The sequence below is a fragment of the Bombina bombina genome, chromosome 3, assembly GCF_027579735.1.
Source record: "Bombina bombina isolate aBomBom1 chromosome 3, aBomBom1.pri, whole genome shotgun sequence".
In the NCBI taxonomy this organism is placed as follows: Eukaryota; Metazoa; Chordata; class Amphibia; order Anura; family Bombinatoridae; genus Bombina; species Bombina bombina.
Genome location: NC_069501.1, coordinates 1,086,048,372 through 1,086,109,319, shown reverse-complemented (window position 1 = coordinate 1,086,109,319; position 60,948 = coordinate 1,086,048,372). Strand labels below are relative to the sequence as shown.

The window sequence follows — 60,948 nt, the reverse complement described above, 5'->3', positions numbered from 1 at the left end:
CTGCATCAAAGTTTATTTCAATTTTATTTTTTGGAAACAAATATTTCCCTTTATTGTATCATTTATATCAATCCCTCCTTCCAGAACACAAGGAAAATATTAATTTAATGTATTTCTTAACATTATAATGCAGTCAAAAACTACTGACTGTGTATAATCTTCCTAAAATCAAACATATTTCGACAGACAGCTGTAATTAATTATAACTTATTTTGAAATAAAATAGCATATTTTAATCCCAAAAGAAAATACCATAAGGAACCTTTTCTGGTTTTAACCTGCAATGAAAATGTTTCCTTCAAATAGACCCGAGAGCACATTCCACACTCCAACACTCCTCAAGGCCTATGTTCCAGCCACCTGTGTGAGATGTATGAAGTGTTGAAGAAGGTGACGTTCTTTCAATAAAACTTTTTTCCAAGAACGTTTCTTTATTTAACATGTATAAAAGGGTCATACATTTATTTAATAAATCTTTTTTTTTTTCAAGAGCACATTGTATGCAAATGTTCCAACTTTAGAGGTATTAAACGTTTAACAGTTTTATGAGGAATTAACAATTTATGACTTTTGACAAAAATGCTTAAAACACCTTACAACCCATTCGCTTGAATGAAGAATAAGGTACCATAGTTAACAGAGACAAGTTATTTCAGTGGCTGTGATCTCCATACTCAAATGACCAATCTCTCAACACTTAAAGTACTTGTTTCATCCTCTTCATTAGATGCAAAATATCCAGGAAGGTCTATCATTCTCTGCTCAGCCTCTGTGAGCCCAAATGTTGTATTGTCATAAAAGTTAAATTCAGTACCCCAAGGAAAACTTTGGCATTTTTCCCTTCTGTATTGTGTAGGACTGAGCGCACCCTTCCTTTGGTAACTCTCTAAAGTTGGTGGTGAAATGTCCTGGGCTCTGTTCCATGGCTTATCAACTGGTGAATGTCCTTTCTTCATTTTGTTTTGCTCTGGCCTTTCTGCATTAGATGATCTTGCCGCAAGAAAGCGACTGGAAGATACATCAGGTTTGCTGTCCATTGGGCGTATATACGGATGTTTTGTGTTATACCCAGGTGTATCTACTGTTAGATTAGCTCCTCTGGAAACACGTTCAGGACTTTTCAATTTATGTTTGGACTTTTCTCCTGCTGAGTTATCCCATGACTTTGTCCTAGTGTTGTAGGACAATGTTTGTCGTGGAGAAAGGGTTGATAAGCTCCTTTCCCTGTAGGGTTTGTGATGTTTAGTCTCATGAAAACTGGATGTTCTTCTGAAGTTATTTTTTTGATTACTTTTCTCAGTATGCCTTTCTTTGGCATCTTGATTTCTTATGTGGGATAACCTGGGCATAGTTTGGCTAGGGCTGGTTCCCTGCATTGCGGAGTAAGCTGCCTTTGAGATGTTTTTATCACCAGGGTTTCGTGAATGAAAATGTTTAGACTCTAAAAATGGAGACTGGATGCGAAATTTATTTGTGGCAGTCTCCTCCGATTTTTCTGTGCCTAGTGGTGGTACCAGTGAGACGTCTACTGTAGTGTCTGCCATGGGATTTGGAGATACATGATAGACCTTTGTGGCTTCAGTTAATCCTTTTTGCTTCATCTCTTTTAGCTGCTGCTGTGCAAGACGATAACTAAAAATTGGTGGAATTAATTTCTGAACATTATCATTTTCTAATACTTCTTGTTCCTCTCCAACATGCACACTTTGTCTGCATGTTAAAGGAATTTGGACAATATCATCTGTTCTTTCTAGTCCACAATCTCCTGCATCAGAAAAGCTCTCTCTCAACTGACAGATATTTTCCTCATCTGAGTTCTTACGGCAATTGACAGAATGGGCAGAGCTGTGTCTAATAGAGGAACTGCACTTTTGAGTTTTGTTAACTTTTCTCCATACAGTGATAAGGATAGTGACAATTATGATGAAGAGACATAATAATATACCGGTTATTGTTACTGTGTTACTTGTTATATAGTCATTTTCACTTTGTGCAGTTGACTTGCTTGAAGGTTTTACAGCTGTACAAAAGAATAAGTTAGGCATTTTGAAATGTTCATCATTATAAAAAGGTATTCATTAAATAAATCAGAATACATTTTGTTTTACTTGCACGTACCAATTCAATCTTGTGTTATTTTAGTGAACACGGTTTTACACTACAATAATTGTAATACATTGCAAATTATATTGAACATTATTTCTGGACAGATGTAAACTATATATATATTGTTTATAGATAGCAATTTAAATGTGCCACATTTTCCCCAGACTACATTCTCCCAAGATTTTTAAGTATGTATATAATGCTGAGCGAGACACATAGGGCTAGTGGAGCTTAGTGCATGTCGCGATAAACAATATTGTGACCACGCTAACTTGTGCACGTATTCCAAGTTGAAAGTAAATGTTTGCGCTCAAGTGCAAAGAACATTTATGCTTGTCAGGTTAGCATGAGTAAAGAGCTAGTGTATATATGTATATATATATATCTGTATTTATGTATTTTTATATATATATATATATATATATATATATATATATACATACATATATACAGATGTATATACATATGAAAGAAGAAGAAATGTGCATATGGCGCAATTACGAACCCTCAGGATTAATAATAGAATCAATATTAAATGCTGCCCTAATCTATCTACCAGGGTCGGAGAGTCCCCACACCCTCCAGCCTAGGTAAGGAAGAATATGTAAAAAAGAAAATTGATAGAGAAAAGGGGGCGCAAATAAAATTTATAACGCAAAATATCAATGCTGATAAACTCAGTAATAATAATAGATTTTAATATTAAGATGTTGGACTTCTCTGCATGAGTATCATAATTCAATAGAGAAATAGCTAATGTCTAGTTTCAAATGAAATTAATAGTGGTATACCTTGTTGGACTAAAAATACAGTGATACTATTAGTATATGTGGTATCCTGTATTGAAATAATGACAAAAAGATATGAAAAACACAATCTCTAATATTCAATGAGAAATAGTAGTAGTTACCTTATTGTACTAAAAAGTACAGAGATATTGTTAGTATTTATGATACTTTGTATAGAATTATTTTAAAATATAATGAAACACAAAATCCACAGTACAGTGCAGTGATAATAAACAGATTCACTAATATCCCTGTTATAAACTAAGCATAGTTTATATGGAAAACATAAAATACATAAGTACATGTCCAATATAATCTAGTCACTTGGCATAAATCTTAAAAAACATTCATAATACAAGAGTCTCTTGATAACTTTTTCTCTTCAAAGTTTGTTAGAGTTGTTAAACAGATAATAAAGTTTGCAATCTGCAACACACAGGGGCTTGCCAGGAAAGCGTTTAAATAGATCCTATTGTAGGCAGAGTGCATGACATTCAGTGTAATGAAGCATGGGATCTAGCAGGTACATGGTCATCTGAAAAGAACACAAGCACAGACAAACACTTCGACCAAGTCCTCTAAGCTGTTACCTGGATCCCTGGAGAACGAAGGAAGTTTCTACCGACACTACGCGGCACTTACCTCATACAGATTGAGGTCAAGGAGTGTAAGTAGACACCCTTAGGGGGACTTGTACTCCGGGCTCTGGGTCGTTATATTATTGCTTTAGCGATATCATATTAGGTGCATATACTCCATATTGAGGTTTGGTGCTTTTACTCAGTTAAAATACACTGAGGACTGAAAAATAAACTTTACTATCTGTTTAACAACTCTAACAAACTGAGAAGAGAAAAATGTATCAAGAGACTCTTGTATGATGAATGTTTTTTAAGATTTATGCCAAGTGACTAGATTATATTGGACATGTACTTTATGTATTTGATGTTTTCCGTATAAACTATGCTTAGTTTATAACAGGGATATTAGTGAATCCGTTTATTATCACTGCACTGTACTGTGGATTTTGTGTTTCATTATATTTTAAAAAATTCTATACAAAGTATCATAAATACTAACAATATCTCTGTACTTTTTAGTACAATAAGGTAACTACTACTATTTCTCATTGAATATTAGAGATTGTGTTTTTCATATCTTTTATCATTATTTCAATACAGGATACCACATATAATAATAGTATCACTGTTTTTTTAGTCCAACAAGGTATACCACTATTAATTTCATTTGAAACTAGACATTAGCTATTTCTCTGTTGAATTATGATACTCATGCAGAGAAGTCCAACATCTTAATATTAAAATCTATTATTATTACTGATTTTATCAGCATTGATATTTTGCGTTATAAATTTTATTTGCGCCCCCTTTTCTCTATCAATTCTCTTTTTTACATGTATATACATATATAGACTTATTTATATACTTTGGAGTTCCCTCCAGTGAAATACCTTAAAAGTTTTTAAAAAACTTAAATTATGCTTACCAGATCATTTTCTTTTCTTCTGACGGGGAGAGTCCACAGCTGCATCCCCCACTTCCCTCATCCCCCAGTCATTCTGCCAAGGGAACAAGGAACAGTAGGAGAAATATCAGGGTGAAAAAAAAAAAAGGTGCCAGAAGAACAAAAATTTTAAGACCGCCCCATGAAAACAACACGGGCAGGGAGCTGTGGATTCTCCCCGTCAGAAGAAAAGAAAATTATCTGGTAAGCATAATTTAAGTTTTTCTTTTTAAACGGGGAGAGTCCAAACCTGCATTCATTACTTTTGGGAAAACAATACCCAAGCTATAGAGGACACTGAATGCAAAACGGGTGGGAACAAAAAGGCGGCCCATTCTGAGGGCACCACAGCCTGATATAACCCAAATTCCACAGACACAGAACGTACAAAAAGGAAAAGTACCCAGTAACTGTCCATCAGGTAGAACCATAAAGAGTCTTGCTGGAGACCACTCAGATCCCTAGACTCCACTGAGCACAAAACCTCTGAGGAGACGACAAAAATCCCGCTGACTCAAGGCCCGCCAAGGAAAAACCTCTCCCTGACCAATGGGAAGGGGGACACCAAAATTCCCCTCACAATCTTCCAGAAGAAGAAGAAAGATCAGATAAGGAAGTCTAAAAAGACTACCAAAACAAACCCCCCAAAATCAGGGGCAAACCAATGAAGAAGCCCCTAGCATAAAGGAGCAAACTACAAAAGGAGCAAACTACAAGGCTATATTAGGAGAAAGTTTGCATAGAAAAAGCTCTACCGACAGAGGAGAGCAACAGAAGTAAAGTTCCAGACCACCTCCTACATGGATCCCAAGGAACCAATGTAAAGTCCTAACCAGAACTGAAGTCCTAAAAGGACAAAAAGTAGAACCCTCTACCTTCCCACAGAGTGCTATCCAGCACTAAGAAACTGAACTTCTGTGGGTCAAAAAAACCCCGGGAGTAGAACAGACAAAACAGATAGGAATATCTGTTTACGCCCCACAGGCCACAGGCTTCCATCTGATAGGCGGTCCAACTAAATGTCAAGCCTACAAAAACTGGACAACAAGGTAGATAGGAAAATCGTACCTGAACCATCCAGGGAGAGAAAAAACTCTGAAAAACATTGCAGATCAACTCCCCCCCTATCAGAACACAGGGAAGGGAGAACAGCACCCTGACCAAGAATGAAAAACCAGCAACTCGCAGAGGGAAGGTACCACCGTGAGGCCTCCCACGTAAAGGAAGGAGCACTCAGTAGCCCTTCATAATACGCGGTCGATGCTCAACAGAACAGTCAGAATTCCTGACCCCTAATACCAGGCAAACAGGCACAGAACCCAAGGCGACTGGTAAAGTCCAAAGGACCAGGGAGAACATACCTATCCAGATTTCCATTCAGAATCGGAGGGGAAGGTACCCTCAACCAAGAGAGACCATCGACTAACAACTATCAGAAAGGTATGCAACATGAAAATCCAACCTTCCAGGTGGACAAAAACTCATGACGTCCTACACGCAAAGCAGGGAGGCAAACCCTACTGAATTCCGGGATCAGAGGAGGAAAGCAACCTCTGGAGTAGCCAACAGGATCAATGCTGTAGATCAGATTCTCCCAATAGAAGGAAAACGGAGACCCAACAACTTGCTAGCCCACATGCAAGGCGCAAAAAGCTGCAACTGGTCTTAACTCTGCTAATCCGCTTGCTAGGCAGCAAAGGAAACCCTCCGTCCACTACAGCCAGCTCAGTAGAGAAATTCCCATTTCTCCGGAAGGAAGAAAAAGAAGCCGTCAGTAGGAACAAGGAGATTTTCCCAGGATCGGAAAACCCAACCTGCTACTCAACAGGCCAGATCCAACGGCTATGAGATCTGGAAAACATAGTAACCAAAATGCCCAGTTGAAGACCAGGACTAGGTTAAAAGACCGGACACCCGGAACCCGGAATCAAACAAATAACCCTTGAGGAACAACCACAAGGGTACTCCATCTGAAGATGACCTTGCACCAAGGATGATGCAATCACAGCCATGCTCCCACAGGGTCTTAAAAACTGATCTCCCATGTAAGTATCCCAGAGACTGAACTCATCCCCAATGGGCCTCTCGGATCCCCACCCACCAAATAAGACTAAGGCAGGATCCAAAAGAGATCAGAACTCAAACTAGAAAGTAAACTCTGTTTGAGAGAATATGACAGTCTCTAAAGATCCACCCTGGATCAATCTCTGGGGGCCCCTACTGCTCAAGGAATTGACAAATGAATGAGCATCCTAAAACTCCTAGCAGGCGATGGAACTCAACCGAGTCGCCCAAGCAGGGATAACCGTACATATGTAAAAGAGACAGCATACAATCCCCCAGATCCCAAAAATTATAGGATCAGAAAAGGATATCTTAAGAAATCGGATCCTAAGGACCGGATTTCCTCCATCACGACAGGAAGACTGACCCCAAGGAAAGTACACAACCAACCTCGACCATAAGGAAGAGGCCCTGTCGAAAGAGATCGGGACTAATCAGGACAATGCAATCCGGAATGAAGAACCATAGAGGAGAAGTTAACCCCCCCAAACCAGGTACGGAAGATCTCTATGGAGTCATCTGAACCCCCTCCTCTATCGAAGAGGAGAACCAAAGGACCTCAGGAAACCTCAAGTAAACTGTCATAGCAGGATCCGTAACCCCAGCTAACCCTGCTAGCTATGCAGGGACAGGACACCAGAACTGAGTACAGCAAACATCAGATGCCCCACCCGGATGAATAAATTAGGACCAGCCTAACATCTAGGATAGAAGGGCCTTCATAACTTGTAGAACAAGAAAACAACTTCTTAACAAGAAGTAAGCAAACTCAGTATCCAAACAGGACCAGCCCATTGTCAAAGGCACAACGTGTCTCATATGGGCCCCAAGGAACAGAAATAACTAGCACCCAATCAGGACCAGCCTGATATACAGGGCATGACAGAACTATTCAAGGCCACTGAAAGGTCTAAGCAGGGCTAGACTAAATAAACAGACAAACAGTAGACATGTAGGCTCTGAGACCTAAACCATGTCTCAACTCTTCTTTTTTATATATATATATATATATATATATATATATATATATATATATATATATATATATATATATATATAACTTCCACGGCAGTACAGCTATTGCGACCACAAAATCGCCAGTATCACATCCCAGAGAAGAAAAAGTTGTCCAAAGGAAAAACTACAACAGTCTTGAGCCTAGAAAAAGAAATAAAATACATCCTAACTGGGTAAAAATAAAGGAAGGCAGCACCCGCAGGTGAATGCCCAGGAAGAATGGACACACTAACAGGACCAGCCAGTCAGAGACCCGATTCCCCCAAAAGCTCAGAACTGGGAATGAGATACACAAAAAAAAGGTAGACAACAAGGAGAATGATCTTTATCCCCCCACTCGTCTAACACTACTTGCCGTCTGGAGCAGAAGACTGAGGAACCAATGACTCGTCCAAATTGGGCTCTTCTAACGCTGCCAACACCTGCCTCAGCAGGACACGAAGGCATGCTAGTCTAAATCGGAAGGCAATACTCACCTCCGCCTGGGCATCTGATGACCCCGGCCCTGAAGGCTGTACCCCTGAAGCCTCAGGGGACACCGCTTCCCCAGAGGGCTGAACCGATACAGACGATCCCACGCCTGACGGGCCCTGGTTTAAAGAACAAGGGCAAGATCTTCCCGGAAGATGTAAATGCGCCAACACCATAGATATGGCCATGCGGAACTGTGCAGTAACCTCTGGAGGAAACAAGCCACCTCCCGTAGAAGGGGTAACGGCATTTGGGACACCTGCCTGTGTAGCAACTGAAGGATCTATGGAACGCTACCTGATAATTTCATTTTCTTCTGAAGAGAAGAGTCCACAGCTGCATTCATTACTTTTGGGAAATACAGAACCTGGCCACCAGGAGGAGGCAAAGACACCCCAGCCAAATGCTTAAATACCTCCCCCACTTCCCTCATCCCCCGGTCGTCTGCCGAGGGAAGTTGGAACAAGGAACAGTAGAAGAAATATCAGGGTGAAAAAAAGGTGCCAGAAGAACAAAAAAAAAAAACGACAGCCGCCTCATAGATAAAAACACGGGCAGGAGCTGTGGACTCTTCCCTTCAGAAGAGTATTGATAAAGGCCTATGATATAGGGCCGAAACGCGTCAACAATATTGGTATTAGAAGAATATTGTTGATTCTGCACATTAGAAGATCTATCACACTACAGAGAAGATCTCTGCTAAATAACCACCAACCCCCTTTTTTGGATTACAACCTTTTTTATATACATTTATCACCAACTCTAATTTTATCTCTTTTTTCCTTTTTATAATATTATATAATTATATATATTTTTTCACCATTTTTTCACCATTTTTGATTTCTTGCGGCTAGATTTGGAGTTTTGTCGGTAAGGACCCGTGTAGCTAACGCCGGCTTTTTTCTGGCCGCACCTTTAAAATAACTCTGGTATTGAGAGTCCACAGAAAGGCTGCGTTAGGCTCCAAAAAAGGAGCGTAGAGCATATTTAACGCAGCTTCAACTCTCGATACCAGAGTTGCTTACGGACGCGGCCAGCCTCAAAAACGTGCTTGTGCACGATTCCCCCATAGGAAACAATGGGGCTGTTTGAGCTGAAAAAAAACCTAACACCTGCAAAAAAGCCGTGTTCAGCTCCTAACGCAGCCCCATTGTTTGCTATGGGGAAACACTTCCTACGTCTGCACCTAACACCCTAACATGTAGCCCGAGTCTAAACACCCCTAACCTTACACTTATTAACCCCTAATCTGCCGCCCCCGCTATCGCTGACCCCTGCATATTATTTTTAACCCCTAATCTGCCGCTCCGTAAACCGCCGCTACTTACATTATCCTTATGTACCCCTAATCTGCTGCCCCTAACACCGCCGACCCCTATATTATATTTATTAACCCCTAATCTGCCGCCAACAACGTCGCCCCCACCTGCCTACACTTATTAACCCCTAATCTGCCGAGCGGACCGCACCGCTACTATAATAAAGTTATTAACCCCTAATCCGCCTCACTAACCCTATAATAAATAGTATTAACCCCTAATCTGCCCTCCCTAACATCGCCGACACCTAACTTCAATTATTAACCCCTAACCTGCCGACCGGAGCTCACCGCTATTCTAATAAATGTATTAACCCCTAAAGCTAAGTCTAACCCTAACACTAACACCCCCCTAAGTTAAATATAATTTTAATCTAACAAAATTAATTAACTCTTATTAAATAAATTATTCCTATTTAAAGCTAAATACTTACCTGTAAAATAAATCCTAATATAGCTACAATATAAATTATAATTACATTGTAGCTATTTTAGGATTAATATTTATTTTACAGGCAACTTTGTAATTATTTTAACCAGGTACAATAGCTATTAAATAGTTAAGAACTATTTAATAGTTACCTAGTTAAAATAATTACAAAATTACCTGTAAAATAAACCCTAACCTAAGTAAAAATTAAACCTAACACTACACTATCAATAAATAAATTAAATAAAATACCTACAATTACCTACAATTAAACCTAACACTACACTATCAATACATTAATTAAATACAATATCTACAAATAACTACAATGAAATAAACTAACTAAAGTACAAAAAATAAAAAAGAACTAAGTTACAAAAAATAAAAAAATATTTACAAACATAAGAAAAATATTACAACAATTTTAAACTAATTACACCTACTCTAAGCCCCCTAATAAAATAACAAAGACCCCCAAAATAAAAAAATGCCCTACCCTATTCTAAATTACTAAAGGTCAAAGCTCTTTTACCTTACCAGCCCTGAACAGGGCCCTTTGCGGGGCATGCCCCAAGAAGTTCAGCTCTTTTGCCTGTAAAAAAAAACATACAATACCCCCCCCAACATTACAACCCACCACCCACATACCCCTAATCTAACCCAAACCCCCCTTAAATAAACCTAACACTAAGCCCCTGAAGATCATCCTACCTTGTCTTCACCTCACCAGGTATCACCGATCCGTCCTGGCTCCAAAATCTTCATCCAACCCAAGCGGGGGCTGGCGATCCATCATCCGGTGGCTGAAGAGGTCCAGAAGAGGCTCCAAAGTCTTCATCCTATCCGGGAAGAAGAGGCGATCCGGACCGGCAACCATCTTGATCCAAGCGGCATCTTCTATCTTCATCCGATGACGACCGGCTCCATCCTGAAGACCTCCACCGCGGACCCATCTTCTTCCGGCGACGTCCAACTGAAGAATGACGGTTCCTTTAAGGGACGTCATCCAAGATGGCGTCCCTCGAATTCCGATTGGCTGATAGGATTCTATCAGCCAATCGGAATTAAGGTAGGAATATTCTGATTGGCTGATGGAATCAGCCAATCAGAATCAAGTTCAATCCGATTGGCTGATCCAATCAGCCAATCAGATTGAGCTTGCATTCTATTGGCTGATCGAAACAGCCAATAGAATAACAGGACACGGACAGTATCTTAGAAATACTTCATTTGGGAGCAAAAAATTATTCAGCACCATAGAGATGGCCAAGCGGAACCGTGCCGTAACCTCTGGGGGAAACAAGCCACCCTCCGGAGAAGGAGTAAAAGCCATAGGGACACCTGCCTGCGTAGCCGGGAAATAGACTGGGACACTTGCTTCACGGGTCATGGAAACTCCCAGCTTCAGGAGAAGAGAGTACTCTAGAAAGGCAATCGGAACATAACTGATGGGCATTGATTACCTAGGCCATTTCATATTCATCACAAGACACATCCTCCGTATCGGAGGCATCCGTGTCGCGCATAAACGAATCCTCCATAATTTTGGGATTACAAAAATGACAGAAACTAACTGGCACCCTTTAACACCCCTAATGGCTGGGGCACTCACCACCTCCCCACTGGGACCCTGCCTTGTTTCATTAACATTACATTCACATATCGAAATAAAATGAAACGATCTTACCGGAATCTACGCCGTTGAACAGGAACACGGCCCTTCAAGTGTGACAGATAGTAGCCTCGCTACTGACATGGACTTGAGTGAAGAAAGGTAGGCAGCAAAACTCGTCAACGCTGATTACCAAGGAGCTGTTAATATGAGTCTGCACTCGTAGTAACACCAGCACCAGTGTCTTGGATATAAATATTTTTATTAGAGGTTACATTAAAAGCAGCAACGTTTCGTGGTGAACCCACTTAGTCATGCTAATTGTATCACATTGTTTCAAACAACTTATACCTTTCTTTGGCGCCAACTGGCTTCATTTTGGGAAGTTTCACACCCCCTAGTGGTTGCTAAATACAATGTATATACAAAATGTTAAAAATAAATGTATCTGACTAAACAGTTTACACATGGCAATAATAAATATATATGTATATATGACTTTCCCATTATTGTACATGCATATATTGTCTCAATATTTAACTTTGTTAAACTATCTTTCTAAGTTTCAATATCTTATTGCAATAAAATCTCAATAATGTTAAACACATAGGTAAAGTGCCCTAGTTATTTGGAACATATCATGTTAAACTTTTTTGCATACAGTTATATTTTAAATGATCATAAGGATAATGGGTTTGAGACTTATACTTTGAGAGAAACAATTTAAGAGAAACAATTAAGGTCAAAGTCCCTATTCAACCCTCTGGGAATAAGAGTATCCAATTGATATATCCATCTCATCTCTTGTTGTTGGAGGATTTTTTCTCTATTAGTCCCATTGCGTTGAATAGGGATGTGTTGTATGATTTGCCAGCGTAGCTGGCTTATGCTATGGCCCTTCTCTAAAAAATGTTTGGATAGAGGTGCTTCTAAATTTTTTCTCCTTATATTTGACCTGTGTTGGCTCAATCTGTCTTTCACTTTCTGTGTGGTCGCTCATAAGTAATACATAGAACATGGGCATTTTATCAGATAGACTACATAGCTAGTATCACAAGTACGAAACCCCCTAATGTCATAACGTCTGCCATTATGTGGATGATAGAAGTTTGGGCCTTTTATAACTGAATTACAGCGGACACATCCTAGACAGGGATAACAGCCATTTCTCTTTCCTTTCATGTATGTTTGTGTGTCTCTTCTTTCTGACCCAATGTCACTTCTTATAAGGTGGTCTCGGATGTTTTTTACCCTCCTATATGCCATTAAAGGGTAATCCCTGAACTGTTCAAGCCTAGGATTACAATCCCTAAGTATGTGCCAGTGCTTTTTTATAGCTTTTGCTACAACTTGGCTATGTGAGCTGTGTTGTGACACAAATACTAGTCTATCCTGTTTTTTTGTTTTCTTTTAATGCCCTTGGTGTGGTAATATCTTTTATTGTTTGACTCAACAATTGTGTAGGGTACCCTCTTTGTTCAAATTTATTTGACATTTCTAACAGCCTTTTGCTCTTAACTTCTGGGGTGTTTACTATTCTCTGTACCCTTAATAATTGACTCTTGGGTAATGAGTTAATAAGGCCTTTTGGATGAAAGCTGTTATGTGTTTGTTTTTAACATTTTGTATATACATTGTATTTAGCAACCACTAGGGGGTGTGAAACTTCCCAAAATGAAGCCAGTTGGCGCCAAAGAAAGGTATAAGTTGTTTGAAACAATGTGATACAATTAGCATGACTAAGTGGGTTCACCACGAAACGTTGCTGCTTTTAATGTAACCTCTAATAAAAATATTTATATCCAAGACACTGGTGCTGGTGTTACTACGAGTGCATATTTATTATAGAGGCTATTGCAGCTACCTCTTGCACCGTGCACCACTTAAACACAAAGTGCTGTATTCATCTACTATTGCAAGTTAATATGAGTCGGGATGGGTTCGCAGGAAAACTCTCCCTGCATCTCCGGACTCTAACTTTCATCCATGCTCTCACTGAGAGGCTGATAGGATTACTTAAAACTCCAGTCCCATTGCGAAGAGTACTACCCTCCATGAGAGACTATCTCAAACTTCTGACACTACTCTACCAACCTCCTGTGACGAAAGGCAAAGAATGATTGGGGGATGAAGGAAGTGGGGGAGGTAATTAAGCCTTTGGTTGGGGTGTCTGCTTCCTCCTGGTGGCCAGGTTCTGTATTTCCCAAAAGTAATGAATGCAGCTGTGGACTCTTCCCTTTTAAGAAGAAAATTATGGACAAAGAAAAAAACAAACGGCACCTTACAACCCCAATGGCTGGGGCACTCACCACCTCCTATGACCCAGACAATTAGAGAAAAACAGACTCTCTCTGCCGCAACAAGGTAAGGAATACGGAAATGGAAAACAAAAACGTGACCATGCCTGGTCACAGGGTGCACCATGTAGGCCAAAGGAAAGCGCGCCAATCCACAAGAACTGCGCAGCTCAAAAAGGCCGGTATGTTCTGTAATAGCCACGAGCCCAAGCATCACTACACATAAGCAGACAGAATCACATAACAAACATGATTAAAAGTCCCACTGAGACCCTGTCTTCTACATTTACATACATTCCCACATTGAAAAGGAAAATGAAACGATCTTACCGGAATCTACGCCGTGGAACAGTAACACGGTCCTTCAAGTGTGACAGATAGTAGCGTTGCTTCTGACATGGACTTGAGTGAAGAAAGCAGGCAGCGAAACTCGTCAACGCTGATTGCTTATGGAGCTGTTAATATGATTCAGGATGGTTTCGCAGAAAGACTCTCCCTGCATCTCCGGACTCTAAGTTTCATCCATGCTCTCACTGAGAGGCTGACAGGACTACTTAAAACTCCAGTCCCATTTCGAAGAGTACTACCCTCCATAAGAGACTATCTTGAATCTTCTGACACTTCTCTGTCAACCTCCTGTGACGAAAGGCAAAGAATGACTGGGGGATGAGGGAAGTGGGGGAGGTATTTAACCCTTTGGCTGGGGTGTCTTTGCCTCCTGCTGGTGGCCAGGTTCTGTATTTCCCAAAAATAATGAATGCAGCTGTGGACTCTCCCTGTTTAAGAAGAAAATTCTTTTTAATCAATTTTAATATTTAATAACGTCTTTTAATGTGTTTTTAAAGTAAATATTTGACATTCCAATGTTCTTCACTTAGAAGAAAATCTTATTTTTATATATATATATATATATATATATATATATATATATATATATATATATAAATATGTCTATTATCTATATTATCTATATAAGTGAAGAACTTTAGAATGTAAAATATTCATAAACTACCTTTGGGTTTAGCGAAGTTGGTCTAATGAAGCGTTGGGTTAGCACGAGAGCAATAAGTGTTAGGGTTTTTTTTTATGCACGCTCCATAGAGTCTATGGGGAGAAGAAGTTAACGCAGTCGCAATATCGCTTGCAGGCAAACAATTTACTTTCAACTTGTAATACGCGCATTAACCCAGCGAATTAAAAGTTTACTTTGAGTAGTGTTTGCAAGTGAAAAAAAGAATTTAGCGTGCTACTTGTAATCTTGCCCATAAAAGGGAAGAAACTTGAATGAGCTAATTTGTTAAGGAAATTTAGCTTTCCCCTTTTCTTAGAATATTCCTATAACACATATATATATATATATATATATATATATATATACACATACATGCACACACATCTATATATATATATATATATATATATATATATAAAATTTACTGGCCTTGATCTTATGCTTTTTTCATTTTTAGAAATGAACGTATTACCATTAAAATAAATAAAATTTAATGGCAAACTAGTATTGTAGCTTCATATACCATATACAAGGAATCTAAGAATTATAACATCTGTCCTTCATTATATACCATCACTTACTTGAGCAATCTTCAAGAGAGCAGAGAGAAATCTCCTTCGGATTTCCATTGCACGACGGTTTTATAGAGGATGTTGAAAGACACTCTCTATGCCTCTCCCTTTGGCCTTCGCCACACGTGGTACTGCATGGACTCCATGCCTGCCACAGACTCCATGCTTCTGTAATGTAATAAAGGATTTATAGGTTATCTCATTGCCATAAGGATTACAAATGTAATGCTTGTATTTGTAAACTGTAAAAGCTGTTATGATTTAACTGCTGCTTTCGCTAGTGTTTAGAAGCAGCATGTCTGGGTGGGCGTATATTAAATTTATTAAAGTTGCTGCTGGCAGGAAGATACTCAATAGTAGTAAAAGCATTATGTTTTTGGGGGGCCTGTTAGGGTTATATTATGATAGGCCTTGACACCTCAGTATCAATCAACACTGTTAAATAAACACTGAATGCTTTTCAATATGTTTATGAAATATTTAAAAATAATACACTGAAAAATTTTAATGTTATATTATCTGAAAATAATTTTTGACGTTCAAATGTTACATTCAGTTTTAAAATATATGGGCAATTTAAAGATTTCACTATCAAAGATCAAACTACAGTACGTATCAGTGCCTTTCTTTTTCATTTCTGGGTGAGTTAGCATTTGAAGCCTTTAGTTGTTGGGGGCATTGTAGTGGGTCCGGTCATGTAGGGATGTTCTTTGGGTGTCAGGGGGTGTATTGAGGTTGGGGCTAGTGTAGGTGTATTAAGTCTCTTAGTGAGGCTATAGTAGACTTAGAAGGCGGGCTAAGGTAGGAGTAATAGCAGATAGGCTTTAAGTCACTTTTAGGGTTTATAACAGATTGGTGGGCACATCAACCTGTTCATAGTTACAGTTAATAGAAGATGGGGGGCTGAATGAGCCAGGTCATAGTTAGTGGGGGACCTAGTAAAGTGTATTAATAGTGGATAGGGCCGGATAAACTGGGTCATGGCTCATGATAATAACGGTATAGGGGCAGTTGTGATAAGGCTTTATTGGAATAGGGAACAAGTAATGATAAGGATTTTATTTTTATCATGCGTACAGATTTTAAGCTGCCTTTTGACTCATATAAAAAAATAACAACAGGTCAAACCAATGGTGAAAAAAAGGATGACATGTGACCAGCTGCGCACAATAGAGATATATACATATATTACTGCTACCATATAAAGTGATAGCTATTAACTATGGCAATGCAACTATTGATTGTACAAAAGCTCTAATTGAAAGAAACAGGGTTGACAATACACTGCAACCCTATTACGATCAACAGTGACAGGCATAGAACATAATCCTTAGCATTTAAAACATATACATATGCAGAAAGCATGTTATATTCTTTTTTTCGATCAAACAAATATAATTTAAACAAATTACAAAACATACGCACCTATTTCTCTCCTTATCTCCATGCATTCTTTAACTCTTGGCAATGAGTGGTTGTTGTTGGAGTGCATCAAGAACTCAAAACAATACTTATTTCTTCCAATATCAAATAAAGTGCAATTGAAGTGAGCAGCATTATCTCCCTTTTCCAGGACGTTTTCTGCTATTGACATAATGCCCAGGCTTCTTTGGATTTCACTGTAGACAACCACCTTCCCTTGAGCATAATTACATGGAGGTGGTATTATATTAACATTTACTAAAGTGTCGCATTTGTCTTCTTGTGGTGTTATTAGCTTGTAATTAAAAAGCTGAACAAGGTTAACTGGCCCAACAAAAGCCATGATTAAATCAAGAGGTGTAGCTTTCAGGGATAGTGTAATGAAAGTTTCAGGCCTGTCAGAAGCACATTCAAGCTCAACCCACTGGGATGTGGACAACGGGATTTGCTTTAACGTTTTATACAAAACACCAGTGCCCATCTCTTGAAGATTAGGGATGTGTTCAACCTCCAAGACGACTGGTGGCTCCCAACCAGGAAACTCGGAGCAAAGCTGTGTGTTGGTAAAGACTCCAATTTGAAAGGACCTTAGTAAGTCTTTCGAAGTTCTATTCAAAGCAAAGTGAAACACTGGCCAAGTAACATTCAAGGTGCTGCCGTTCCAGTTATTAATGCTGCTGTGGTTTTCCTCCTCATGAGTCATTTGAAATTGATAAATGCCAGCTGAGATAAAATAAAAACATTCAAATTCAAGTGAACCTTGTGTTTCATTAGAAGCAATAGTTTTACTGGTGACAATCTGATTGTTGTAAAGGTCCAACAGAATTATAGATACATTCCGAGCTGTTATAGTGTTGTTTTTTGAAAGATAAAAATCCACATATACTGGGTCTTTGCTGAAGGCAACATGATGAGTTTGTTTCAAGAGAAGATAATCAGCTTCACCCAACACTGCAAATGGAAAGCAAACCATATTAATAGCTAAATTACAGATACACCGTTCAATACTTTACATGAAATAAAAGGCATTAATTCACTAAAATGTACATATGAACAGATTGTAAAATCACTTATCAGTGTATGCAATTTATTAGCAAAAAAGCTATAAGTAAAGGTCACACAGCAACCACCTTAATAAATGTGTTCACTGTGTATTATTTGCATGGCTGGTGTAAACGATAAACAGCACTTACCAAAACTTGCCCCTGAGTCTGTGCATCACTGACCAATTGTAAAATAGCAGTGCAAGCTCCTAACTACATACAGTATCTGGACTGCGGAATAGTGATGGACAAAGAGAGATCCCTAGGCAAAATATAAGCACTAAAGCGTTACATCAAGCAAGAAGTGCAAATACCCCCTCCTGAAATTTTGCTCTTAAATCTAAACATAAGCACTTATCTGAGTTACTCTTTTGATGCCAATGAGGCACCATTTTTAAAATGATGCGCAGCTTATATGTATTACAAGCAACACTCTCCTGCTGCATATATTGCAACTGATAGTATTTTATTCCGGGCATTTTGCTTGTTTGCTTCTCCCCACTTTAGAAACATATGATATAGAACAAACATTCTTGGGATTGTCATTAGAAATAGTGCAGAAAAGGAATGGAAACGTAGGGGGTGTAGAAGGAACTGTAAAGTAAGATGAAATCCAGTAAAGAATCACACTGGAACACAAAGCTTGTCTGCTCCAGCAAGGTATTCCCTGCTACATAGATGTAACTAGCAAATAAGGGACCTCTAACAAAGTAATGCCAGAGGCAAAAGTTTCCTACAAGCAAAGTCAGGAGATAATCTTACAGGCAGCACGAAACAAGCTACAGAAAGTCCATCTTATTCTTGTAGTGAAGAGCTACAATCAAAGCGGGACACAACAGTTTTTGTACAAAAGAAGTCTTCAGAATGGAACAGAGCTGAATCCCACACTACCTAATTCAAAATAGCTAGAAATACAACTGTAGCTAGAAGCAAGGAATTATAGACAAAGAGAAAACAGCCTGAAGACTTCTGGGAGGTTTCAACCTACTCATAGAATATAAAGCTTAATACCCCACAAAGAAATAATGAGAGAATTACCTCAGCCATTACATGAAATAATGTATTCTATTTATTGGTTTTGTATAATAACTGAAATCTAAATCTTTTGAAAACTGTGTCGTCGTCCCCCCCATAAAGGCAGAGGTGTGTCCACTGTTCATTTTAAGGAAACAAAAGATGCTCACAGTTGTGTATTGCTGCTCCTGAGCATACCTAGATATGCCTTTCAACAAAAGAAACAAAGAAACAACATTTTATAACAGAAGTAAAATAAAAAATCAATTAAACTGCATGCTCTGTCTGTATCATAATAAAAACAAGTCAAAATAAAACTTTGTTTTATATTATTATTATTAAGTAGAAATTAAAATGTTATTATTGTTGCTATTATTATTATTATATAACAGGAATAATATCATCATTATTTAACTGTAAAATTCTACCACATGTTGTATAGTTGAGTAAGTGGCTAGTAGAACACTTTTATCAATATAAAATACAGAATCAGTAAATATTAACAGAAACTTCACAAAATTGGCTAATAAAGGGGGAATGGGACGCTGTTCTGTAGAGATTGCTATCAACAGCTTTATGGGTGAATAAGACAGAAGATTGGGTTTAGTGCATTATTTAGTGCTGTAAAAGTCCCTGAATATCAGAGCACTAATCTTTCCTAGTCGTACATTTAATAGTATCTTATTGAAACATACCGAAACCGCAGAGAAGACCCAACAACACACTGAAATGACCCTGCAGTGTTTCTTTCATTCTGTTTCTTGCAGAGAAGTCTCACTCCATGCTCAGCACTCAGGTACATGCTCTGTCATAGCCAAAATACCTGCACATATAAAGACAAGACAGTTCATTTAAAACAATCACATGCCATTTACAGGGATATAACTGGAATATTATATAGAATACCTGTATAATCTATGTAGAATAGGTTACAAATTAAAGGGATATAAAAGTGCAAATAGAAAATGCATTTTATTATGTTAAGTATGTTTTATTGCACTATTGCTTGCATATAACTATGTGTTTAACTCCTGTAAAAGGGCTGAACAAATAGTTAAATTCAGCACAAGAGCAGCACTGTACTACTGGGACCTAGCTGAACTGGTGAGCCAATGACAAAAGGCATGTGTGTAGCCACCAATCACAGGTTAGCTCCATAATTGCCAGCTATCTAATTTGCCTGGGATAGTCCAGTTTTTGAACCTGTCCTTGCTATTAAATCATGTTCTGCTCAGTCTGTAGTCTAATATTGTGTGCAATGCAGTACTCCCACCACAGGAGGTTGCTGTGGCTTTCAATTTTACTTCTCTGTGGTCTTCTGTGATACTGAAGTTTAGCAGTGTGTAGACAAGTGTTAGGTAAGGGGGAGCCATGAAGTGTGATTATATAATACCAGAGAGGGTAGAATATATATTAATGCTAGCAGGTATTTGTGGTCATAAAATTACATAGGTTTAGCAGTGTGCAGTCAGGAGTCAGGGAAGCCATTAGATGTGATATATAATACCAGCGAGGGTAGAATGCAATGTGTGAGGAAGCAAGGAATGTTAATAGAGTTGCACAATTTGGAAGATATTTAATGGCCCCCATTTATATACTGAGGCTTTGCGTAGCAGGGTCTTAAATGGACAGAAAAGTCTAAATTAAACTATCATGATTCAGATAAAGCTTGCAATTTTGCACAACTTTCCAATTTACCTCTATTATCTAATTTGATTTGATCTCTTGGTATCCTTTGTTGATAAGCATACCAAGCTTGGCTTAGGAGCAGCAAAGCACTACTGGAGCTAGTTGGTGGTGGTGGCTGTGTATATATGCCTCTTGTTATTGGCTCACCGGATGTGTTCAGCTAGCTCCCAGTAGAGAATTGCTGCTCCTTGAACAAAGCATACCAAGAGAATTAAACACATTTTTTATAATAGAAGCATTTTGGAGATGTTTAAAATTGTATTCTCTATCTGAATCATGGAAGAAAAAAATGGGTTTATGTCCCTTTAAGATATGCTCTGGAATTCAGAGCATACAAAAAATCAATTTCTATTAACCTACTGCCAGCAAGCAGAATTCAAGTCTGCAATCACTGCAGCAGCGAAGATCAAAACTAATATTTATCTCATAAATTGCCACCTAATTGTGAATCATTCAATAGTGTTTTAGCTAAAGTCTATATAAACTAGGGTGCATTGTGGTATCCAACTGTACAGATGCGGAAGAGTTAATAATTTAACCTATTGTAAAGGTATTCTTTCTTTGCCAGTTCTGGGCTAGACTACAAGTGGCTGCGCTGACATTAGTGTGCATGATATAAGAATATCGTGGGCACATTAAATTGCGCTTGTATTACAAGTTGAAAGTAAACACGAACGCGAGAGCACAATCATATTTTACGCTTGTTAGAGCGACTGAAAACCTTGCGTAAATGTAGCGCGTTAAAAAGTTGCACCAAACACAACATAAATACATTTAAAATGACATTTACACTTATATAAACACTATCTGATACCAATTATTCATAGAAATATTTTTAAAAAAATATTAGGTTTACTGTAAATATTTCACATTCCAATGTTCTTCACAAACAGGAATATGTTATTTTTATTGTAAATACATATTTATATATATATATATATATATATATATATATATATATATATATATATATATCTGTGTGTAATTAAACCTGTATATTTATTCCTATAGATATATAAGTATAGATATATATTTTTTACATTAACATTATCACAAATATGAAGAAATATACAGGGTCAGGCAGAAGTAATGCCCCTGTTTCATGAGCTTGTAGAAGTAACGCCCTTTTTTCGAATGTCGTAAGAGTCTGGTTGTGTTATGTTATGTTACATAATTATTTTCTTTAAGAACTCTGTAAGATTCTAACTGCCAGATTACGAGTTTTGCGTTAGCCTTAAAAAGCAGCGTTGAGAGGTCCCAACGCTGCTTTTTTTTCTAACGCTGGTATTACAAGTTTGGCAGGTAGAGGCTCACCGCTCACTTTTCTTCCGCGACTCGAGGCTACCGCAAATCCCCTTACGTCAATTGCGTATCCTATCTTTTCTATGGGATTTGCCTAACGCCGATATTACGAGTCTTGGAAGAAGTGAGCGGTAGACCCTCTCCTGTCCAGACTCCTACCGCATATAAAAGTCAGTAGTTAAGAGTTTTATGGGCTAACACCGGAACATAAAGCTCTTAAATAAAGTGCTACAAAGTACACTAACACCCATAAACTATCTATTAACCCCTAAACCAAGGCCCCCCCACATAGCAAACACTATAATAAAAATTATTAACCCCTAATCTGCCGACCGGACATCGCCGCCACTATAATAAATGCATTAACCCCTAAACCGCCGCACTCCCACCTCGCAAACATTATAAAATGTGTTATTAACCCCTAATCTGCCATCCCCAACATTGCCGCCCCTACCTACAATTATTAACCCCTAATCTGCTGCCCCCAACGTCGCCGCTACTATATTCAATGTATTAACCCCTAAACCTAAGTCTAACCCTAACACCCCCCTAACTTAAATCTATTTTTAATAAATCTAAATAAAATTACTATAATTAAATAAATTATTCCTATTTAAAACTAAATACTTACCTATAAAATAAACCCTAAACTAGCTACAATATAACTAATAGTTACATTGTAGCTATTTTAGGATTTATTTTTATTTTACAGGCAACTTTGTATTTATTTTAACTAGGCACAATAGTTATTAAATAGTTATTAACTATTTAATAACTACCTAGCTAAAATAAGTACAAAAGTACCTGTAAAATAAATCCTAACCTAAATTACAATTACACCTAACACTACACTATCATTAAATAAATTACCTAAACTACCTACAATTAATTACAATTAAATACAATAAACTAAATTCCGAAAAAAAACAAACACTAAATTACGGGAAACCCCCCCCCCCACTAAATTACAGAAAATAAAAAAAATTACAAGAAGTTTAAACTAATTACACCTAATCTAATACCCCTAATAAAATAAAGCCCCCCAAAATAATAAAATTCCCTACCCTACACTAAATTACAAATAGCCCTTAAAAGGGCCTTTTGCGGGGCATTGCCCCAAAGTAACCAGCTTTTTTACCAGCCCTTAAAAGGGCTTTTTGCGGGGCATTGCCCCAAAGTAATCAGCTCTTTTACCTGTAAAAAAAAAGAATACAATACCCCCCAACATTACAGCCCACCACCCACACACCCCTACTCTAAAACCCACCCGATCCCCCCTTGAATAAACCTAACACTACCCCATTGAAGATCACCCTACCTTGAGCCGTCTTCACCCAGCTGGGCACCACTGTAGGGAATTTTATTATTTTGGGGGGCTTTTTTATTTTATTAGGGGGATTAGATTAGGTGTAATTAGTTTAAACTTCTTGTAATGTTTTTTATTTTCTGTAATTTAGTGTTTTTTCCCCCCCGTAATTTAGTGTGTGTTTTTTTTTCGTAATTTAGTTTATTGTATTTAATTGTAATTAATTGTAGGTAGTTTAGGTAATTTATTTAATGATAGTGTAGTGTTAGGTGTAATTGTAGCTTAGGTTAGGATTTATTTTACAGGAAATTTTGTACTTATTTTAGCTAGGTAGTTATTAAATATTTAATAACTATTTAATAACTATTGTACCTAGTTAAAATAAATATAAAGCTGCCAGTAAAATAAAAATAAATCATAAGATATCTACAATGTAACTATTAGTTATATTGTAGCTATCTTATGGTTTATTTTACAGGTAAGTATTTAGTTTTAAATAGGATTAATTTATTTAATTGTAGTTATTTTATTTAGATGTATTTAAATTATATTTAAATTAGGGGGGTGTTAGGGTTAGACTTAGGTTTAGGGGTTAATAACTTTATTATAGTAGCGGCGACGTTGGTGGTGGCAGATTAGGGATTAATAAATGTAAGTAGGTGTCAGCGATGTTAGGGTAGGCAGATTAGAGGTTAATAAAAATTAACTAGTGTTTGCGAGGCGGGAGTGTGGCGGTTTAGGGGTTAATACATTTATTAAAGTGGCGGCGATGTCCGGTCGGCAGATTATGGGTTAATAAGTGTAGTTAGGTTGCGGCGACGTTGGGGGCGGCAGATTAGGGGTTAATAAATATAATGTAGGGTTCGGCGATGTTGGTGGCAGCAGATTAGGGGTTCATAAGTATAATGTAGGTGGCAGCGGTGTCCGGAGCGGCAGATTAGGGGTTAATAATATAATGTAGGTGGCGACGATGTCGGGGGCGGCGGATTAGGGGTTAATAAGTGTAAGATTAGGGGTGTTTAGACTCGGGGTTCATGTTAGGGTGTTAGGTGCAGACATAAATTTCATTTCCCCATAGGAAACAATGGGGCTGCGTTAGAAGCTGGACGCTGCTTTTTTGCAGGTGATAGGTTTTTTTACAGCCAGCTCAGCCCCATTGTTTCCTATGGGGAAATCATGCACGAGCACGTTTTAGCCAGTTTACCGCTGACTTAAGCAACGCTGGTATTACAGTGAGATGTGGAGCTAAATTTGCTCAGCGCTCACTTTTCTGAGGCTAACGCAGCCATTCAGAAAACTTGTAATACCAGCGTTGTCTTAAAGAGACACTGCACCCAAAAATTTTCTTTTGTGATTCAGATAGAGCATGAATTTTTAAGCAACTTTCTAATTTACTCCTATTATCAATTTTTCTTTATTCTCTTGGTATCTTTACTTGAAATGCAAGAATCTAAGTTTAGATGCCGGCCCATTTTGGTGAACAACCTGGGTTGTCCTTGCTGATTGGTGGAAATCCATCCACCAATCAAAAAGTGCTGTCCAGAGTTCTTAACCCAAAAAAGCTTAGATGGCTTTTATTTCAAATAAAGATAGCAAGAGAATGAAGAAAAATTGATAATAGGAGTAAATTAGAAAGTTGCTTAAAATTGCATGCTCTAGCTGAATCACAAAAGAAAAAAAATTGGGTTCAGTGTCCCTTTAAGTGAGCGCTGAAAAAAAAAAAAAAGGCTCGTTAGCACCGCACGGCTTTACCTACAAAACTCGTAATCTAGCCGTAAGTCTGTAATAAAATATTTGATATAGATTGCAAGCTCATGAAAAAACATAATTTATGCTTACCTGATATATTTATTTCTCTTGTAGTGTATCCAGTCCATGGATCATCCATTACTTGTGGGATATTCTCCTTCCCAACAGAAAGTTGCAAGAGGATCACCCACAGCAGAGCTGCTATATAGCTCCTCCCCTCACTGCCATATCCAGTCATTCGACCGAAACAAGACGAGAAAGGAGAAACCATAGGGTGCAGTGGTGACTGTAGTTTAATTAAAATTTAGACCTGCCTTAAAAGGACAGGGCGGGCCGTGGACTGGATACACTACAAGAGAAATAAATTTATCAGGTAAGCATAAATTATGTTTTCTCTTGTTAAGTGTATCCAGTCCACGGATCATCCATTACTTGTGGGATACCAATACCAAAGCAAAAGTACACGGATGATGGGAGGGACAAGGCAGGAACTTAAACGGAAGGAACCACTGCCTGTAGAACCTTTCTCCCAAAAACAGCCTCCGAAGAAGCAAAAGTGTCAAATTTGTAACATTTTGAAAAGGTGTGAAGCGAAGACCAAGTCGCAGCCTTGCAAATCTGTTCAACAGAGGCCTCATTTTTAAAGGCCCAGGTGGAAGCCACAGCTCTAGTAGAATGAGCTGTAATCCTTTCAGGGGGCTGCTGTCCAGCAGTCTCATAGGCTAAGCGTATTATGCTCCGAAGCCAAAAGGAGAGAGAGGTTGCCGAAGCTTTTTGACCTCTCCTCTGTCCAGAGTAAACGACAAACAGGGCAGATGTTTGACGAAAATCTTTAGTAGCCTGTAAGTAAAACTTCAAGGCACGGACTACGTCCAGATTATGCAAAAGACGTTCCTTCTTTGAAGAAGGATTAGGACACAATGATGGAACAACAATCTCTTGATTGATATTCCTGTTAGAAACCACCTTAGGTAAAAACCCAGGTTTGGTACGCAGAACTACCTTGTTTGAATGAAAAATCAGATAAGGAGAATCACAATGTAAGGCAGATAACTCAGAGACTCTTCGAGCCGAGGAAATAGCCATCAAAAACAGAACTTTCTAAGATAAAAGTTTAATATCAATGGAATGAAGGGGTTCAAACGGAACTCCCTGAAGAACTTTAAGAACCAAGTTTAAGCTCCACGGGGGAGCAACAGTTTTAAACACAGGCTTAATCCTAACCAAAGCCTGACAAAATGCCTGGACGTCTGGAACTTCTGCCAGACGCTTGTGCAAAAGAATAGACAGAGCAGAGATCTGTCCTTTTAAAGAACTAGCTGATAAGCCTTTGTCCAAACCCTCTTGGAGAAAGGACAATATCCTAGGAATCCTAACTTTACTCCATGAGTAACTCTTGGATTCACACCAATAAAGATATTTACGCCATATCTTATGGTAGATTTTCCTGGTGACAGGCTTCCGAGCCTGTATTAAGGTATCAATGACTGACTCGGAGAAGCCACGCCTTGATAGAATCAAGCGTTCAATCTCCATGCAGTCAGTCTCAGAGAAATTAGATTTGGATGATTGAAAGGACCTTGTATTATAAGGTCCTGCCTCAGAGGCAGAGTCCATGGTGGAAGAGATGACATGTCCACTAGGTCTGCATACCAGGTCCTGCGTGGCCACGCAGGCGCTATCAGAATCACCGATGCTCTCTCCTGTTTGATTTTGGCAATCAGTCGAGGGAGCAGAGGAAACGGTGGAAACACATAGGCCAGGTTGAAGAACCAAGGAGCTGCTAGAGCATCTATCAGCGCTGCTCCCGGGTCCCTGGACCTGGATCCGTAACAAGGAAGCTTGGCGTTCTGGCGAGACGCCATGAGATCCAGTTCTGGTTTGCCCCAACGATGGACCAGTTGAGCAAACACCTCCGGATGGAGTTCCCACTCCCCTGGATGAAAAGTCTGACGACTTAGAAAATCCGCCTCCCAGTTCTCTACGCCTGGGATGTGGATCGCTGACAGGTGGCAAGAGTGAGACTCTGCCCAGCGAATTATCTTTGAGACTTCTAACATCGCTAGGGAACTCCTGGTTCCCCCTTGATGGTTGATGTAAGCCACAGTCGTGATGTTGTCCGACTGAAATCTGATGAACCTCAGTGTTGCTAACTGAGGCCAAGCTAGAAGAGCCTTGAATATTGCTCTTAACTCCAGAATATTTATTGGGAGTTTCTCCTCCTGAGTCCACGATCCCTGAGCCTTCAGGGAGTTCCAGACTGCGCCCCAACCTAGAAGGCTGGCATCTGTTGTTACAATCGTCCAATCTGGCCTGCGAAAGGTCATACCCTTGGACAGATGGACCCGAGAAAGCCACCAGAGAAGAGAATCTCTGGTCTCTTGATCCAGATTTAGTAGAGGGGACAAATCTGAGTAATCCCCATTCCACTGACTTAGCATGCATAATTGCAGCGGTCTGAGATGCAGGCGCGCAAATGGCACTATGTCCATTGCCGCTACCATTAAGCCGATTACTTCCATGCACTGAGCCACTGACGGGCGTGGAATGGAATGAAGGACACGGCAAGCATTTAGAAGTTTTGATAACCTGGACTCCGTCAGGTAAGTTTTCATCTTTTCAGAATCTATAAGAGTCCCTAGGAAGGAGACTCTTGTGAGTGGTGATAGAGAACTCTTTTCCACGTTCACTTTCCACCCATGTGACCTCAGAAATGCCAGAACTATCTCTGTATGAGACTTGGCAATTTGAAAGCTTGACGCCTGTATCAGGATGTCGTCTAGATACGGAGCCACCGCTATGCCTCGTGGTCTTAGAACCACCAGAAGTGAGCCCAGAACCTTTGTAAAAATTCTCTGGGCAGTGGCCAGCCCGAAGGGAAGAGCTACAAATTGGTAATGCCTGTCTAGAAAGGCAAACCTTAGGAACCGATGATGATCTTTGTGAATCGGTATGTGAAGGTAGGCATCCTTTAAGTCCACTGTGGTCATGTACTGACCCTCTTGGATCATGGGTAGGATGGTCCGAATAGTTTCCATTTTGAATGATGGAACTCTGAGGAATTTGTTTAAGATCTTTAGATCCAAGATTGGTCTGAAGGTTCCCTCTTTCTTGGGAACCACAAACAGATTTGAATAAAATCCGTGTCCTTGTTCCGTCCGCAGAACTGGATGGATCACTCCCATTACTAGGAGGTCTTGCACACAGCTTAGGAATGCCTCTTTCTTTATCTGGTTTGCTGATAACCTTGAAAGATGAAATCTCCCTTGTGGAGGAGAAGCTTTGAAGTCCAGAAGATATCCCTGAGATATGATCTCCAACGCCCAGGGATCCTGAACATCTCTTGCCCACGCCTGGGCGAAGAGAGAAAGTCTGCCCCCCACTAGATCCGTTTCCGGATAGGGGGCCGTTCCTTCATGCTGTCTTGGGGGCAGCAGCAGGCTTTCTGGCCTGCTTGCCCTTGTTCCAGGACTGGTTAGGTTTCCAGGCCTGTCTGGAAATAGCAACAGTTCCCTCTTGTTTTGAAGCGGAGGAAGTTGATGCTGCTCCTGCCTTGAAATTTCGAAAGGCACGAAAATTAGACTGCTTGGCCTTTGATTTGGCCCTGTCCTGAGGAAGGGTATGACCCTTGCCTCCAGTAATGTCAGCAATAATTTCCTTCAAGCCAGGCCCGAATAAGGTCTGCCCCTTGAAAGGAATGTTGAGTAATTTAGACTTTGAAGTCCCGTCAGCTGACCAGGATTTAAGCCCTACGCACCTGGATGGCAAATCCGGAATTCTTAGCCGTTAGTTTAGTCAAATGAACAATGGCATCAGAAACAAATGAGTAAGCTAGCTTAAGCGTTCTAAGCTTGTCAATAATTTCATTCAATGGAGCTGTCTGGATGGCCTCTTCCAGGGCCTCAAACCAGAATGCCGCCGCAGCAGTGACAGGCGCAATGCATGCAAGGGGCTGTAAAATAAAACCTTGTTGAATAAAGATTTTCTTAAGGTAACCCTCCAATTTTTTATCCATTGGATCTGAAAAAGCACAACTGTCCTCAACCGGGATAGTGGTACGCTTTGCTAAAGTAGAAACTGCTCCCTCCACCTTAGGGACCGTCTGCCATAAGTCCCGTGTAGTGGCGTCTATTGGAAACATTTTTCTAAATATAGGAGGTGGGGAAAAGGGCACACCGGGTCTATCCCACTCCTTGCTAATAATTTCTGTAAGCCTTTTAGGTATAGGAAAAACGTCAGTACACACCGGCACCGCATAGTATCTATCCAGCCTACACAATTTCTCTGGAATTGCAACTGTGTTACAGTCATTCAGAGCAGCTAATACCTCCCCAAGCAATACACGGAGGTTCTCAAGCTTAAATTTAAAATTAGAAATCTCTGAATCAGGTTTCCCCGAGTCAGAGATGTCACCCACAGACTGAAGCTCTCCGTCCTCATGTTCTGCATACTGTGACGCAGTATCAGACATGGCTATAACAGCATTTGCGCGCTCTGTATCTCTCCTAACCCCAGAGCTATCGCGCTTGCCTCTTAATTCAGGCAATCTAGATAATACCTCTGACAGGGTATTATTCATGATTGCAGCCATGTCCTGCAAGGTAATCGCTATGGGCGTCCCTGATGTAATTGGCGCCATATTAGCGTGCGTCCCCTGAGCGGGAGGCGAAGGGTCTGACACATGGGGAGAGTTAGTCGGCATAACTTCCCCCTCGACAGAACCCTCTGGTGATAATTATTTTATAGATAAAGACTGATCTTTACTGTTTAAGGTGAAATCAATACATTTAGTACACATTCTCCTATGGGGCTCCACCATGGCTTTCAAACATAATGAACAAGTAGGTTCCTCTGTGTCAGACATGTTTAAACAGACTAGCAATGAGACTAGCAAGCTTGGAAAACACTTTAAAACAAGTTTACAAGCAATATAAAAAACGTTACTGCGCCTTTATTTTTTATTTTTTTTTCAAATTTTCCCAAATTTTGAAATAACAGTGAAAAAATGCAGTTACACTAACGAAATTTTTACAGTGTATGTAATAAGTTAGCAGAGCATTGCACCCACTTGCAAATGGATGATTAACCCCTTAATACCAAAAACGGAATAACAAATGACAAAAACGTTTTTTAAACAGTCACAACAACTGCCACAGCTCTACTGTGGCTTTTTACCTCCCTCAATACGACTTTTGAAGCCTTTTGAGCCCTTCAGAGAAGTCCTGGATCATGCAGGAAGAAGCTGGATGTCTGTGTCTGTAATTTTTGCTGTGCAAAAAAACGCCAAAATAGGCCCCTCCCACTCATATTACAATAGTGGGAAGCCTCAGGGAACTGTTTCTAGGCAAAATTCAAGCCAGCCATGTGGAAAAAACTAGGCCCCAATAAGTTTTATCACCAAACATATGTAAAAAACGATTAAACATGCCAGCAAACGTTTTAAAATACACTTTTATAAGAGTATGTATCTCTATTAATAAGCCTGATACCAGTCGCTATCACTGCATTTAAGGCTTTACTTACATTACTTCGGTATCAGCAGCATTTTCTAGCAAATTCCATCCCTAGAAAAATATTTTAACTGCACATACCTTATTACAGGAAAACCTGCACGCTATTCCCCCTCTGAAGTTACCTCACTCCTCAGAATATGTGAGAACAGCAAAGGATCTTAGTTACTTCTGCTAAGATCATAGAAAATGCAGGCAGATTCTTCTTCTAAATACTGCCTGAGATAAACAGTACACTCCGGTACCATTTAAAAATAACAAACTTTTGATTGAAGAAATAAACTAAGTATAAAACACCACAGTCCTCTTACGACCTCCATCTTAGTTGAGAGTTGCAAGAGAATGACTGGATATGGCAGTGAGGGGAGGAGCTATATAGCAGCTCTGCTGTGGGTGATCCTCTTGCAACTTCCTGTTGGGAAGGAGAATATCCCACAAGTAATGGATGATCCGTGGACTGGATACACTTAACAAGAGAAAAGGGTGTTACTTCTGCCTGACCCTGTATATTTATGTGAAGAACATTTGTATAACATGCTTCTGTCAGGGTACCAGGAATCAGACTGAGACGTGAAGTGCAGAAAGCTCCTTTACTTGTTTCAAGTGATCGCCGCTCTGAGACGCCAAGGCAGCCCACGGCAGATCGCTGTTTTGCTAAGAGGTGAAGTTTCCACCTCTTAGCCAATAGCATGCTGTAAATCCGGCTTGGCGCCCTTGGGAGTCGGATTTCACGCACACTATTTGCTAAAAGGTGGAAACGTCACCTCTTAGCAAAATAGCGATCTGCTGTGGGCTGCCTTAGAAGCTCAGAACGGCGATGACTTGAAACAAGTAAAGGAACTTTCTGCATGAAGAAGGTTATACTTCATAAATGAAAATCCCCTTTATTTGTTCCAATAGTCAATCCTAGCGTTTCAGAAATGCTAGGGTTGATTTTCACTTTAACAACACACTTACCTACAGGATACTGACTTATTCACCTGGTGTGTGTAGTAGTAGGAACCTTAAGGCACCTATCAAGAAACATAAAATTTATAGCAACCTCTAATAGAATAATTAGTTAGACTGCTCATTAAAGTGATCATAAATCGGAGCATTTAAAAAAATGTTAGGATTTACCATCACTAAAAATAAACTGGAGTTTCATTAATGACTCGCCTCGCCTCCAGCTTCCCACTGCACAGTGCTCTTTATTAATGAGGTGACGTTTCAACCTCTAAACCAATAGCAGTGCTAGCATACAGAACACTGTCAGATGACAAGCATGGCTATTGCTTTAGAGGTGTAAATGTCACCTCATTGAGAGAAGAGCCCTGTGCTGTGGGTGGCCGGAGGTTTTGACTTTAGCGCGGTGCCGCGGAACAAACACTGAGTTTGGCACCTTTTTTTTTTTTTTAAATAAGGGATCAATGAAAGTCACGTTTATTTTTAGTGACAAACGACAAATACTAACATTTTTTAAATGCTTGGATTTACCATCACTTTAAGGGCTTGATGATCTAAACCTCCAAGATCAGACATGGTTTTTCTCTCAGGGGCTGCTCTGATGGAATGATCATAAAAAAGGGGCAGTCCCTGCGAGTGACAAGATGGATCCTATTAAAAGTAATGGAGCTTGATGGATAGAACGAAGTTAGCAGGGGGCGCACTTTTAAAATGAAATCCTGCAGCCAATATAAATCACATTACGCTGCTTTCTGCGTATAGCATCTTGCAATCGCCTATAGTTTGCATGCATGTGTTTTTCTATTAGAGTATTAAGTATTTTGAGTGTTTTGAGAAAAGCTTACCACCTTTTAGTTGGTGAGAAAAAACTGAGATCTGTAGTGTGAAAATCTTTACAGAATTATGCTGGGATTAGAGAGACAATTTCACATACGCCCATGGAACGCCCATGTTCAGCCCATTTTACGAAAAAAACAACAATTATGCTTTGTATTTTGTATTTACAAGTACACATTTTTGTGTGTTTTTTGCACATCCAGTGTACTAAAATTAAGATTTACATTGGGCATATTTAATACGATTTATTCCTGTGTCATTCACATAAAAATTTTACATTTTTGGTGAAGAATTTTGTACGATTTTTGATGCATCTTAACAATACAATTTTCCTCTGTTTATTTTTATGTGAATTGTTAAATTATTCATTTTGAATGATGTTTAAAATACAAATTTTATTGTGAACTTTTCATAAGAAAATGCAGTATATGCCCCTTTAGTGAGACACTCTGTTTTCAGGGTAAAAAGTGGCTTTAGATCATTCCACCAGGGAAACAGAAGGACTGGGGAGCAATGTTTAATAATATAGCCAGCCCAGAGAAATCATCTAATGATCTAATGATAATTAGTCCACTCATTGGCCTCTATTTATCAAGGTCTGTCGGACCTGATCCGACAGTGCGGATCAGGTCCGACAGACCTTGCTGAATACGCTCGCCGTATTCAGAATTGCACCAGCAGCTCACAACAGCTGCTGGTGCAATGCCGCCCCCTGCAGACTCGCGGCCGATGGGCCGCCAGCAGGGTGGGGCGTCAATCAACCCGATCGTGCTCTGAGCAGGCGGACAGGTTATGGAGCAGCGGTCTTTGTGACCGCTGCTTCATAACTGCTGTTTCTGGCGAGCCTGTAGGCTCGCCAGAAACACGGGGCATCAAGCTTGATTCGGAGCTTGATAAATATGCCCCACTGTCTTTAAGGAACTTTAAATTTATAACATTTCTATCATAGAGTACTATTTAAACATGCTACAAATATTCTATTGCATAAAATAGTTTAAACTAAAAGGAAGTTCATCTTTGTGCACAACTCATCCCATTGGACAGATAGTTTACTGGATAATTAGAATAACTAAAAGCAGCTCAGTGTAAGCATATTAATATATTATATACAACATTTTTAAAGCACAGGAAAATCCATTTTCATCTTGTGCTACATTTTTAAATGCCACCTTATAAATGCAACAAAATACTTCCTTTAGGTCCCAAACTTTGCAATTATAATCAGAAACGTGTTTATCCAATGTTGTATTCAGTATCTTAAGATCATCATTTCTAACTAATGATTTTGTGCAAAAGAGTGTAAACATGAAACCTGTATAAAACTCTAATGTTTAAACATAATCTAGTAATGTGCTTATATGATAGTAGTCATTATAATAACTTCCTGTATTATATATCTTCATACCCTCATTTTGAGGGATGGAAAATATATAGATTCTGACTTTTAATTTTACTTAACAGTCAGTTGTAAATATTGCTTCACTTTTCAATGATCTATTGGATACAGGAAGGAATATAAACACATAGACAAAGGTTTAAAAGGGAATCATGTCAGTTGGTCATTTCAAAGGTTTATGAACCTTGGGCCAAAAATTAAGTGACTTTCACAAAAGTAATAAGACTTTCTACATTTTTTTTTCATTGTTAATCTTACAACCAACAAAAATAACATAACTGTAATTAATATTATAGGTTGGAAAAAAAATAATAATACAGAAAACATTTGTTTTCTGTACTCTTATATAATTGGCTAGTTGGATTGGTAATGCAATTTATTCATTTTATTTTATTAGATTTATTTTAATTTACAAGATTTATTTTTTTATGTCTACCATGTGTATATATATTGTTAAAGCAGCTGTGACTGTATGAACTGGTTATGTGTGATATTTGACTTGTGTGTTTAAAAACCCCCCAAAAAACCCCCGGAAAACTTTAATAAAATAAATGCTATATTTCTGGTTAACTAAAACATGTTATATTACTCTATGCATTCATATAACTATTATATATATATATATAGCTATTTAGATTTTACAACTTTAATTAACATTGTTTTCTCAAATGTATATGTTAAACTTTGACATAAAAATTTAAAGGATTATCTGATTGCTTTCTACTAAAATATTTAAGATTTCCTGTAAAAATAAATGAAAACATTTTAATATAATAATTTAATTTAATATAATTATTATTATCTAAAATTTATAGAATGCAATTAAGTATAACTACATTAAAGAAGAAAATTTTAACTTTAACATTTACATTGGATTTTAAATTATCTATGTAACCTTTTAATAAAAAAAACCAATACAGCTGTAATTATGTTTTAAAACAGATTATAAGTATCTAATGTCTAATACTTATCACAGAGATCCTTTACTGTTAATTAATAATTTTATTAGGATGTGCTTAATACAAAAAGTATGCTGTTATGAAAAAAAATGCTATGGAAACGATTGTCATACTATCAAATTATGCTTTAAAAAAAAAGTTATTTATTTGAATTTTCTGCAATCAAAATATTAAAACAAAAATGACAAATTATCCATCATAATATGAACAACGACAAAACCTGACAATCACAACGAGGTTGTTGGAACATAATTGTGTAATACATCAACACATGACTTTGTACGTCTAAGGGAGGAGGCGATAAACTCTGGGAAATATATTAAAAGGTTTACAAAAAATAAGCATTATTTATGAGAATGTGAGCGAGGGAGACAGAGCTATAAAAGATATATCAGCAAATAAACATTGCACTGTAAAAAATATCTGAAGAAATAATTATTATTTTAAAAACACTAGCACCCTGTTTACTTTGCATTATTTTGCAGTTTAGAGACATAACCATTGTAAACCCACTGGAGTATGTTGATCTTATCTAACTGCTGAGGACATTAAAGGGACACTGAACCCAGATTTTTTTTTTTTCGTGATTCAGATAGAGCATGCAATTTTAAGCAACTTTCTAATTTACTCCTATTATCAAATTTTCTTTATTCTCTTGGTATCTTTATTTGAAAAGCAAGAATGTAAGTTTAGATGCCAGACCATTTTTGGTAAACAACCTGGGTTGTTCTTGCTGATTGGTGGATAAATTCACCCACCAATAAACAAGTGCTGTCCAGGGTCTGCACCAAAAATTGTCTGGCTCCTTAGCTTAGATGCCTTTGTTTTCAAATAAAGATAGCAAGAGAACGAGGAAAAATTGATAATAGGAGTAAATTAGAAAATTGCATGCTTTATCTGAATCACGAAAAAAAATGTGGGTTCAGTGTCCCTTTAAGGGTCAAATATAAAGAAATAATCAAATTTGGAGAAAGTTATAGGGTCAAGATTCTGGATTCTCCAGTATTTATGTTAGGGACATAAAACACATATTTTAATTTCCTATATGCTTCATTATGCATATTAAAACACCTTTGTAATGTGCTTTTAAAGGGACAGTAAACCTTAAAAATAATGTTATATAATTCTGCACATAGTGCAGAATTATATAACATTATTTAAGTGCTATAGTTCTAAGCGGCTTTTTTCTCTTCAAATAAGTAAAAATTACGGCGCTTTTACAGACCCGCTCTCTGCTCTCTGCTGAGCGGGTCTGTAATATTCAGTCAGCGCATCGGGCCAGCTGTATAGTCACAGCCCGGCCCGACCGCGCCATAGCACTAAGTGCAGCTCGCTCCTGTGACAGGAGCGAGCTGCACTTAGTCTTATGGCGCGATCGGGCCGGTCTGTGACTATACAGCTGGCCCGATGCGCTGACTGAATATTACAGACCCGCTCAGCAGAGAGCAGAGAGCGGGTCTGTAAAAGCGCCGTAATTTTTACTTATTTGAAGAGAAAAAAGCCGTTTAGAACTATAGCACTTAAATAATGTTATATAATTCTGCACTATGTGCAGAATTATATAACATTATTTTTAAGGTTTACTGACCCTTTAATGTTTAGTTAGTGGGTTTTTTTTTTACAGCAGTTTAATTCTGGAAATTGTGCTTTTTCCCCTTACTGCCCTTAAAGGGACACTAAACCCAACATTTTTCTTTAATGATTCGGGTAGAGAATACAATTTTAAATACTTTTCCAATTTACTTCTATTATCTAATTTGCTTCATTTTTAAGATATCCTTTGTTGAAGAAATAGCAATGCACATGAGTGAGCCAATAGCATGAGGCATCTATGTGCAGCTACCAATCAGTAGCTACTGAGCCTATCTAGATATGATTTTCTGCAAAGAATATCAAGAAAATGAAGCAAATTAGATAATAGAAACAAATTAGAAAGTTGTTTAAAACTGCATACTCTTTCTAAATCGTGAAAGAAAAACATTGGGTTTAATGTCCCTTTAAAGTACTATGATCCTATTACATTCTACAAAGTGACTGCTTGATCAGTGCAGGAACTTATGTATATGTCCCTCATTGATCACAGCAAAGGAATGTTTATGGATTGAGAAATAATGCAAAATGTGCTGTCAAAAAGAAGAGTTTTGCGTGGTATTAAAACATTTATTTTGTATGCAGATTTTTTTGTTATACTTAATTGCTGATGTATAAAAATATATAGCTTGAAAGGACATAACCAGAAAGTAAATTATTTCTGACAGTTTTTCTTTCTGAAGTTTAAATTCCACCTTTTCCCATCTCTCCTCTAAGCTATGCATATTAATATTAAGTCTGTTATTGTAAATTGTGTGTTTAGATTATTTAGTAGGCCTTGTTTAAACAGTTTCTAGTATGTTAATATCCTGCAGTATTCAGGATAACTCCTAACTGCTGATTGATAAAGAGGAATACAAAAAATATATTTTATCTGCAGCTTATACCTCTTCATATACAATCAAATATCCTACTGACCTTACCTGCTGCTATTCATATTTTGTGTGTGTATATATATATCTGAATAAATATGCATAATGTTTTAGATTCTATAAAGTAGTTTCTAAAAAGTAATGGTTGCTGCCATTTTGAAACCTATGTTTTCCTTATTTCCTATCTCATCTATTGACAGATAGTGTGCAAACAATAGTTATGTGCAATGTTATAGGAATTATTTAGTCTCTATATGTTCCACAAATATTGTTTGCATACTTTATCCCTAACTGTCATTAGAAAAAGAGATTAGATAAGGGAAACCTGAGTTTCAATATTACTTCATACTTGAAATGGAAAGCCCTTCATACTGCAAAATTGTTTTAAAACAGATAAAACATTTTATATTACATTTTCAAAGTGTTTACAGTTCTTTTAAACAAGTCTTTTATTCTCAGAAGCTTACCTGAGATCCAGCCACTAGCTCTGAGGTCCGTTCTCAGGGGGCATTGGGTTTTTATTCACATGTAAAAGCCATTGTGCCACAATCTTCATTTGACAGAGCAATGCTGAACATTTACACATAGCATTAACTTGTCTTCGACTCATCTGCTTGACTGGAAAGGAGGATTTTGTTCGCCAGCTCTTAATGACAAGTTGCTACTAACACAATTTCCTCCCTGAAGGAAGGGTGGAGAGGGAAATGAATGATTCACTCCCCTTTCTGCTTCTAACACAAAGTAAAGGCAACATGTAACAGAGATACTTCTAAATAGGCCTATGTCCTCATGTAAGAGGAGATTTTCTTACAATACCCTACAAATCCCCTCACCACATACACACCAGGAAACAAGGGAAGGAAACAAGTATGAACAAACATTTTTACAAGCTTGAGTATTGGGATTTTTGGAAATTAAAGCTTTATTCCATGACAGAATATTTGCTTGTTCTTTCGTATGTTAAAACAAGTGTATGGCCTGATAAAACAATTTGCTGTGCCCAGAAAAACAAAGGTTTGTTTTTGCGAGTTTTTGTTTGTAAGGATTAGATCAGCATTAGATCTCTAAATTCAGTGTGAGTAAAATGGGCTACGGTTGGTGACTTTTTTTAGCATTTAGGGATTAATTACAATCATACTCTGTTTTTCGGAATTTCGGACGGTATTGTTAGTGTGGTGTATTTTTGAGTGATCACAAAATGTTTCTGCCAATAATACCCCTCAAGCACAAAATTGTTACCAAAAACAATATAAAATTATTATTTGCCTCATTAATCTTGCCTTAAAAAGAGAGTCTACTTGACAATGTTTATTGTTTAAAAAGATAGACAATCCCTTTATTACCCATTCCCAAGTGTTGCATAGCAAACACAGTTATATTAACACACTTTTTACCTCTGTACCCCTTGTATCTAAGTCTCTGCAGTCTGCCCCCTTATTTTAGTTCTTTTGACAGACTTTTATTTTAGCCAATCAGTGCTGACTCTTAAAAACTTTGTGGGAGTGAGCATGTTATCTATATGGAACATATGAACTAGCACTGTCTAGCTGTAAAACACTGTTAAAATGCACTGAGATAAAAGGCAGCATTCAAGGGCCTAGAAAGTTAGCATGAGACTATCTAGGTTTAGCTTTCAACAAAGAATAACAAGAGAACAAAGCAAATTTGATTATAAATGTAAATTGTATACAGTGGGGCAAAAAAGTATTTAGTCAGCCACCAATTGTGCAAGTTCTCCCACTTAAGAAGATGAGAGAGGCCTGTAATTTTCATCATAGGTATACCTCAACTATGAGAGACAAAATGTGTAAACAAATCCAGACAATCACATTGTCTGATTTGGAAAGAATTTATTTGCATATTATGGTGGAAAATAAGTATTTGGTCACCTACAACAAGCAAGATTTCTGGCTCTCACAGACCTGTATCTTCTTCTTTAAGAGGCTCCTCTGTCCTCCACTCATTACCTGTATTAATGGCACCTGTTTGAACTTGTTATCAGTATAAAAGACACCTGTCCACAACCTCAAACAGTCACACTCCAAACTCCACTATGGTGAAGACCAAAGAGCTGTCGAAGGACACCAGAAACAAAATTGTAGACCTGCACCAGGCTGGGAAGACTGAATCTGCAATAGGCAAGCAGCTTGGTGTGAAGAAATCAACTGTGGGAGCAATAATTAGAAAATGGAAGACAAACAAGACCACTGATAATCTCCCTCGATCTGGGGCTCCACGCAAGATCTCACCCCGTGGGGTCAAAATGATCACAAGAACGGTGAGCAAACATCCCAGAACCACACGGGGGGACCTAGTGAATGACAAAGGCTACCATCAGTAACACACTACGCCGCCAGGGACTCAGATCCTGCAGTGCCAGACGTGTCCCCCTGCTTAAGCCAGTACATGTCCGTGCCTGTCTGAAGTATGCTAGAGAGCATTTGGATGATCCAGAAGCGGATTGGGAGAATGTCATATGGTCAGATGAAACCAAAGTAAAACTGTTTGGTAGAAACACAACTCGTCGTGTTTGGAGGAGAGGGAATGCTGAGTTGCAACCAAAGAACACCATACCTACTGTGAAGCATGGGGGTGGCAACATCATGCTTTGGGGCTGTTTCTCTGCAAAGGGAACAGGATGACTGATCCGTGTACATGAAAGAATGAATGGGGCCATGTATCGTGAGATTTTTTTTTTATTTATTTTTTTTCAAAGGGCTTTATTGGATTCATAAAGTCATACAATGAATGTGGTAAAGAAAGTGAAAAGACATTACATTGAAACTTACAAAATTATATGATAACATTAGTACTGCAAATCAACGGCTGCCCAGCGGCGGCCTACAAACATAGAGTTCTGTGCTTAAGAACGTAGAGGGACCATAGGATTAAAGGTTATTCTTAGTCTAGTTTACTTTGTCCTTACAATAGTGCCAGAGAGTTAGCAAAGTCCATCTTGAGACTGGGCCTGCATCGTGCTACTAGCCCACAAATCTGGAACGTTAACAATAACGAATGAACAGTCAATGACCTATTAAACAGTATTTTACTGAACAATTAACTGCCAGAGGTCTGCATGAGGAGCCAGCTACATTATGTGATGTACCTACACTTGTGTTTGGGGACTGTATTTGATGTTTATTGGGTAGGGATATATTGTTTCCATGTGTGTAACATTAACTCATGTGTGTCTATAGTGCCTGCCTGTAAATGATGATATCTTTCCAGTAGAAGTGTTTCCACTTGTGTCCTCCACTCCCCTACAGTTGGGGTAATGTCTGACTTCCAGTGTTTTGGGATAAGTAACTTAGCGCTATTAATCATGAGTGTCAGGAGGGTATTGTTTATTTTATTGGTGATCTTGGGGAGAGACATATATAGAAGGACCTGTGGGTCATTTGGTATCTGAATCCCTATTATGTCTGACATCTGTCCAAGAACTTCTGTCCAAAATGTGTCTAGTTTGTTACAACTCCACCATATGTGTGTCATACTGCCCTCGTCTCCACATCCCCTCCAGCACCTATTACTTGCCGTTTTGTATATTTTATGTAGTCTGCTAGGAGTGAGGTACCATCTCATCATAAATTTATAGTTCGTTTCTAGAACCCTGACAGAGATTGACGATCTCTTAGTTGCGGAGAACGTCTTTAACCAGTCCTCTTCTGACAACTCGACCCCCAGTTCCTTTTCCCAGGTTCTGGTGTAGTTAGGTGTTTGCTGTGTATCTCGTCCTAGTAACTGCTTATAAAGAATAGAGATTAAATGCCTTGGTGTGTTATCAGAGAAGCATAATGTTTCAAAGGGTGTCAGTTTTCTAGTTAGGGACTGGCGTCCGGGGTGTGTGTTTATGTAGTGTCCGATTTGCACATGAGAATACTAGTTGATGGGTATATCCGGCTGAGAGTCTATAATGGCTTCTAGAGGCTTAAGTTTCCCGTCTTGGAGGAAGATAGATAAAGTTCTATTTTTAATGTGACTCCCCTGATCTACCAAGGTTTCTTTATGGTTCCAGGGCAAGTCGATGTTGTGGCAAATAGGCTGCATGGGGGAAACCATGCCGGACACGTACGTGGAGGTATTTATTAGTCTATCCCAAGTCCGGAAAAGTTCATCCAACAGTTGATACTGCTGAATAACCGTCGGCCTCCGCCTAGCAGGGAGCCACGCGGCCAGTCCAGCATTGCTGAGACCTAATATGTACCTGTCGATTTGGACCCATTGTTTATGAATGTTATTCGTGCACCATTCTATTAGGTTTTGTAGGGTTATTGCAATTTTATATGCGTGGATGTTGGGGACACCCAATCCTCCTCTTTCTTTTGGTAGATACATTGTCTGTTTAGCTACTCTGGGTTTGATTCCCTGCCAGATGAACTGCTCGAATAGTGATTGAACCCTAAGTAGGAATTGGTGTGGGAGTTGGATAGGGGCACCTTGCAGTAGGTATAATAGCCTAGGAAGAGCATTCATCTTTATCACGTTTATTCTGCCTAACCATGAGATAGATTTATTCCTCCAACTGGACAGGTCTGCTACTAAAGCAGCCTCGAGTGTCTTATAATTAGCCTGGAATATTACTTTAGAATCTGTTGAGAGGTATATGCCTAGGTATTTAAGTTTTGATTCTTGTATTTTAAGTGGGTAATTTTGTGCTGTTTGATGGAATTCTGCATCTTCGTATGTTATGTTTAGCATTTCCGATTTGGAAGTGTTTAACGAAAAGTGTGATACCTTCCCATAGTTCCTGAAAACCTCTAGCATTGCTGGTAGTGATTCCTCTATCTTGGTAAGTGTAAGTATGACATCGTCCGCGTAAAGAGCGAGTTTATGTTCAGTGTTACCTATCTGGATGCCCCTGATCCGTGTACTATCTCTAACTTTCTGTGCCAGCACTTCTATTGATAATGCGAAGAGCACAGGGGAAAGGGGGCAGCCCTGTCTTGTTCCATTTGCAATATAGAATTTGTCAGATAGTAGGCCGTTTACCTTGATCCTAGCCATATGGCATGCGTAGAGGGAGAATACTAAGTTGTAGATTGAGATTTTGAGTGCAAACCTCCTTCCATTAGCAAGGGCATTGAAGATGAAACGTGGCTGGGTCTTTCAGCATGACAATGATCCCAAACACACCGCCCGGGCAACGAAGGAGTGGCTTCGTAAGAAGCATTTCAAGGTCCTGGAGTGGCCTAGCCAGTCTCCAGATCTCAACCCCAGAGAAAACCTTTGGAGGGAGTTGAAAGTCCGTGTTGCCCAGCGACAGCCCCAAAACATCACGGCTCTAGAGAAGATCTGCATGCAAGAATGGGCCAACATACCAGCAACAGTGTGTGACAACCTTGTGAAGACTTACAGAAAACATTTGACCTCTGTTATTGTCAACAAAGGATATATAACAAAGTATTGAGATGAACTTTTGATATTGACCAAATACTTATTTTCCACCATAATTTGCAAATAAATTCTTTCCAAATCAGACAATGTGAGTGTCTGGATTTGTTTCCATATTTTGTCTCTCATAGTTGAGGTATACCTATGATGAAAATTACAGGCCTCTCTCATGTTCTTAAGTGGGAGAACTTGCACAATTGGTGGCTGACTAAATACTTTTTTGCCCCACTGTAGTTGTTTAAAATTGCATGTCCTATCTGTAGCATGAAAGTCTAATTTTGACTAAACTGTCCCTTTAACGGGACAGTCAAAACTCTCATGATTTAAATAGGGCATGCAATTTTAAAAAACTTTCCAATTTACTTTTATCACTAATTTTGCTTTGTTCTCTTGGTATTCTTAGTTGAAAGCTAAACCTAGGAGGTTCATATGCTAATTTCTTAGACCTTGAAGGCCACCTCTAATCAGAAAGCATTTTGACAGTTTTTCACCACTAGAGGGCATAAGTTTATGTGTTTCATATAGATAACATTGAGCTCACGCACGTGAAGCTCCTAGGAGTGAGCACTAATTGGCTAAAATGCAAGTCTGTCAAAAGAACTGAAATAAGGGGGCAGTTTGCAGAGGCTTAGATACAAGGTAATTACAGAGGTAAAATGTGTATTAATATAACTGTGTTGGTTATGCAAAAATGGGGAATGGGTAATAAATGGATTATCTACCTTTTTAAACAACAAAAATTCTGGTGTTGACTGTCCCTTTAAGGGACATGAAACCCAACATTTTTCTTTGATGCTTCAGATGGAGCATAACATTTTAAACAACTTTCCAATTTACTTTATTATATTTTATATTATATTTGCTTTACTCTCTTCGGATTCTTTGTTGAAGGAGCAGCAATGCTCTACTAGGAGCTAGCTGAATACATCATGTGAGACAATGACAAAAAGGTACAAATGCAGCCACTAATCAGCAGCTAGCTCCCAGTAGTGCATTGCTGCTCCTGGGCCTACCTAGGTATGCTTTTCAACAAACAAAATGAGGATTTCAAGGATTTAGCAATTACATCACAGGTATGTTGACTGAACCCTGTTAATAGCGTGGGGTGATGCTAACAAGTAACATGTGCAATTACCCTATTGTGCTTAAAGACCCTCGAAATATTGGGGCCGATTTATCATAGTGCGAGCGGACATGATCCTCCGCATATCGATATATTTGTGAAATGCTTGTGCAATGCCGCCGCTGCACATTCGCAACCAATAGGCCGCTAACAGGGGGTGTCAATCAACCCGCTCGTATATGATCGGGCCGATTGCTGTCCGCCGCCTCAGAGGTGGTGGACGACCTTACGACAGCTCTTCTTAAAAAAGAGTTCTTACGACCGCTACTTCTTAACTTATGTTTCCAGCAATCTGGAAACTACGGGGAGTATATGGCAAAAGGTATCTGAAGCAGCTACCATGAGACCAAGTATCTCCATGAATTGAAGCAGTGTAGGAAGAAGAGTTTGATGGAAAAGGGCTTCTGCAATTTGGTGGCATGCATCAGTGTGAGTCTCATTGTTACAGAGTCTATAAAGAAGCCCAGAAAAGCAACTCTGGGTGGTTGAGAGCTTTTTGGGAGGTTGATTTTCCAACCATGGTAATGAAGGAACTGAAGAAATGTGTTTGTATGTTCCTGAGTCATCTGAAAAGAAGCAGGCTGCACCAGAATATCATCTAGGTAAGGAGATATTGCCGTGATCTAAGCTTCTTAGTGCTGATCCCAGACCAAATGGGAGAGGCATACATTGGTAATACCTATTTAGAAATGCAAATCTGAGAAATGTTGTATGATTCCTGTGACTAGGGATATGCATAGGCATCATTAAAGTCTATGGTAGACATAAATTGACTGCACTAAAGGTAATATAGTTCAAAGAGTTGCTATTTTGAAAGTTGAAACTTTCAGAAATCTGTTCAGAGTTTTGAGATCCAACATCAGCCTGTAAGTCCTGTTTTTTTACTCTGGTCTGTAATCACTCCCATGGCTTCTAGGTCTGTTACACATCCCAAGAATGCTGCATACTTTAAAGGATCTTTTGAAACATGAGACAGGAAGAATCTTCCTCGAAGAGGGCAACATCTATGCAGTACCCCTGGGAAATTAAGTTTGGTACTCTGGGGCTACACCTTCATGCTGCTTTGGAGGAAGGGACAAGCTTTTACAGTATGAAGAAGCTGGTGAGTGCTATGTACAAGGGCAATCTTCAAGAGACAGGAAGATAGAGGCAGATCTACAAATGCTGAATAATGAAGCTGCATCCATATCCACTGTGGATTAAAACAGACTAATATCCCTCTGTGAGATCTGTTATATATGAAAATCTGGACTTGCCTGCCAGTTCTCCACACAAGGCACACACCATGAAGATGCATGCAGAGCCTTCTAGAGGAGCTCAAGTGCCTCATCCTAGACACTGTATGGAGCTGCATGTTCCTCAAGACAAATGGCATGGGGTAATTATGTATTTAGGACAAACAGGAAGACTGCTGACCTGGGGATATATAGGTCACAGAACTCTAAGCGTGCACATCTTTTAGCAATAGGTTTTCTGTAAAAAAAAGAATTACTTTTTATAATGATCTGAAGTTCTATAGTTAACAACATATTGCCCTGTTTTCCGTTGTTTATACTTCTTTGGGCACAATTGTCACTGCTGTTCAGGGGGTATTGTACAAAAACAAGGGATTGTTTTGTGAGCTTAGCCTAGATGCTATATCCTTCTTTGTTGAGTTATGCAGGTCAAAAGATTCCTAGTCATAACTTACTCCTTAATTGTGTCTGGGGGCAAATTTATGATTGATCTTGTTTACAAAATAATGTAATAACCTTTATGAATCATGTTGACTTAATCTACACTGTGTGGGTACTACACTGTTTTCTAGTGACATCTTTAATAATCTCTCTCAATACTGCGTATACCAGTAAATATCTAATTGTACCATACTCACTATATTCTGGAACTGCTTGTAGCTTATTCACCTAATATTATGTATTTTCATCTTTTATCATGTAAATCACTATGATTCTGTTTAATGTTTTGGGTACAGAAAATGTTACATGTTGTCAGTCTATGCTCCTCTAGTGTTTTACTGGTAAACTCATACCTTTTTTTTAATGCTACTGCAATTTCTAGAGTAATTTATAAGCAAGTTCAGGCTTTCATGAAATTAATGGGCTCTGTGAATGCTTGACATACTGTATATTGAGGAATGACATTTCAGTATCCTTAATGAACTCATAAATCCACATCCGTTATCACCACAATTAAAGGACCACTCAATGCAGTAAAATTGCATAATTAACAAGCGCACAATGAAAAGATAAGGCAATAGAACTTACTCTGAATTTCAAATAAGCAAGATTTTTTTTCTGACAATTGTTTTCTCCCATTTTTCAGCCCCCTGTATCATGTGAAAGTCATCAGCCAATCACAAACTAGTATACGTATACCACGTAAGCTTATGCACAAGTAGGATCTTGTCCCCCAGGATATAGTACATAGCAAACACAGTATAGATAACCAACAATTCTGCATGTAAACATAAGCTTACAGGAGGCAATACATTTGAGATATAGATGATGATGATGCTGCAAGAAGTTTTCAGGCTGTAATAAAGGGTGAACACTGGAAACGCTCCTGCAGCGTGAGCAGCTCATAGCAGCTTTATTTGAGTCTAGAGCTTCTAGATCAGCAGTGCTTTACTAGTCCAGAGCTAAACACAGCAGCTGAGCAAATCATGGGCAGCATATGTGCATAGCAGCCAATCACTGTAAACAAACAGTTTCAACCTGTTTAAACACTGCTCTTTAACATGAATATGCATATATAATAATATAATATATTATTGCACACAAAATCCCTTTAAAACAAACATACTGGAACTATAAAGGGGAGGAATAGCAAACACATAATTTATGCTTACCAGTTAAATTCCTTTCCTTCCGGATAGGGAGAGTCCACAGCTTCATTCCTTACTGTTGGGAAATACAACACCTGGCCACCAGGAGGAGGCAAAGATACCCCAGTCAAAGGCTTAAATATCCCTCCCACGTCCTCATTACCCCAGTCATTCTGCCGAGGGAACAAGGAAAAGTAGAAGAAACATTAGGGTATAAATGGTGCCAGAAGAATAAAATAAATAATAGGGGACCGCCCATAGACAAAAAAAATAAATAAAAAATGAACGGGGGCCGTGTAAGGACCATCAGGTAGCTGCCTTACAAATCTGATCCATAGAGGCCTCGTTCTTAAAGCCCACTGCTCTAGTGGAATGAGCCATTATCTTCTCAGGACGACGATGTCTCGCTGTCTCGTAAGCTAAGCGGATGACACGCCTTAACCAAAAAGATAGGGAAGTCAAAGTAGCCTTCTGCTCCTTACGCTTCCCCGAATAGACAACAAAGAGGAATATTGTCTAAACTCCATAGTAGCCTGAAGATAGAACTTTAAGGTGTGAACCACATCCAAATTGTGAAGTAAGCGTTCCTTCGATAAAGAAGGATTAAAACACAAGGGAGGAACCACAATCTCCTGATTGATGTTGCGATCTGACACAACTTTAGGAAGAAAACCTAATTTAGTACGTAAAACTGCCTTATCTGCATGAAAAATCAGATAAGGGGGGCTCACATTGCAAAGCAGAGATCTCAGAAATTCTGCACGCAGAGGCAATAGCCAATAAAAAGAGAACATTTCAAGATAACAATATTGGGGCATATTTATCAAGCTCCGTATGGAGCTTGATGCCTCGTGTTTCTTGCAAGCCTTTAGGCTCGCTAGAAACACAAGTTCTGAAGCAGCAGTCTAAAAGCCGCTGCTCCATAACCTGTCCGCCTGCTCTGAGGCAGCGGACAGACATCGCCGGAAATCAACCCGATCCAATACGATCGGGCTGATGGACACCCCTTGCTGGCGGCATTGCACCAGCAGTTCACAAAAACTGCTGGAGCAATAATAAATGCCCACAGTGTATGCTGGAGCAATGTTAAATCGGCCCTTTAATGTTAATGGAATGCAAAGGATCAAACGGAACCAGTTGCAAAACCCGAAGAACAAGATTTAGGCTCCAAGGAGGAGTCCCAGATCTAAACACAGGTCTGATCCTAATCAGAACCTTAACAAAGGACTGAACATCTGGAAGCTCAGCCAGTCACTTGTGCAATAAAACCGACAGGGCCAAAATCGGTCCCCTCAGGGAACTAGCAGAAAGGCCCTTCTCCAGCCCATCCTGGCAACCTTAACTTTGGGCCAGGAAAAACCACGCTCTTCACACCAGAATAAGTAGGTCCTCCACACCTTGTGGTAGATATGGCGAGTAACTGGTTTACGAGATTGAATAAGAGTTTCAATGACACTGTCAGAGAAACCTCTCTTGGCTAAGACAAAACATTCAATCTCCACGCAGTCTGACTCAGAGAGTCTAGATTTTGATGAACAAATGGACCTTGTATCAGCAGGTCTCTGCGACAAGGTAACTTCCACGGAGGAGATCAGGATTACTGATACCCGCTCCTACTTGATGCGGGCCACCACTCGAGGAAGAAGCGGTAATGGAGGAAAAAGATATACGAGTTTGAACCTCCAGGGCAATGCTAGTGCATCTATTAGATCCTCTTGAGGATCCCTCTACCTCAACCCGTACCTGGGTAGCTTGGTATTGAGACGGGACGCCATGAGATCTACGCCATGAGTGTCCCCCACTTGCTGCATATCTCTGCAAACACCTCGGGATGGAGAGACCATTCCCCTGAATGGAAGGATTGCCTGCTGAGAAAATCCGCCTCCCTGTTGTCCACACCCAGAATGTGGATCGCTGACAGCAAACAGCTGTGGGCCTCCACCCACTCCAGAATCTGAGATCCTTCATCGCCAAGGAACTTATCGTTCCCCTCTGATGGTTGATGTAAGCCACCAAGGTTATATTGTCTGATAGGAATCTGATAAACTGGGACAAACCCAGAAGTGGCCAAGCCTTCAAGGCCTTGAAGATCACCCGTAGTTCCAAAATATTGCTCGGGAGGGAGGACTCCTCCTGAGTCCACAACCCCTGTGCCTTCCTGGCACCCCAAACAGCTCCCCATCCAGATAGGCTTGCGTCCATAGTCACAATCTCCCAAGATGGTCTTAAGAAGCATGTCCCTCGGGACAGATGATCTGGAAACAGCCACCAAGAGAGCGACTCTTTGGACCGGCTAATACAATCTGTTGAGACAGATCTGAATGATCGCCGTTCCACTGCCTCAGCATGTACAGTTGTAAAGGTCTGAGACGGAACCTGGCAAAAGGAATGATGTCTATGCAGGACATCATGAGACCAATCATCTCCATACACTGAGCAACAGAGGGACTCAAGGAGGTCCGGAGGGCAAGACATGCCGAAGTTAGCTTGCAACGTCTCTGGTCTGTTAGAAATATCCTCATGGATATGGAGTCTATTATAGTACCCAGGAATTCCACCCTGATAATTGGGATGAGAACTCTTTTCCAAGTTTACCTTCCATCCAAGTGATCAAAAAAGACTGAGAAGGGACTCCGAGAATTCTTCCACAAGACGAAAGGCTGGTGCTTGCACCAGAATATCATCCAAGTATGGGGCTACTGCAATACCCTGAGTTCTGGCAATGGTTAAAAGAGCCCCCAGAACCTTCGTAAAGATTCTTGGAGCAGTAGCTATGCCAAACAGAAGGGCAATGAACTGGAAGTGCTGGTCCAGGAATGCAAACCTCAGGAACTGAAAGTGTTCCCTGTGGATTGGAACATGACGGTAAGCATCCTTCAGATATATAGTGGTCATAAATTGGCCTTCCTAAATTAAAGGAAGGATGGACCTTAGGTCAGAATTGGGAGGAAAGTTCCCTCCTTCTTTGGGACCACGAAAAGGTTTGAATAAAATCCAAACCTCTTTCTTCGATAGGCACCGGGACAACAACTCCTAAGGAGGATAGATCCCGAAAGCACCCTAGAAAGGCAACCCTCTGTTCTGGTCTGGTAGATATATTCGAGAGAAGGAATCTGCCCCTTGGGGGATGAGATTTGAAGCCTATCTTGTATCCCTGAGATACCACCTCCAGGACCCACGGATCCTATACCTCCTTGAACCAGGTGTCTGAAAAAAAGAGACAGTCTGCCCCCTACACGATCCAATCCCGGATCGGGGGCCGCCCCTTTATGCTGATTCATTTTTGGTGGGCTTCTTATTCTGCTTGGATTTATTCCAGGACTGAGCTGGCTTCCAAGTACTCTTGGGTTGCTCTGGCTTGGAGGAGGATTGCGGTCTTTGGGATTTTTCAGAACGAAAAGAACAAAAATTAGAAGATTGACGTCCCTTAGACTTGTTCTTCTTATCTTGCGGTAGGAAGGCACCCTTGCCTCCGGTAACTGTAGAAATAATGGAGTCCAGGCCTGGACCAAATAAAATCTTTCCCTTGAAGGGAAGAGAAAGGAGTCTGGACTTAGAAGTCATATCCGCAGACCAAGACTTCAATGAGAGTGCCTGTTCGCATCACAGATAAAAGAATTAGCAATTCTCAAAGCTTTAATTCTGTCTTGAATATCCTCGAGGGGAGACTCCACCTTAATGAGTTCTGACAATGAGTCGCATCAGTATGTAGCTGCTCTGGCAACCGCTGCAGCCGGTTGAAACAAAAATCCTGTATGTTGAAACATCTTTCTCAGAAAGGTTTCCATTTTCTTATCCATCGGCTCTCTGAATGAAGAACCATCTTCAAGAGGTATAGTAGTACGTTTAGCAAGCGTAGAGATAGCACAACCCACCTTTTTTTTTTATAAGTAGACGAGGGGGAAAAGGAAAAACCAATTCTTTCCCATTCATTCTTAATAATGTTTACCATCTTACCCGGCACAGGAAAAGTCAAAAGGAACTTTCCTGTCTTCGTAAACTCTGTCTAATTTGGGTATCATAGGTTCTTCAGGCAGCACGGCCTCTGGAACCTCGAACGTAGACAGAACCTCCTTTAATAAAAAACGCAAGTGCTCAATTTTAAATCTAAAGGATGGTTCTTCCGCAGCAGGAGGCTTAGACGCTAAGGATACAAAACAAAGCAGACGGCTACTGAGCTACTGTAAAAAGGTACTTTTAATCCAAATAAAAAGTAGACATAAAGCGAAAAAAATAAATATGACACAACAAACCAGGGAGGGAAACAGCAGACTTACATGTTTCGCGCAGACTAGCGCTTAATCATAGAAGCTGTTAGACAAGTGAAACCTGCTGTAGCACTTAAAGGGACAACGCACCAATCAGAACACCTTGTATCAAAATCAGATTAGAAAACAGGTGTTGCAAAAGTGTATTACTTCAAAATAAATGTCCACAAAAAGTGCTACAGATCAGATAATAATAAAACATAACATAATGGAAATACTTGTGAAGATGTGCAATTCCACAAAAACACATGTATACTTAAAGCTAAATAATATGACAATATATTTTGCACACATATAAAATAACTAACACATGTATGCAAATTCAAATTCTAGAGATAGCATCATATACAGTGTTTACAAATTTTTGATAAAACAAAACTAGATTGAAAAAGAACGCTGCCAATATGTTATCTAGTTAACTGATAACTAGATAACATATTGGCAGCGTTCTTTTTCAATTATTAAGAGATTTTTTTTCAATCATTGAGAGATTTCTTTCTGGTTTGTTTTTGTTCTCTATTCTTCCTTTTTTGAAAATTTAAATATTATATTTTGTTGTTATATCTAGTTTTGTTTTATCAAAAATTTGTAAACACTGTATATGATGCTATCTCTAGAATTTGCATACATGTGTTAGTTATTTTATATGTGTGCAAAATATATTGTCATATTATTTAGCTTTAAGTATACATGTGTTTTCGTGGAATTGCACATCTTCACAAGTATTTCCATTATGTTATGTTTTATTATCTGATCTGTAGCACTTTTTGTGGACATTTATTTTGAAGTAATACACTTTTGCAACACCTGTTTTCTAATCTGATTTTGATACAAGGTGTTCTGATTGGTGCGTTGTCCCTTTAAGTGCTACAGCAGGTTTCACTTGTCTAACAGCTTCTATGATTAAGCGCTAGTCTGCGCGAAACATGTAAGTCTGCTGTTTCCCTCCCTGGTTTGTTGTGTCATATTTATTTTTTTCGCTTTATGTCTACTTTTTATTTGGATTAAAAGTACCTTTTTACAGTAGCTCAGTAGCCGCCTGCTTTGTTTTGTATCGTTTTGCGGCTGTCCACCGCTTCCCTGGGCTGGCTCCACACTTTCCCCTATTCAGAGTGGGTCTGTTTCAATCTCCTCCCTCTTACCCGACGGACGTTTCCTGCAGCAGCACCCGCTCTACTATTAGACGCTAAGGACTCTGACCCAGAAAGTTCACTCTCTGAAGCTACAGAGGTTAACTCATCATCGGATAACTGGGACATAATAGCTTAATCCGATAAATATTTAGATGACTCCAGGTCAGGAGAGCTATGTTTAACATTTCTCTTGTGTTTGTTAGAGGGAGGTAATGGTCTGAGGGCCGCAGACACCATTTGTAACTGCGCGGCAAAGTCCGCAGGAAGAAGGCCCCCTCTGGATGGAGGATTAGATGTGCTACGGGGAACTGCATGTGGAGTGGATAATGTAGCAAGGGTAGTAATCTCACGGGGTGCCGAGTCCTGAGAGGTAGACGGCTCAGAGGGACTAAGAGCTTTAGCAGGCTTGTTTACCTTTTTAGACTTTATAACAGTGTTAAGGCATGTGGAACAGAATTGAGTGGGCGGGAAAACCACGGCCTCCTCACAATATAAACAGGTATAATTTAGTACAGAAGGAGTAACCTAACATGTCAGAGTCCTCCATAGCTCAGGTTATACCCACATAAGGACACAAATAAAACTGTTTTTTATTATAGAAAACTGTAATTTATATACTCCCAATGGCTGGGGCACTCACCACCTCCTAGACCCAGACAATTAACAGAGGATATGCTCTCCTCAGGTTCAAGTCTCAGCCGGAATGGAGGAAATGAACATAGACCACACCCGGTCACATGGAGTGCAAGACAGTACTTCCCTTGTTATTACAAGTACAGCAAGTAATAGGAGCTGTGCAACACTTTCAAAAACGAAAGTGAAACTTAAAAGTGAAACCTGTTCGTTCCAGCCAAAAACACAGTCTATCAGCCCAGGAAAAAAAAAAAAAACTCCACAAAGCAGCATGTAAATAATTAATACACTAATTAACCCAAACTGTTCAATAAACCCCCTTCAGAGGATATTAACCCTGGATCCTATCAAGGTATAAAGGAGCCACACTGTAACCCTGTTATAGCGTTTTATGTGTACAAAAACTGAAACAATCTTACCTCCAGGATCCATGCTGTGGAACAGAACACAGCCTCTAAAGTGTGACAGTCTTATAGCAGCTCTCCTGACATGGACTTGAGTGAAAGAAAGCAGGCAGTGAAACTCGTCAACACCGATTGCTTAGGAGCCGTTAGCAGTAGTCTAGATGGTTTTGCAGAAAAACTTTCCCTGCATCTCCAGACTCTAACTTTCATCAATACTCTCACTGAGAGGCTGACATGACTACTTAAAACTCCAGTCCTATATTGAAGGCCAGATACTCTTTTTCAGGACTCTCTGAATCTTCTGACACTTCTCTGCCACCTCCTAACATGACAAAAGGCAAAGAATGACTGGGGTAATGAGGAAGTGGGAGGGATATTTAAACCTTTGGCTGGGGTGTCTTTGCCTCCTCCTGGTGGTCAAGTTTTGTATTTCCCAACAGTAAGGAATAAAACTGAGGACTCTCCCTATCTTAGGAAGGAAATAATGGATTTATGCTTCTTATATATATTCCCACATGAAAATAACTGAACTTTCTCTAAATGGAATTTACTAGAACACAATAAATAGTTTCATTAAGGAAAGACTGTTTAATAAGGAATATACAATATTCAAAAGTTTAGCAGAATATTTATTTTTTACATGTAACAATCTGTACACCATATATAATTTTAGGCAAAGACAAAGAAGATACCCCTATGAAACATAAGAAGGATAAAATCACGTTTAGGGTATTAGTGACTTAGGAAAACTACGACCTTGCTCTAGTATGTAAGTATCACGGGCACTGCAACTGGTCACAAGTACAAGATACAGGAGTAAAACATGTATGTACTTGGAGAGCAATGGAAAATGCTGAAGGCAGCAGTCCCTTTGGCTATGCTTATGGTAAAAAAAAGAAAAAACAGAATTTATGTTTACCTGATAAATTACTTTCTCCAACGGTGTGTCCGGTCCACGGCGTCATCCTTACTTGCGGGATATTCTCTTCCCCAACAGGAAATGGCAAAGAGCCCAGCAAAGCTGGTCACATGATCCCTCCTAGGCTCCGCCTACCCCAGTCATTCGACCGACGTAAAGGAGGAATATTTGCATAGGAGAAACCATATGATACCGTGGTGACTGTAGTTAAAGAAAATAAATTATCAGACCTGATTAAAAAACCAGGGCGGGCCGTGGACCGGACACACCGTTGGAGAAAGTAATTTATCAGGTAAACATAAATTCTGTTTTCTCCAACATAGGTGTGTCCGGTCCACGGCGTCATCCTTACTTGTGGGAACCAATACCAAAGCTTTAGGACACGGATGAAGGGAGGGAGCAAATCAGGTCACCTAAATGGAAGGCACCACGGCTTGCAAAACCTTTCTCCCAAAAATAGCCTCAGAAGAAGCAAAAGTATCAAACTTGTAAAATTTGGTAAAAGTGTGCAGTGAAGACCAAGTCGCTGCCCTACATATCTGATCAACAGAAGCCTCGTTCTTGAAGGCCCATGTGGAAGCCACAGCCCTAGTGGAATGAGCTGTGATTCTTTCAGGAGGCTGCCGTCCGGCAGTCTCATAAGCCAATCTGATGATGCTTTTAATCCAAAAAGAGAGAGAGGTAGAAGTTGCTTTTTGACCTCTCCTTTTACCAGAATAAACAACAAACAAGGAAGATGTTTGTCTAAAATCCTTTGTAGCATCTAAATAGAATTTTAGAGCGCGAACAACATCCAAATTGTGTAACAAACGTTCCTTCTTTGAAACTGGATTCGGACACAAAGAAGGCACGACAATCTCCTGGTTAATGTTTTTGTTAGAAACAACTTTCGGAAGAAAACCAGGTTTAGTACGTAAAACCACCTTATCTGCATGGAACACCAGATAAGGAGGAGAACACTGCAGAGCAGATAACTCTGAAACTCTTCTAGCAGAAGAAATTGCAACCAAAAACAAAACTTTCCAAGATAATAACTTAATATCAACGGAATGTAAGGGTTCAAACGGAACCCCCTGAAGAACTGAAAGAACTAAGTTGAGACTCCAAGGAGGAGTCAAAGGTTTGTAAACAGGCTTGATTCTTACCAGAGCCTGAACAAAGGCTTGAACATCTGGCACAGCTGCCAGCTTTTTGTGAAGTAACACAGACAAGGCAGAAATCTGTCCCTTCAAGGAACTTGCAGATAATCCTTTCTCCAATCCTTCTTGAAGAAAGGATAGAATCTTAGGAATTTTTACCTTGTCCCAAGGGAATCCTTTAGATTCACACCAACAGATATATTTATTCCATATTTTGTGGTAAATTTTTCTAGTTACAGGCTTTCTGGCCTGAACAAGAGTATCAATAACAGAATCTGAGAACCCTCGTTTTGATAAGATCAAGCGTTCAATCTCCAAGCAGTCAGTTGGAGTGAGACCAGATTCGGATGTTCGAACGGACCTTGAACAAGAAGGTCTCGTCTCAAAGGTAGCTTCCATGGTGGAGCCGATGACATATTCACCAGATCTGCATACCAAGTCCTGCGTGGCCACGCAGGAGCTATCAAGATCACCGATGCCCGCTCCTGATTGATCCTGGCTACCAGCCTGGGGATGAGAGGAAACGGCGGGAATACATAAGCTAGTTTGAAGGTCCAAGGTGCTACTAGTGCATCTACTAGAGTCGCCTTGGGATCCCTGGATCTGGACCCGTAGCAAGGAACCTTGAAGTTCTGACGAGAGGCCATCAGATCCATGTCTGGAATGCCCCACAGTTGAGTAATTTGGGTAAAGATTTCCGGATGGAGTTCCCACTCCCCCGGATGTAATGTCTGACGACTCAGAAAATCCGCTTCCCAATTTTCCACTCCTGGGATGTGGATTGCAGACAGGTGGCAGGAGTGAGTCTCCGCCCATTGAATGATTTTGGTCACTTCTCCCATCGCCAGGGAACTCCTTGTTCCCCCCTGATGGTTGATGTACGCAACAGTCGTCATGTTGTCTGATTGAAACCGTATGAACTTGGCCTTTGCTAGCTGAGGCCAAGCCTTGAGAGCATTGAATATCGCTCTTAGTTCCAGAATGTTTATCGGGAGAAAAGATTCTTCCCGAGACCATAGACCCTGAGCTTTCAGGGGTCCCCAGACCGCGCCCCAGCCCATCAGACTGGCGTCGGTCGTGACAATGACCCACTCTGGCCTGCGGAAGTTCATCCCTTGTGACAGGTTGTCCAGGGACAGCCACCACCGGAGTGAATCTCTGGTCCTCTGATTTACTTGTATCGTCGGAGACAAGTCTGTATAGTCCCCATTCCACTGACTGAGCATGCACAGTTGTAATGGTCTTAGATGAATGCGCGCAAAAGGAACTATGTCCATTGCCGCTACCATCAAACCTATTACTTCCATGCACTGCGCTATGGAAGGAAGAGGAACGGAATGAAGTATTTGACAAGAGTTTAGAAGTTTTGTTTTTCTGGCCTCTGTCAGAAAAATCCTCATTTCTAAGGAGTCTATTATTGTTCCCAAGAAGGGAACCCTTGTTGACGGAGATAGAGAACTCTTTTCTACGTTCACTTTCCATCCGTGAGATCTGAGAAAGGCCAGGACTATGTCCGTGTGAGCCTTTGCTTGAGGAAGGGACGACGCTTGAATCAGAATGTCGTCCAAGTAAGGTACTACTGCAATGCCCCTTGGTCTTAGCACCGCTAGAAGGGACCCTAGTACCTTTGTGAAAATCCTTGGAGCAGTGGCTAATCCGAAAGGAAGTGCCACGAACTGGTAATGCTTGTCCAGGAATGCGAACCTTAGGAACCGATGATGTTCCTTGTGGATAGGAATATGTAGATACGCATCCTTTAAATCCACCGTGGTCATGAATTGACCTTCCTGGATGGAAGGAAGAATTGTTCGAATGGTTTCCATTTTGAACGATGGAACCTTGAGAAACTTGTTTAGGATCTTGAGATCTAAGATTGGTCTGAACGTTCCCTCTTTTTTGGGAACTACGAACAGATTGGAGTAGAACCCCATCCCTTGTTCTCCTAATGGAACAGGATGAATCACTCCTATTTTTAACAGGTCTTCTACACAATGTAAGAATGCCTGTTTTTTTATGTGGTCTGAAGACAATTGAGACCTGTGGAACCTCCCCCTTGGGGGAAGCCCCTTGAATTCCAGAAGATAACCTTGGGAGACTATTTCTAGTGCCCAAGGATCCAGAACATCTCTTGCCCAAGCCTGAGCGAAGAGAGAGAGTCTGCCCCCCACCAGATCCGGTCCCGGATCGGGGGCCAACATTTCATGCTGTCTTGGTAGCAGTTGCAGGTTTCTTGGCCTGCTTTCCCTTGTTCCAGCCTTGCATTGGTCTCCAGGCTGGCTTGGCTTGAGAAGTATTACCCTCTTGCTTAGAGGACGTAGCACTTGGGGCTGGTCCGTTTCTACGAAAAGGACGAAAATTAGGTTTATTTTTGGCCTTGAAAGACCTATCCTGAGGAAGGGCGTGGCCCTTACCCCCAGTGATATCAGAGATAATCTCTTTCAAGTCAGGGCCAAACAGCGTTTTCCCCTTGAAAGGAATGTTAAGCAATTTGTTCTTGGAAGACGCATCCGCTGACCAAGATTTCAACCAAAGCGCTCTGCGCGCCACAATAGCAAACCCAGAATTTTTCGCCGCTAACCTAGCCAATTGCAAAGTGGCGTCTAGGGTGAAAGAATTAGCCAATTTGAGAGCACGGATTCTGTCCATAATCTCCTCATAAGGAGGAGAATCACTAGTGATCGCCTTTTCTAGCTCATCGAACCAGAAACACGCGGCTGTAGTGACAGGGACAATGCATGAAATTGGTTGTAGAAGGTAACCTTGCTGAACAAACATCTTTTTAAGCAAACCTTCTAATTTTTTATCCATAGGATCTTTGAAAGCACAACTATCTTCTATGGGTATAGTGGTGCGTTTGTTTAAAGTAGAAACCGCCCCCTCGACCTTGGGGACTGTCTGCCATAAGTCCTTTCTGGGGTCGACCATAGGAAACAATTTTTTAAATATGGGGGGAGGGACGAAAGGTATACCGGGCCTTTCCCATTCTTTATTTACAATGTCCGCCACCCGCTTGGGTATAGGAAAAGCTTCTGGGGGCCCCGGGACCTCTAGGAACTTGTCCATTTTACATAGTTTCTCTGGGATGATCAAAATCTCACAATCATCCAGAGTGGATAACACCTCCTTAAGCAGAGCGCGGAGATGTTCCAACTTAAATTTAAATGTAATCACATCAGGTTCAGCTTGTTGAGAAATTTTCCCTGAATCTGAAATTTCTCCCTCAGACAAAACCTCCCTGGCTCCCTCAGACTGGTGTAGGGGCCCTTCAGAAACAATATCATCAGCGTCCTCATGCTCTTCAGTATTATCTAAAACAGAGCAGTCGCGCTTACGCTGATAAGTGGGCATTTTGGCTAAAATGTTTTTGATAGAATTATCCATTACAGCCGTTAATTGTTGCATAGTAAGGAGTATTGGCGCGCTAGATGTACTAGGGGCCTCCTGAGTGGGCAAGACTGGTGTAGACGAAGGAGGGAATGATGCAGTACCATGCTTACTCCCCTCACTTGAGGAATCATCTTGGGCATCATTTTCTCTAAATTTTGTGTCACATAAATCACATCTATTTAAATGAGAAGGAACCTTGGCTTCCCCACATTCAGAACACAGTCTATCTGGTAGTTCAGACATGTTAAACAGGCATAAACTTGATAACAAAGTACAAAAAACGTTTTAAAATAAAACCGTTACTGTCACTTTAAATTTTAAACTGAACACACTTTATTACTGCAATTGCGAAAAAGTATGAAGGAATTGTTCAAAATTCACCAAAATTTCACCACAGTGTCTTAAAGCCTTAAAAGTATTGCACACCAAATTGAAGCTTTAACCCTTAAAATAACGGAACCGGAGCCGTTTTTATCTTTAACCCCTTTACAGTCCCTGGTATCTGCTTTGCTGAGACCCAACCAAGCCCAAAGGGGAATACGATACCAAATGACGCCTTCAGAAAGTCTTTTCTATGTATCAGAGCTCCTCACACATGCGACTGCATGTCATGCTTCTCAAAAACAAGTGCGCAATACCGGCGCGAAAATGAGACTCTGCCTATGATTAGGGAAAGCCCCTAGAGAATAAGGTGTCCAAAACAGTGCCTGCCGATATTATTTTACAAAATACCCAGATTAAAATGATTCCTCAAGGCTAAATATGTTTATATATGAATCGATTTAGCCCAGAAAAATGTCTACAGTCTTAAAAAGCCCTTGTGAAGCCCTTATTTACTGTCTGTAATAAAAATGGCTTACCGGATCCCATAGGGAAAATGACAGCTTCCAGCATTACATCGTCTTGTTAGAATGTGTCATACCTCAAGCAGCAAAATTCTGCTCACTGTTCCCTCAACTGAAGTTAATTCCTCTCAACAGTCCTGTGTGGAACAGCCATCGATTTTAGTAACGGTTGCTAAAATCATTTTCCTCTTACAAACAGAAATCTTCATCTCTTTTCTGTTTCAGAGTAAATAGTACATACCAGCACTATTTTAAAATAACAAACTCTTGATTGAATAATAAAAACTACAGTTAAACACTAAAAAACTCTAAGCCATCTCCGTGGAGATGTTGCCTGTACAACGGCAAAGAGAATGACTGGGGTAGGCGGAGCCTAGGAGGGATCATGTGACCAGCTTTGCTGGGCTCTTTGCCATTTCCTGTTGGGGAAGAGAATATCCCGCAAGTAAGGATGACGCCGTGGACCGGACACACCTATGTTGGAGAAATATTGTTTTAAAGCTTGCTATAAAGTTTCACAGGGCATTTTGCGTCTGCTTAACAGTAGGAAAATAATTTTACATTTGATATATTATTTCAGACATATTAGGAACCAAAAAATAGCTTCCTCCACCATATACACAGGAATCCTCTTTAATAACTGATCATATGTAGCCCATCCACAATGTAATATATGCTTCATTGATATTTCTCATCAATATAAATAAAAAGTTGTAGACAATTTTCCGTGAAGTATTCATAAGTTTCAAGTCTCATTCTCACACAGTCTCTAACACTGAGTTAAGAACAAATTGGGGTAAAAGCGTAAGCCTTCTACAGAGTCATCTCTGCAAAGGTGCCCCATTTTTTCAGCAAGCAGCAATCTGCAAAATAAACAAGGAAATAAAGGGTAAACATTGTTAATCAGAGGTATTGTGGGAATTAAATGGATTTCATAGTTCTGGTGTAAAAATTAATTGCTAATTTTTTTATAAACAAATTTGCTTTTTTTCACTATTTGTTTAGCTACTTCAAAAACATAATTTATGCTTACCTGATAAATTCCTTTCTTCTGTAGTGTGATCAGTCCACGGGTCATCATTACTTCTGGGATATTAACTGCTCCCCTACAGGAAGTGCAAGAGGATTCACCCAGCAGAGCTGCATATAGCTCCTCCCCTCTACGTCACTCCCAGTCATTCGACCAAGGACCAACGAGAAAGGAAAAGCCAAGGGTGAAGTGGTGACTGGAGTATAAATTAAAAAATATTTACCTGCCTTAAAAACAGGGCGGGCCGTGGACTGATCACACTACAGAAGAAAGGAATTTATCAGGTAAGCATAAATTATGTTTTCTTCTGTTAAGTGTGATCAGTCCACGGGTCATCATTACTTCTGGGATACCAATACCAAAGCAAAAGTACACGGATGACGGGAGGGATAGGCAGACTCTTTATACAGAAGGAACCACTGCCTGAAGAACCTTTCTCCCAAAAATAGCCTCCGATGAAGCAAAGGTGTCAAATTTGTAAAATTTGGAAAAAGTATGAAGCGAAGACCAAGTTGCAGCCTTGCAAATCTGTTCAACAGAGGCCTCATTCTTGAAGGCCCAAGTGGAAGCCACAGCTCTAGTAGAATGAGCTGTAATTCTTTCAGGGGGCTGCTGTCCAGCAGTCTCATAAGCTAAACGAATTATGCTACGAAGCCAAAAAGAAAGAGAGGTAGCGGAAGCTTTTTGACCTCTCCTCTGCCCAGAGTAAATGACAAACAGAGAAGACGTTTGTCGGAATTCCTTAGTTGCCTGCAAGTAAAATTTTAGAGCCCGGACTACATCCAGGTTGTGCAGTAGACGTTCCTTCTTTGAAGAAGGATTTGGGCATAAAGAAGGAACAACAATCTCTTGATTGATATTCCTGTTAGTAACTACCTTAGGTAAGAACCCAGGTTTAGTACGCAGGACTACCTTATCCGAATGAAAAATCAAATAAGGAGAATCACAATGTAAGGCTGATAATTCAGAGACTCTTCGAGCCGAGGAAATAGCCATTAAAAATAGAA

General features: G+C 39.7%; 2 protein-coding genes across 2 annotated transcripts in view; both read right to left on the bottom strand.

The window, feature by feature from the left end:
* Positions 1-411: 411 nt before the first annotated feature.
* THSD1 (thrombospondin type 1 domain containing 1) lies at positions 412-37,527 on the bottom strand. The gene is made up of 5 exons (XM_053708390.1): positions 37,313-37,527; positions 19,386-19,513; positions 16,637-17,584; positions 15,221-15,379; positions 412-2,020 (listed from the first exon to the last, which is right to left on the bottom strand). Exons 2-5 carry the CDS (start codon positions 19,441-19,443, stop codon positions 675-677), a joined length of 2,511 nt encoding a protein of 836 aa, XP_053564365.1. The 5' UTR covers positions 19,444-19,513; positions 37,313-37,527; the 3' UTR covers positions 412-674.
* Positions 37,528-59,528: 22,001 nt separating this feature from the next.
* VPS36 (vacuolar protein sorting 36 homolog) overlaps positions 59,529-60,948 on the bottom strand; it is a 143,046-nt gene continuing 141,626 nt past the window's right edge. Inside the window, exon 14 of the mRNA XM_053708389.1 lies at positions 59,529-59,774. Within this exon, the coding sequence (XP_053564364.1) occupies positions 59,681-59,774 (94 nt within the window). The 3' untranslated portion in view covers positions 59,529-59,680. The remainder of the gene's footprint in view (positions 59,775-60,948) is intronic.

Excerpts from the sequence above, each read along its gene's own strand:
- THSD1 (XM_053708390.1), bottom strand. The coding sequence starts at position 19,443 with ATGAAAGAAACACTGCAGGGTCATTTCAGTGTGTTGTTGGGTCTTCTC. Across the intron at positions 17,585-19,385 it reads GGGTCTTCTCTGCGGTTTCG|TGTTGGGTGAAGCTGATTAT; the intron begins GTATGTTTCAAT and ends TTCCATTTGCAG. Across the intron at positions 15,380-16,636 it reads GGAGATAAGGAGAGAAATAG|AAGCATGGAGTCTGTGGCAG; the intron begins GTGCGTATGTTT and ends ATTACATTACAG.